Source organism: Sceloporus undulatus, chromosome 3 (genome assembly GCF_019175285.1).
Source record: "Sceloporus undulatus isolate JIND9_A2432 ecotype Alabama chromosome 3, SceUnd_v1.1, whole genome shotgun sequence".
Classification (NCBI taxonomy): domain Eukaryota; kingdom Metazoa; phylum Chordata; class Lepidosauria; order Squamata; family Phrynosomatidae; genus Sceloporus; species Sceloporus undulatus.
In genome coordinates this window covers 239,864,618-239,930,513 of record NC_056524.1, presented here as the reverse complement: position 1 = coordinate 239,930,513, position 65,896 = coordinate 239,864,618, and the positions used below count along the sequence as shown (strand labels likewise).

General features: G+C 39.8%; 1 protein-coding gene across 1 annotated transcript; it reads right to left on the bottom strand.

Moving 5' to 3' along the window:
- Window positions 1–9,048: 9,048 nt before the first annotated feature.
- On the bottom strand, window positions 9,049–63,173 carry AGTR1 (angiotensin II receptor type 1). The gene is made up of 2 exons (XM_042460814.1): window positions 63,023–63,173; window positions 9,049–10,653 (listed from the first exon to the last, which is right to left on the bottom strand). Exon 2 carries the CDS (start codon window positions 10,610–10,612, stop codon window positions 9,524–9,526), a length of 1,089 nt encoding a protein of 362 aa, XP_042316748.1. The 5' UTR covers window positions 10,613–10,653; window positions 63,023–63,173; the 3' UTR covers window positions 9,049–9,523.
- Between the last annotated feature and the right edge of the window lie 2,723 nt (window positions 63,174–65,896).

Genomic DNA, 65,896 nt, shown 5'->3' with positions numbered 1-65,896 from the left:
ATATATATATATATATATATATATATATATATATATATATATATATATATTCTTTTAAAAAATCATATTTTATCAAAATTTCCCTTTAACTACATGAAACTATGTTTATGTAAACACATTTATTCTTAGCATATGCTATTGTAATGTAAAGGTATGATTTTAATTGTGCTAGTTGTTTAGGTCACATCAATTGTCATGACATTCAGTGATGTTCAGGAATTATGATTGATGAGACCCATGAGTACAAAAAAACAACAACCCCATGACTAAGGATTCTGTATGGATGTGGGATGGAAAGAGGAGGTCAGTATGGGGGTGACACCATGAGTTACCATACCAGGTCACACCAGCTCTAGTGACACTTCTGTCTCTATGGTCAACATCTGCCAGGTGTTGACCATAGAATTGTGCTGGAGGACCTAAAAATGCCTCAAGAAGCCTTTTCTCTAGGAATTTGCCATCCCTGTGGAAACAGATCCACCAGTCATCTTTGACTTGATGTACAGAAGAAAGTCCCCTACTGAAAATGCTGCTCTTTATGCATGGAGAGTAACAATGGAGGAGGAAGGGGCTTTTAAAAAAAGAATTACAAATAGCTTATTTATAATGAGATATTTTCATGCTTTGATTCTCAGTACAATTATTCTTGATATTCAGCTCCTTGACAGTCAGCTATCCAGCATCTGATATCTTTCACTGTTCTGTTAGCTCAGGTCAAGAGATTGCAAGAAATGGTAAAATTATTTCATTGACAGCATTGATATGAATGCCTTTCCATGTGAGATTCTTCTGGATCCCAACCTTCCATCACCGCAATGAAACATAGTTCTTCCATTGAAGGTCTCTGGCAATGGCTATCTGTTGTTTTTTATTTTTGTCCTAAGTATGCTCTAATTCCTTCTGGGTTGTTTTTACTTGTTTGCTTCCTGCTAGAGGGTAAATGATTTAGTTTTAAGTGCTGTTCTTTTTGTTGTAGTTGCTCTATTATTATGTTTTGATACTGTTTTCTTCTTTGAACTTTGGAAGAAAAGTGATATTCTGAAATGCCATTGTGAATTTTTAAAAAAACACTGTTGCGGAGGAGAACCCTTTAAACATTAAACTTTTAAAAAGCTCATGAAAACTTTCTCCTTACAGGATAATAATATATCTTTCAACAATTTTACCCAAATACTTGCTGCCATAATTATCTATATCAGTTTGCATGTCTTCAGTTTCATAGAAAACTGTGTATCAGAATAGCAGAAAAGACAATGAAATGCTCAAAATACATAATTTTCTCCAGATCAGTTCCGTTGCATGTCCATTCTCATTTTGCAGCTGTGCATTCTGGCAACCCCTTATCAAAGATCTTAAAATAATAGTATTAAATTCTTGCTATTTATATGCTTGTTCAGAGGATAAGATGATATTGTATGAAGGAATGAATTCACTAAATTACAGATGCCATCCATGTGCCATTATAACAAATTAAAATCTCCCATTAGTTTTAATGACTGTCTTAAATACCGCGCCTTAAAGGATATGTAGTTACATGACACAAATTTTGGCAATACATTGTGCTCATCCAGCACCAATGCCTGTCTCCTGTTAGCACTGTGGTGGTTTCAGAGGAACCTGAAAGTTTATCTCACCTTTTATGCCTACATATCTGGTTTGGAAGTACATAGACCTGAGTCTGCTTCCTCAGATGCTTGAAGCTATGTCTTTGAATTCTACCACCATGAACAAGCTGTGGGTTTTGAAGCACTTGACAGGACTGATGGAATTCTGCAGATTTAGATAGATTCCCTGTTGCGCTTTTCAGAGATTATCGTACAGCAATTCGCCTGTGAGAGTGTCCATTATAACAAATTAAAATCTCCCATTAGTTTTAATGACTGCCTTAAATACCACGCCTTAAAGGATATGTAGTTACATGACACAAATTTTGGCAATACATTGGAAAAGCTGTGCGAGAAGACCAGAGAAATGTGGATTGCATAAAGGTTGCATACTGCCTGCCTAAAGGGCAGTGTGGTAAAATCCATCTTTGACTTTTAAATCCGGTGGGTGAATTGCTGTGGGATAATCTTCTGCTTCTGTCTTAACTACAAGTTGCTTGGCCAGGGATAGGAGCCAAAAACACATCTATCCCACTCAGCCTTATTGGGAATATAATGAATACCTTATCTAGCTAGTGTGGAGAATATTACTAAATTGCATCTTTTGTCACCCTGGTCAGCATAACCATTTGTGAGAGGCAATGGGAAGTATGGTTCAGCAACATTTGTAGGGCTACATATTTCCTCCCCATTATACAGCATGCATTCCTACCAACTTTGTTTTATGAACCCCCTCATGTCTATCCACTACCTTCTTTCAGTATAGCTAACTACTGCTCTGAACTGTTTCAGTCACAATGGAGTCAACATTTTGATTCTGTGTGTTTTCTTTCACCACTTTTAAAAAGTTAAATAGGAGGAATAATAAAAGAATCTACCTCTTTGTATGTGCCTTCAAGTTGTCACCTGTTACAGTCTATAAGGAAAAACCATTCTACATTGCTATTTTTGGGAGTTACAGAAATGGAGATTGGCAAGAACTTCTCTAAAAGATTCTCTGATGCTCCTGACCTTTGTCTCTGTCATCTCTCCCTCGTTATTATAATTTCTCTTGGCTTAAGTTAATAAAATTGTTCCACATCTGCTGCCCCTTATAATCGTTTCCCTCTAATTGGGTTAGATGTTTGCCACCTTTGTGCAACATAATACCAGAGCCAAGCAGTAAAGTGCATGTTATTACTTCAAAGAAGCCTTACTTGCTGACAAGAATTAATTAGAATTCTAAATTGTTACATAAGTCTTCTGTTCTACAGTGGGAACCTTAGTGGAAATGATGGCAATAGATAATTAGCAGCCACTATTCTGTCTCTTCAGTTTGGATAGTCCATAAAAGATATGATGCTTCCTTTTCCTGAAATAAACAAAAACAGCTTCTGAACTGTCAAAAGAAATAACAGCAATTCTTGAAGGCTAATCATTAGCAGGCTTTGTCATGGACCTGTAATTGGCTCATGAATTCTGCTTCAATCAGGGAAAAATATGCCTAAGTTCAAGTACAAAAGTTTTAAAGTTAGTGTGATTTTTTTTCCTGATTTTTTTTTTAAAAAAAACTTTCAGGCTGTTTCTTACAATTCCATCAGAAAAATGAACGTCTCGGAGAATTATTGGGTGAAATATATTGTCTGAAGGGAAGGGTGCATTTGTAATGCTTCTTTAGAAATGCTACCCCTAAACTTGTGATTGGAGACATAGTGTTTCATGCACTAATCCTGTTCCTTTTCAAGAAACAAAGATCTGATCCTCATTGCTCCTGCCTTTATAACTTTGAAGACAAACTCTTGTATAGCTGGAAATAAAACAAAATAGTGATGCAATGCCACTGGGCCACCAGATGCATCTGCTGCTGCCATAAGTTGCTTGTTCTGAGGTCAGAACAAGACACCTAGCCTTATGATCATTGCTGGGTACCTTGTTTTGACTTCAAGAGTGAATGGCCTGTGGAGGCAGCAGACATGCCACATGGCTCAGTTGGACACCTGTGCAGATAGCATCCATGGTGCTGGAATGGATGGTCAGGTAACTTGGGCAGCTGTAGAGCCAGGATACTCTGGGCTGCCATAGAGTATCCTGGCTGGTGCAGACAATGAAATTAACACAATGTAATAGGATTGATGAATCTGTGATGTACTAGGTGACAATTCCAATCACCTCTGGACAGCAGAGTCAACAGTGTGGCATGAGGGTAAGTGCCCTCCAGAAACATCTGAAGAGCAGCACTCTTTCCATCCCTGTCACAGGAGAAGAGTGCCAGGATGGTGTAGTGTTGGATTAGGATTCTGGGATACCATGGATTGAATCCTCACTCAGCCATGGGAAGCCAGTAGGTGACCACTCTCATGACCTTAGAGGAGGGAAATGACAAAACCTCTCTGGATAAATCCTATCAAGAAACTCCCAAAAGGATTGCCATACATCATGCCACTTTGCAGACACATAAAAACAGCAGACAAATGTGTATAAATCACCATATATGTGTGTTATCAAATGGTTGAGTGAAGAAATGAAGTACATTTTTGGAAATGACTCACAAAAAGAACTAGACTAAATCTCCAGAAAAACACAGTGTTTTAAAAATCTGTTGGTAAACTGCACATATCCTCAAAGAATGCATAAACTGAGGGTTTGATCAGTTTGTCATTTAGCAAGAGCTGCTACTTTCTTAATGTCATATCCTAAACTTTATGAGGCAAATATGAAAGTAGTCTGACTGAAGTACTTCAGTTCATTTGGGGGTGGGCTGCCTCAATGGATGTTTGTACACATGGCTTATACTGTATGTACAGTTTCTCAGGGTTAACCCAAGCCTTCTGTAAATGAGATGTTTTCTGTTACATAACTGGGCAGGTTTTCTGCAGTCTGCACTCTGGTAAAATATGTCAGGGACTTGAATGAAGTTCACCCATGGACTCATGGTTGGTTTCCATCCACAGGTGGGTCTATAAGAACAGAGCAATTCCTTTGTCAGACAAGCATTGTGGTGCAATATGTATCTCATACACTTCCATGCCACCACCCTCTGAAGATGCCAGCCACAGATACAGGCAAAACATCAGGAATAAATTCTTCCAGAACGTGGCCACATAACCTGGAAAATCCACAGAAAACTATGCATGCCGGCCATGAAAGCCTTCAAATTCACTATGTATGGGAAGTTTATTGATACCCACTGTTCACAAGCTTTGCCAACTGAGCTGCAATATCAACGAATTAATCAGTCAATTTAAAGAGTGCCTTCAGATATTTTGGCGTATTTCAAAATAGTACTTGCAAAAAGTCACCTGTAGTAGGGCCCATCTTGGAAATAGCAATCTTCCTTCTCTTTCAAACTAATGGGAATACTTTTTATAAGATTGCACCTGTTGTGATGTGTATCATCTAAAATAAGTAATGTGTATTGTCCTCAGAACTATGCTTTTAAAAATATATGTATAAATCAATGCAGATTTAATGAACCAGTAAATTGATATTTGCAGATTAATCCATTAAGACATTTTTGATTGGTGAAAGTCCTATATTCGTTAATACTGAATGTAATATAATACAGCATCTCAGATTCTGTGTATGTAAAATAATCAATAGATAATAAAAACATGTCTGTAATCAGAGGGTAAATCTAGGAAATGACGTTTCTGCTGAGCTCTCTCCATGTTTCATTTTGCATCTCTTAACTTTTAATAACAATGCCAGTGCTATTCATTATTTCCAGTAGGACAAAAATATTTTAAATGTATAACTCCACGTTAAATGACTCTTGTCCTTTTAATTATTTCTCTTATGGATGTTACAAACAGAATCATTAAATGTTACACAACATATTACACTTAAAACAGATGCTTTATCAAAATTTACATTGTTCAATAGTTCTTATGGATCTATATAAGTGCTAACAGTTTATCAGTTGTGTGATTATACAACTTAATAAAGCATGTTGCTCTAAATTGTACAGATAATAAAGACTTATATTCAGGTATCTGTATTTATTGTTCATTGTCTTTGAAACAAATGTAAAGTAGTATTGAAAAGTCGGGCTCAAAATAATGCACAAAAAGTAAACATAAATGCAGAATTCAGTGCTCTTCACAAAATATATGTTGTAGCCCGTGATTTTTATGGGTCATTTGGATTTGATTACTATTTAATAGCAATTAGCTAGGAGTTTGCAAGAAGCTCACATTTTGCAGTAAACTTCTTTGTGTTTGTGAATTAGCTAATTCAAAAGTGTTTGTGCACTGACAGATTCATTCAACAACTAATTTTATGATGCTGATGTGCCACTGTAACATGCATTTTTAATGGTACTTGACTTGTAATAAAAACAACAACACTATTTAGAAATAAAGTCAAGCATCAAACCATAGCATCAAAATTATATACAATACGAAAAGAAAATAAACTCTTAGAAATCCAAAAATTAAAAATACATATTGAAAAATCAATAAGCCGAGACAACATGAAGGGGTAGCTGTGTTGGCTATTTAGTAAATTCAAACAAAAATCCACCAAACAACACTACCTTTATTGGCCAACCGAAATGCACAATGTACTTGTTGCAAGTTTTTGAAGCTCCACTGGCTTCTTCATCAGGCAAGATGTTACATACCAAACAGGAGAAAAATTGGAGATGTTAATAAGATGCCTACATTTTGTTGTTTCTGTCCTTAACTAACACAGTATGTGGAGGGTATCTTTAGCAGTCTGGCTCCTTCTCCTCTGGCCATGTGGGAACTGGGAGTTTTTCAAAGTCCAGGAAAATTAACGGCCCAGACATTAGTGGATAAGGTAAATCTTCAGCTGGCATTTGAAAGATCACAGGGATACTGCTGAGGAAATCTGAGAATGCTGTTCTATAAGTGGGGTGCCACTACTGGAAAGGCCCTCTCACTGATAGTAACCTGTCTCCCTTCCTTCAGAGGGGGCACTTGGAGTGGAGCCTCTGAAGACTTTAAGAATTGGGTTGGTAGATATAAAAGAGGTAGTGTGGTGTACTGGTTTGAGTGTTGGACTCTAGCAAACCAGGATTTGAATCCCTGCTCAGGCATGGAAACCTATTAGGTGACTTGAGCAAATCACATTCTCTCAGCCTTAGAGGAAGGGAAGGACAAACCCTTACTGAACAAATATTGTCAAGAAAACTCTGTGAAAGGCTCACGTTAGAGTTACCATAAGTCAGAAATGACTTGAAGGCACACAACAACAACAACAACAACAACAACAACAATGCTACATATGAAGAAATATGATAATTTGGGTTTTGGATTGGCTTTAAACTAATGGTGACAAATCGGATAAAATATAGTAATATCCAAAAAGGTTTATGGACTTTAAAAAAGGATTCTGATTCTGGGGGAGATAAGAAGTTGCACCATGATGAACTGAGCCACTCGACCCTTTATGCTCAGTGACTCTAGTAGGTGTACAGAATTTCTTCAGCCGCATGGATCTTCCCACTTACATTAGCACAGAAGTGGGGAACATGTGGTTTTCCAGATGTTGTTGGACCGCAGCTCCTATCACCTATAGCTCATCTACCCAGTGATACTGGAAGTTCACGTTCAATATATGGAGGGTCACACCATTCCCAATCGTACTTTAGCAGGTGAACCCTAGACATGTTATCTGTCCCTTGAAGTTAATAAGTTAGCTGACAAATAGGGAGCCTCCATGTTTGCAAAGAAGTGTACATGGGTCCCTGTATTATCATGGCTTTGATATTTCCATCTACTCTTGTATGACCACGCACAGCGTTTTGCTCATTTCTGCACTCTTCATAGGATTTGGCTTAATTTCCAAAATAATCCATAATAATACAAGATAACAAGAACAATAATACAAGATAACAAGAACAATTATGACAGTGTTTTCAAATACAAATATATTATGTGGACAATACCTTTCACAGTATTTGAGATACAGAGTATATATCATACAGAATATTGTGTTAAATGATGTAACACTAGAAACAACCAAGATACAATCAACTATATTACCATTTTGTACTGTTTAGAGGTAACATTTATCAGTCATGAAGTTTAATTTTGGGTACAATTACAGTTCTTATATACAGTATGTGTAGATGAAACTACTAAAGGATATGCAAAGTCCACAAGAAAATGATATACATCTTCAACAGATTGCTCATTTTCATGGGGGAGGTGTCTTTAATGTCAGTGGATTGGTGAATCTATTCCAGGCCTTAGTCCAAACTTCAAAGGAACTGTCTGAGGCACTAATGCTGTTTTGGAGATATGTGTCAGCATCTTGAAATAGCGCATTTAAAGTTCCATTAAAAATTCACAGTGCTGTATCAGTTTCATACTGCTTTAACCATCATGGCTCTATTCTAAGGAACATTGGGATTGGTAGTTTAGAGAGGGATTTAGCATTCTCTTCTAGAATGCTTTCTTGTTTACTGTCCAGATCTGCATAAATCCCAGAATTCCTTTTAGCTATGGTAGTTAAAGTGCTGTTGAACTGCTCTAACAGTGTAGTGTTGAGATACCAAAGTGACTGATACCTTTTGGTAGTTTGGCTCACTTTTTTACAAGACAGAAAGGGAGGGAGAGAGGAAGGAAGGAAGGAAGGAAGGAAGGAAGGAAGGAAGGAAGGAAGGAAGGAAGGATTATAAATATTACATATTTTTATGACAAGGAACATTAAATCCAAGACAGAAAAAATGAATTCAAAGATAAAGCTTTACTGTACAATAAATACAAATAATAATCTTTACAACATAAGCAAAACCAACATTGAAAAGAATTGAAAAGAATTCTGCCAGCAGAAAAAAGAAGTATTCTTGGTATGCCTGAAGCAATGGGATGTGGAGTGGCATGTGTGTGTGTGTGTGTGTGTGGGGAGGGGGGGAACAGGACAGAAAATTTCCACATTATTTCAAATCTATATGTTTTTTTCCTGTAGCATGGGGGTCATGCACTGAGCCAACAAGAATTATGAGTTGAAGGCAATAATAAATGAATGTATATAAAATCATTTTGTTTCATGTGTATACTTCTGTCTTATTTTAAAAGCCTCATAGTACTGCATATGTATGCTGTCCCAGTCTTGATCGTCTTTGCCACTGGAATGGGATTTCTGTTTACATATGAAGATGTAGTTCTAGGAAGGTTTTGATTACAATCAAGTTAGCCTACAAGATGTACAGTTCACATTCTTGAAAAAAATGGCATGCCTTTTATTCTCTCTCTCTCTCTCTCTCTCTCTATATATATATATATATATATATATAGAGAGAGAGAGAGAGAGAGAGTAAAAGACATGCCATCCCCCCCCCCCAAGAATGTGAATCTGTATCTATATGTGAGAGCCAATGTGGTATAGTGTTTTGAGTGTTGGACTATAGTTCTACAACTATGGAGACAGGGATTTGATTCTCAGCTTGACCATAAAACCCACCAAGTGACCCTGGGCAAGTCACACTCTCTCAGCCTCAGGTGAAGGCAATGGCAAACTTCCTCTGAACATGTCTTGCCAAGAAACCCCCATGATAGGGTCACCTTAAAATCACCACAAGTTGGAAACAACTTGAAGGCACACAATAACAACAACACAATACTGTATATATGCTCATACAAGTTCAAAAGCAAATTTCATCAAGTTGATAGAATGAAATAAGGAATCGGAGCACATTTTCTAGTATATCGCACGTTGTTCTGAGTTCTACCATGTACTCTTTCTACCCAAGCTTCACCCTGAAAGGCAGGATGTTGATGAACACAGTTGCTGACTTACTAAATTAACACTTGCTGTAAACAGTCAACAGTCCTTCTCATAATGTGAAATGAAAGGTGACTGCTCAGTTTTCATAAAGATGATGTGTCTCAGATGGTTTAACACTTTAAGCTATGGAGGTCGTGTGAGCATCATCACTCTAGTTGCAGAAAACATGTGCTGTTGCCAAGCCATCATTCAATGTCCAAGGACCCATGTTTTCTAGCTTTCTGGATTAAGTTTTCTGATGGAGGATAGGAAAGGGAGCTTGTTTTTGTTGCCAGACTAGCATGCCTGACATTTGGAGGGATATATTTCAAAAGCTGAAGGAAATATTTTCTAAAGTTCTTTCCAAAAAAACCATAAAAGACAGGATTCAGGCAGTTGTTAAAGTAAGCTAGGCAGACCGTGAAGGGCATAGCTGTATCCACAATATCAGCAATGTGACAACCCTCAATCACACCAAGCTGGATCAGCACATCCAGGAAAGTGAATATTTGATGAGGAACCCACGAAAAAAAGAAAGAAAGTACAATTGCGACAATCATCTTAAAAATATCATCTCCTCTTGTCTTGTTCCTCTGGATCTGGTAAGCCTTTTTCAGGGTCTTCCAAATTAATATGTAGCTTGTTAAAATGATCACAAAGGGGATTAAAAATCCCAGCATATTTTTGGACAAGCCTAATCCAACTTTAACCGATGTGCTATTGGTTGTGCTGCTGTTGGTCTCATACCGAAAAGCACAAACAGTTATATTTACTTTTTCAATGAAGTAAACACTGCGGTGAGTCATAACAGGCAGGCTGGCAACTGCTGCTAGCAGCCAGATGATGACGCAAGTTATCCGGGCAACAACCATTGTGCGATGAAGCCGGGACTTCATTGGATGCACTATTGCCAAGTAACGGTCAATGCTGAGGCATGTGAGCAGAAAAACACTGGCATAGAGATTGAAGCTTGATACAGCTGATGTTAACTTACACAAGCAATTGCCAAAAGGCCAGTGATAATCCATGGCTGTGGTGGCTGCCCATAATGGCAAAGTCACTATAAAACACAAATCAGCCAAGGCTAAATTGAACAGAAAGATACTTGCCACAGTTTTCAACTTCATGTAGAAGTAAAGGACAATCACTACTAAGCTGTTTCCAAATATACCTGTGATGAAAATGAATGTGTAAACAATTGGCACCATAATCTTGATGTAGTTGTGTCTTCCCAGTGAGGTACACTCAATCTCGACCCTTTCAACAGTCTCTTCTGTAGACATATTTAGGACCATTTTGTTAAGTTCAACTGGAGGAAAATTGAAACCAACTTTATCTGAGAGAGAAAGAGAAAAAAAGAGGAGATTATTAATTTTATTTTGTTTTTATATTAAAATGTATTATGAGCATACTCAAACAACAGTTCTTCAACAGTAGTTCAGGCAGATGTTTAAACACGGCAAGAAGAAAACAAAATGCAATGAAAAGGACAAAGTCAATTGTCATTAGAGTCAATCAATGAGAAAAGGGCAGAAGTGGATGAGTTAGTTGGTGGGCCAGCATGGTGTAGTAATATGAACATTCTGGGGACCAAGGTTTGAATTCCCGCTCAGCCATAGGAACCTATTGGGTGACCTTGACCAAGTCAAACGTTTTCAGCTTCAGAGTAAAGCAAAAGACAAACCCCCTTTGAACAAATTTCGCCAAAAAAACTCCATGATAGTTGGAAATGACTTGAAAGCACACAGCAACAACAACTGTCACACAACAAAGAAGCCATCTGTCAGGATCTGTGGACTCAGTTCCCAATAACTAGGAAAACATCTTAGTGTGATTGAAAACAAAAGACTTTTTTCTCTGGACATCAAGACAGAAGTTCACAGTCCGAGTTTTTTATCGGAACTGGGGATCTGATACCCTTACTGTGGTATTAGGATTCATACAATCCAATCTCCCCTTCCTTAAATCCCTTTGATCCCGATCAAAGCAACCTTTCATGTCCTTTTTTCTCTCTCCCGTGTTTACCATTCAATCACCCTTAAGGGAGGAAAGGAAGTATCCTTCCTTTACAAGCCAAATCCTCTTGCAGGAAAGGCAGGGTCATAAAACTACAGTGGACCCTTGCCTTACGCAGGGGATCCGTTCCGGACCCCCCCCGCATAAGGCGAATTCCGCCTATGCTGGAGCCCCATTCTTTTGAATGGGGCTTGTGCACGCGGCGGTGTGGTATCTCCACGCGCCATGGGCGCACGTCCCATTGATCTGAATGGGACACACCGCCCTTTGCACCCCACGTGCTCCCCACAGCCTGAGCGCGTAAGCTCAAAGCCGTGTATAGCGCGCCCGCGTATAACATGGTTACACTGTATAAGTTTTCATCCCATTACTATTTGCCCCTCCACTTGTTCCCACATCCACAGCATTCAATTGATTAATATACAATACACTTTGATATTCCCATATCCATCCTTCCAATAATTCACCAGGTTATCACAGCATTACATTGTTATATCAGCATGCCATCATATCATCATGACAGAACCATACACATGGGTCTGACATCCTGCCATCCCAGGAGGAATCTACCATTTTTAAAAATTCAACCTCCCCCTCCCACCCAGCTTGCCAGGATATTTTTCATGAAATATTTTTGGCATCTTTGGGGCATCTAGATGGTGGGCATATACCCACTCGGTCTTGGACTCAGGAAAATGTTTCCAATGGACCAAGTACTGTAACTTGTCCCTATGAATCTTTGAGTGCAAAATCTTAGCTATTTTAAACTACTGTTTCCCTTCTATTATCTGCGGTGGGGGTGGTCCTTGATCCATCCCCCATGGGTTCGTAGCTAAAGCTGGCTTCAGCAAGCTAAAATGGAACACTGGATGTAGATGTTTATAGGACCTCGACAAGTTTAACTCCACAGTAACTTCGTTGACTAGTCTTTTTTCAACAAATGGTTTCACGTAACACATTAAGGATAATCAACCAACTTCAAAGAAATATGGCAAGCAAACTTTTATGCAATTAGTAAATCAAGGCATTTAGGAATCAAAGGCCCGGTACATATGGGCCCTTTGCAACGCTAGGGTTGCCTGGGGGCGGAGTACCCACATGCATCGCAACCCTAGGATGTGATGAGGGCATAACAATGGTGGCGCCCTATATACATAGGCATCGCCATTGTTACATAAGTGCTGTGCGGCATCTGCATGGTGCCACATGGCGCTTATAAATAATAATAATAATAATAATAATAATAATAATAATAATAATAATAATAAATTTATTTATATACTGCCTTTCCAAAAAGATCAAAGCGGTTTACAAAATTACAATTAAAAAATTACAAAACACATAAAATGCACTTGTTACGCTGCCGCCGTGGCTTTACAAGAACTCACTTTTTGCAGGTTCTTTTTCCACCGCTGGGAAGCTGTGCGGTTTGGCGGCTGTGGCTTCCTTCTGGTGGAAAAACAGGCACCGGGAGTCCGCCCTTTTTGAGCGGTCTGTTCCCCCCAAAATCTAACCAAATGAATCTCAGAGTCACCACTTTCTAGAACTATACCATCAAAACATGACTATCAACCACGTTAAATCTAAGTTCTAAGCACAATATCAATATGATCGTGAACAGTATAAGGACAAAACAATATGGCACATCATCATAGACAATACAAAATTTCTAGTGATCAAAACAGTCTAAATCCCACCCATTTGATCTATCAGGGAATCATGGAATCGTAAACACAATAAATTGAAACACAGGCATTTAAACAATCTAACTTAAAGTAAAAGCTTCATTAGACACATCACACTAGGTCTGGTTTTTCCCTTTTCCCCAACAGTGAAATATCACCATATATATCTTTAAGAATGACATAAGGTTATCCCCAACAATTGATTAATTCATTTTAAGTACAACTGAAGCTGTAATGGTCTAATGCAGGGGTAGGCAACCTGCGGCCCGCGGGCCGGATGCGGCCCGGCAAGGCCTTGGGACTGGCCCCAGGATGGTCCTGCCGCCGATTGCTGCTGGAGCCTTTGGCCTCTCGCGTGAGGACGTGGGGCCTTTGGCCTATCAGGAGGAGGCGGGCAAGGGGGGGCAAGCGGCAGGCAAGGGGGGGAAGGGGGGCAATTGTCTATAGAAGCCTCTGAATCATGCATTTATATTAACATTTTTTAAAAAATCAGCAATTTTGCATGTCCTCCATTTGAAAATTTTGTCCTACATTTGTCCCAGTTTATTTATTTAATTATTTTTTTAAAACAAATTATTTAATTATTTATTTTTTGGCTTCGGCCCCCCAGTTGTCTGAGGGACAGCAACCCGGCCCCCGGCTCAAAAAGGTTGCCTACCCCTGGTCTAATGTCTCTGTCCTGGCTTTCAGGAGTTGTATCCTTCAGGTCCAAAGTTCTATGAGCGTTTGGCCTCAGTGTAGGCAGCTATTGAGCTGCTGGAAATTTTCTTCACAAAGTCTTGATAGTTGATAATTTGTCCACTGGCCTCAGCCTTTGGATTTACAAAACCCATCTCTGTCAGATGGGCTTGTCAGTGCAACCTGTGGGCTGTCAAAACCATTACTGGCACCTTCACCCTCTGAGTGACTTTTACAAGTCCCTCCCCAAAGTAGAGGGTTATTTGGAGCCTTGTCCAGCCATGTGCCCAAGGTTTCTTGGCTGTCTGACTTACTCCTTTGGGCTGGAAGGAATCTTATTGCTAAGGTTCCATGGACAGATTCAGGATGTGGATGCCTTGAGGGCTGTATCCTGTAGGCTGGGAGGCTTTCCTCCTTGTGGTCTCAGCCAGGCTGTCTTTTGTGACAAGGAGACCTGTGGGACATGGTTTTCTCTGGATAGTCACTAAGTCTTTGTTTTTTGGGCCCCCTCCATCAGCCTTAGTTATCCGCCCTTTTAACCACTGGGCAATGGGCTCAATCTGTGTGGGCTCCTCACCAACGTCCAAGCTATCTCTCATCACTTTCCTGGCCCCCATACTGTCAGAGCCTCCAAACTTCATCGCACGGGCCCTGGAATGGGCCCATTGTGTGCCGAAAAGGGGGCGTTCTGGGAATGGGATGGGTCCCAGAAAGCATTTTACTGTACGGAGGAATGCCGCAGCTGCTGCCGGGCGTTCCAATCGCGTCCCTGCTCCGTTCCAGGGGGTGCGATTTTGGAGAATGCTTTTGAACAGTTCTCTTCGTGCCTCCTGGAATGGAGCAGGAATGCGATTGGAATGCCCAGCGGCAGCTGCAGCATTCCTCCGTGCAGTAAAAGGCATTCTGGGACCCATCCCATTCCCAGAATGCCACCTTTTTGGCACGCAACAGGCCCATTCCAGGGCCCGTGCAATGAAGTTCTCTGTCTCTAGGCTTCTTTGGGGACTCCGCAGTTCGGGCCTCACACACATAGCTCTCTAAAAGTTCTTTAGCTCTGAACCCCCCCTGGTATCATTGTTTTGGGGTTTGGGCTGCCCTCCGGTTGTAGTCCCCTGTCCCTGTGTTGACTCCGCCTAGGGCCTCTTGTTGGTTTAGCTTTTCGTTATCCTTGTCAGAATCAGAGAATTCTGTAAGTCCCTTGGGGATCCTCAGTTCAAAGGGGGTTATCAAGTATAAATTTGGTTTGGAGCCCTGAGCCTCTGGCTCCCACTCATCTGCACAGTCCATCTCCTAATGGGGAGTTTATCACTATCCTTTTCCACAACTATTTTTGTCAAGTCTCTGTGAGTGGTGGGGTAGCCCAATCAGTTTTCCTGGATAGCTTTGCCTGCGTGCTCTCGCCAAGGGGCCAGCTGAATCCACACAGTTGCCATTCTTCCTTCCGAATTTAAATCGGGAACCTGGGTATGCTCCCTGAATATTGGATCATCAAAACTCTGTTCTCTTGGCCTCCACTGGGTCCTGTGGAATGACCACCTTCCCAGTGTTCTGCCACCCCAAGCCACACCATCCCAGTCTGTTCAATGGGGGAGGGGGTGCCCCTCCCATGAGGGTGTCATCCATCTGCTGGAAGATGATGGGGCTTTCTAGCTTCTTGGTGTCTTGGTGTCTAGCTTTAGTTTCATGGCTATATTCAAATTTACAAGCCCTCAGGTGCAGCCCCAATTTATTGCTGCCATCAAGTCCACACTTTCTTCTCTCCTCAGATTTATGATCTTAACCCTCAGGGTATATGAGGGAATTTCATCACTCACCATTGGGGTTTAGCTGCTTGGGTCTGGCGCCTGCCTCCTGACACTTCCTGAGGCAGGCCAGGGAAGTTTCTCACTGGCTCGGCATTGTCCCCCGACTTTGTGGCTCCTGACATTTCCTCTGGTTTCAAGGTATCTCTGTTGGCTACCTTCAGTGCCTGACTGCCCGATGTTCTCTGATTGAGGTGGGCGCCTCCTTTGTTGACAGTCTGTATTGGTGGGCTACCATGAATGCCGGTAAGTGTCTCAGTCCTACAGCTCCTCTATCATACATCGGCACCAACCAGTCTGACGATTTGCCATCCAGGTGTGCGCCCATGCATCTCACTTTGTTTCCTTCGCTGGGAAGGTGTTTCCACTCATTCATGTACCCAGCTGCCTGGGCCAGAAAGAAGGGTAACTGGCTCACCCTGTTGGGGCTAGACTCTTTTCTTTATACAGAGGCACTTTCCCTCTCCAGTTTTTGAATTAGCCCTGTTGGACATGCCAAAGCTTTTAAGTTTCTGAGCAGTGCTCATCCCCTCCTGGGCTCCCTCTGGGCCAACTAATCCCTGGGTTTTGGGAGTAGTGTGGCTCTAGCAACCTCCTATTGGCCCATGGTCTATCCTATCCCCTCAATTCCCTCTACTTGCCTCAGGGGAAACATGGGGCCCACAACTTGGGTGCTAAAACATAGAATTTCAGATCTCATCATTGCTGCGGTAGCACCCTGGCATGGTCCCCCTCCTTCTTTTCCAGAAGTTCCCTTCTCAAGGTTCGGCCCTTGCTGGGTTAATTGCTCTGAGGTGATGGCTCATATGCTCACTGGGTCCTCCGAAACATCCCACTGGGTAGCCCCTACCATCGGTACGTCCTCTGAAGTGGATGGCAGCACCTCTATATTTATTCTGGTCCTGGTTACTCCTGATTGGTCTGCCTCTGGTACTCTTTCTTGTCTTCCCTGTTGAGTGAGTTGGTCGGCTAGGCTCTCTAGGGTCCTTTTTATGTCTTTCCCCATTTCCAGTTCCCTGGCTTCCAAATCTGGATCTCTTGCTTCTCTAGTGTTCCTGGCCATCAGGGCCCATGCCTTCAGTTCCTGGGATCAATGAGTCAAACCCAGAGAAGTCACCATTGTTCGAGGAGCTGCCACTCTCACTGGGGACTGGGACAGCCCCTGAGACTACGAGGTGCATGCCGCTGCAGGGAGTGCCTCTGCAACCCTTGTTTCACCGTGGGCTGACTGTCTCACCAGGATTTCCCGTTTCGTGAGCCGGCATTCTCATAGCAACCTGGTTAAATGCATCCACTGGCTCAGCCAGGAGGTTGCGCATCAACTGCTCTGCCATATGTGACTGCTCCTGCTGGGCTTTGAGATCCTCCTCCTCCTCACACTCACTCTGCTGGTTACTTGACCTCTCTGGGTTGAAGGCCTCCTGAGGCGACCCGGTCTGTGGGCTCACTCTTCTTTCTGTGGTGGGATACCCAGCCTGGCCAGCTTGCCACTCCTGTGTTTCCCCACTTGTCCTGGGGGGTGGGATTAGGGTTTTGGTCCTCACCATCTTGTTGTGTAGCCTCCCTGGCTTATCATCCCAAAGCTCTGGGTTTTCGGCAGCTGCATGGCCTGTAACACTTCTATCGCCACTTTCCATGCTCGGGCAACCTCCCATCGTTGTTCTTGATCTCACTTCAGAATTTCTTTTAGCATCCTTTCCATGTGCCATGTTATCTCCGAGTACATTCTCTCACGAACATCTTCCATCTCGCAATCCAATTCATCTTTCTGGGCTTGTCCCTGAAGCCTGTCTCCATTCCCCACACTCTCTTCAGCATGTCAGGACCATTTCCCCATGTAACTCTGAATGTCTTGCTTCCCCCTTTCCCTTCTTGTCCTCTGTCTGACTGAATTTTTTTTCTTTGAAACTGCTCTTTTTTGATACCAAATTGTCTTAAAATATTTTGTGTCTGGGAACACAAAAATTTCATTAACTGAGATATACCTCAGTGGAATGGATTGCCTTGAGTGGGATTCACTGGAGATTTTTAAAGAAAGGTTTGAATGTCATCTGCTGATTGGAATATATGGCTGTTAAAATTATTATGATGTGGCCACTGGTTTATATTCATATCTGAATCTAGTACAGTGGCTCCTTGGAATCTGTTGGGGTTTGATTCAGGACCATCCTCTCTGGCCATGGATACCAAAATCCATGGATACTCAAGTCTCATTATATACAATGGCACAGTAATATGGTGTCCCTTACATAAAAAGGCAACATCAAGGTTCGCTTTTTGAATTTTTTAAAAAAATATTTTCTAGTTGTGCATGGTTGAATCTGTGGATGCAGAATCTTTGGATATGGAGGGCCAACTGTGTCTAAATCCAGAACAAAAGACAAGGAAACAAAAATGATCTAGAACAAAAAGTTTTTGTGTATCCTCTTCTCCTAGTAGGAGTGCATCTCTTTAAGGTGTCAGCTAGCCATCTGTGCCATGATGCAATATAAGAACCTCAAGCAGGTTATCTTCTTCCTGTCCTGTATCATTCTGTTTTTTTGTTTCCAAGGAACAACCAACATTCCATGACTATTGTGGATACTCAGTCCTTAATGCATTTTTGAAGCTTGATTTCATAAGTTTATTATTTATATTTATAAAAGATCTTCTGCAAATGTTGAGGGTTTCCCTCTTGTTTCTTAGTGGCCTCATTCTGGGTTCAGGCCTGTTGGCAGCTCATTACTATTGTTATAGGGAGTGGTGATTTTTACTGACTGTAAGGTTCCTGTGGGAATTTTGACTAAAGGGTCAGTTCACAGGCCATGTTTTGTCCTGTGCTCAGAATGTTAGGATTAAGAATTAATTTGGAATGTTGAAAATGAGCAGGGGATTCAGTCACTGTCATTAAAGTTGGGGAGACAGAAATATAACCCTCTGCATTCAGTATTAATATATTCATTAACTGATGCATCCATTCAGTAATACATTCATTAACCTTTTAGTTTTTAAAGAAACCAGGGGAATCAAAATTGCCTCTTCCAAGTAGCTTTCTGATGTATGGTGGTGGCTGGAAAAGTTGGGGAAAGCAGGCAAAGAAACAGTAAGTGGGTTTTATAACAAAAATGGTTTTCAGGAGAATACAGGTTAATCACTTTCCTCCACTTGTGTCCCCATCACAGTCTGGTTATCCTTGAAACACACACAAACAAACTGCTCATACCATGCGGTGGCAAAGCAATAGCAACCTATAATAGGTGGACCTCTTCCATGCAACTATCTGAAAGAGTAAGAAGCATCTATTAAAATGGTCCCCCACAATATCTATCCAAGCAGTGTTTATTATAACACTGAGGCAGACTGGAATACATGAAATTTGATGTAAATTTAATAATATATTTTAAATTTAAGAAATAATTAAGGACAATCAAGTTTTCTTGGACTCTACTAGACCAAGTGGCTGACCTTAAAAACCTGAACACTACATCATTAAAAAGAAATGAAATGTTGTTCTTTCCACTGTATTATCTTATCAATATAAACACTAAATATAGCTCAACTGCTAGATTCCAGATATCTTGGTGTTCTGTTTCTCTTACATTATAGATTGATACTGTAAACATCTGAATGACTTTGTTTCATAGTATATGTTTTGGCTGCTCTTTGGAGACCAAGACAAACAATAGAACGCAATATGTTTTTAGAGAATCATTTAAGAGGTTGTCTTGGATCATGGAGATTTGCTAGCTATTACTGAAAACAAAACCTTTTGGCATTGAGATTTGCCTATCTGAACTTACATGAATCACTTGCCAAATACTAATTTGTATCTGATTAGCAAGCATGTTGGCTTCATTCTTAAATTCACTTTGGATATGCTAAGTCATTACAGTTAAAATAAATACAAGCCAAAATCAGTTCAGCAACATATTTTCTCACTGTTGGGAACAAAATAATTGCTTGAAGAAATAATGTACATTTTGTTCCTGCTTATAACATAAATGTATCTCCACAGCTTCCTTGACTCTTTTCTGACTTATGGTGTTTTATCCTAAAATCCATGGAGTTTTCCTGGCAAGATTTGCTTGGAGGCAGTTTGCCGTTACCTTTCTCTGAGGCTGAGTGTGATTTGCCAAAAGGCATCTAGTGGTTTTCATGGTCAAATGGGGACTCAAACCCTGGTTTCCAGAGTTGTAGTCCAATGCTCAAACCACTACACCACACTGACAGATAGTCAGAATATAAATCCAAAATAAATTCATGCAACCTTCTAGATGTTGTTAGACTGCAGGTCTCATCAGCAGCATAACCAATGGTAAGGAATTGATTAATCAGTGGTTGGTAGTTGATGGCCAACAATATCTGGAAAGCCACATGATTTCCACCCTTCCAATCCATAAATTGTCAGCACCACCACTGCCACTTCCACCGAATTCCCATTGTTAGATAATAAGAATGTGTTTTACTGTGAATTATACATGACTTTTTCATATGTCATCATACAAGGTGATACCATCTCCTCGTTTGTGCATGTTCAACTGAGCTTTTCAAGAAACCTTTAGAAGAAGCTGCTTTTTGCAGGGTTCTGGGCTAGGGTGGATAGAAATTGATGTGTGTACAATGTGTACATGTACAAGACATTCTAATAACATCTAGTTAATACATGTAGGTTAGGAATGGATTAATGGATGCAATCCTGCCCTCTCCACAAACATTCACTAGACATGCCATATCATGTTCTGTAGCAGTATTTACTAAAACATAGGTATCTTTTGTTAAGTGTAGTGTCAGAGAAAGCCCTAATCTTTGTGTTTATGAGAAATAATCTTCAGGAAAGAATTCCAACAAGATATTGGCATGAAAGCCCATTAAATAGATAGCATCTCTTGTTTTATTATATCATTTTAATGGTTTATTGCTATTTTTGTTTTTGGATACTTTTATTTCAATTTAGATGTATTGCAATTAGCCCCAGCGACTTTTTAGCTAAAGGCTGATACAGAAATCAAAATAATAATAATAATAATAATAACAATAACAACAATAATATTTATTTGTATTCCACTTTTTCACAAGGGAATCAAAGCGGATTACAACAGTATAATTAAAACATCAAACAATTAAAAATTACAATTTAAAAACCCCAAAATCTCAACCCTCCCCCCAATCATAAAAACAGTGATCAATCCCTAAAAAGGATTAAACATCAAAAAATTTAAAACTGTCTAATATGAATACACTAAAATTTCGGGAAGATTAGCAAATAAAATAGTTTCATTAAAGTCACCTGACACAAATTTCCTTATTGTTTCATGAGCTTTATATGTTCTTAAATTTGCCTGACAAGAAAGATCTAATAAGCTGAGCATCACATCCAATGAACGGATGAAATGAGAGAAGGAATCATAATTAGATTCAGGCTGATTAAGGCAATCCTACAGGCATAGCGTGACATAAACCATTTATTAATAAACAAATTTTTAAGGTAATTCAAAGTGAATAAGGATTTGGTATAAATTCTGAAAACCTAAGTGCCCATGATTTGCTTAAGAATAGTTGTAAATTAGAGAAAATATATAAAGGGGAAACTACTCCATAGATGCAATCCCCTAGTTTGGCTTCAAATGTTCTTCTGTTTTCATTAGTAAAATCAAGGTCCCCCCCCCCCCCAAAGATTGGGAAGAATTCCTTTGAGTGGTGCTAAGACAGAGAGGGACCTGTTTGAAGTAAGTGTCTCACATCCAGTATGATCTGTGGAACAACATGGTGGGCTTTAGCGACTGGAAGACCCCAGATGTACTGTCCTACCTGCACAGGTTTATATGGTACAAAGAGGACTTGACATAGTGCCAGGAAGAAGAGGAGGGATAAAAAACCAGGAGTCTCCAAATATAAGAAAGGCCCCATACAGCCAGGCCAAAATAAAGCTGCTTTGGATCACTTTGGAGGTATGCTGTTTAAATGATGCATGCGTACTAAGAGTCCGGAAGCCATGCCAAAGCCATGCACAGCTTTGGTGTGGCTTCCGGACTCATAGTATGCATGCATCATTTAACAGGATACCTCCAAAGTGACCCAAAGCAGCTTTATTTTGGCCTGTCTGTATGGGGCCTAAGACAAATGATGATTCAAGCCCACAAAGTCACACTACTTGCTGATCCTCTCTATTTTTTTGCTCTGAGCAACTAATACCTGAGCTGCTTTCCCACAGACCTTGCTTGGTATGCGACACACCTAGCTATTTTTCTGTTCATTTTATTGCTTGTTATTATTTAGTATCCTGGCTACCCATTTCTCCTTGTCACCCTGACCAGCTCAAGTTCCAGGTATCTACATGTCTTCAGTTTTGACACTTCCCTCACCACTCTTAAAATGCATGAGTTTCAAGGCTCCAATTTTCTGTAGACTCTGGTGTTTGATACTCTTAGTGAATCTTAAGGTTGCAAATCTGGATACTGAAATCCCCCAGATTTTACTGAATTGGATAAACCTTGCTGCTGCTGCTGCTATGTTGTTGGCCTCATTTCCAACTTATGGCAAACCAAAGCTAAACCTATCATGGGGCTTTCTTGGCAAGATTTGTTTAGAGGGGGTATACCTTTGCCTTCCTCTGAGGTTGGGAGAAAGTGACTTGCCCAAGGTCACCCAGTAGGTTTCCATGGCCGAGCGGGAATTCAAACCCTGATCTCCAGATTCATAGTCCAATTCTCAAGCCACTAAATCACATTCATTAAAAGTCCTTGGGGCTGCATGTGGCCCATGGGTCACATTTTGCCCATCCTTTATTTTAATAAAACAAACAGTTGAAGAAAAATTTTCAAATGATTAAAGCCATTTTTCTTTTCCTTGAAGACTCGCTGGTGGGATCTAGTTGGACACTGGGGGAAACAGAATGCTGAACTACAGACAACTTGCCCTGATCCTTGGCTGTTCATACAGTCCTATACATATATCTTATATTTCATTTTGTAAGGAACAGTTGCTGTTGTTGGTTAAGCATTCTTATTTGATATCACACATTCTCTGAAAGTAACAGCTGTGTAACTTTCACATGATAAGGTTTGAGTGAGATACTTATATCCTTATCACTGTGTGACCTTGTCATCTATTTGAGGTTCTCTATAACTTTTGAGGCAAAAGGCCCAGTGGCCCAGCATTTAAGCTATACTGAGGAACGATTGCTAAGATCCAAGTTGAATTTTTGTAAGGATGAGAAGTTCTAATATTTCCAAATTTCGCATCAATGAAAAAGCTTCCTCAGAAAATTCACAGGTGTTACACTGGTTTGAAAAAAAAAAAAAAGCATAGGAAAGCAAGTTAAAAGCTTAACAACTGAAGCAGAAACACACTTTTTTTTCTGAAGTGGAAAATCAAGATGGTAGCTACTGTTCAACAGGAGATAGAGCATGACAGCTCTGAACATATCTATGCCTTGCACTACATTATCCCTTTTCTTTGCTAGAAAACAGGGGCTTTTAGCATGACTATTTCTCCATCTATTTCAATGCATTTCATTTATGTCTTCACTAATACAGAGAATGGGTGAAATTTCTCTAGACAATGTAGGAAGGATGTGTTAAGCTGGAGAAACGTTGATTCTCACGACTTTATCACAAATGTTTCATGGCTGCATTCTAGACATCAATTGCAGTAACTAATTATTTGGCAATGTAGGTCTGTACTCATCAAAGTACAGTTTATATGCAACCTGACCTGATTAAAGCCATCAGTGAAGGTTCCTGGTTTTTTCTAGAGGAGCTACAGCTTTGAATTGCAGGACAATTGTTCTCTCTCTCAATTTGGATATTTTCAAGCTATAAAAAGGGGCAAATAAGTTGTTCTTGGCCCTTTCACCATGAAATTTTCAGGCTGCAGTTAAGATTTTTATATTTGCAAACATGGAGGAACAAGCATTTCTTCTTTTCTTGCTCCAATTATTCCCAGTGACAGTTCTAGGTACAATGGAATACCATCACATTACCTGTGTGGGACCTGCGTTTACTGGAGTAATTGACGTAACCACCTAAACCAGAGGTGGGTAGGTTCGCGGGTACTGAGACTTGTACCAGTACACATGGACTCCTTTGCTGCCATCATTTTGGGTGATTAGAAGTGATAATGTGTCCCTTTAGATAATCTTTTAGGCCACATTTGGTTTTGAATAATTAATATTGCTTTAGGTTGGAGAGCCCTCCCAAACAATATTTTACAGCCCTACAAAAGAGATTTTTAACCATATTAAAGTTGTTAAGTTGTGGTTTTTTATAGACTGGAAAAAAAATGTTGTTTAGGTCCAAAGAAAAATAAAATAAATAAAAAATTTGGAGTGGTGCCAGAGCCTTTGGGAGATCAATGGAGGTCCCAAGAACCTAGTGGTTTCCAAAGGACTGCATCCAGGCCATGGACTGCACCATTCCCACCCCTGGACCAAACAAACACAGGAGGAAACTGACACAGAAACATTTGCTGGAACTGGCTTGCCATTTAATTTGCTATGTAAATCAAGAAGGAGCAACACTGAAGAAGTCTCCTGCTTCTCAGTCAAATGCGCAGTAATCTTTTTGAATGACTGTATCATCGATTTGAGATATGTTCTCCTTCTAAGGTAACACCTTAGAAGATAATATCTTAGACTTGAATTCTATGTGTACTGTGTAATACTGCCAAAAGTCATTGTATTACCTATTAAAATTGAATAAAATAAAAATAATTTTTCAAGCTACATTTCTAAAGTGTAAGTAGAGGAAACAGTAAATGTCTTTCTGTCTCTTGTCTGGTCATTTACAGACAACCGACTTACCATGTAGGTGTAAGCATACCATGATTGGTTGCCACTTTATAAACTGAGTGTTGCTCATCTTTTATGAATATAATGAGACAATTTTACAGGAGGCTTGCTTCCCCATTACAGGACATCCCCTTGGATGCAATGCTTTGAAACTAAGAACACATTAAAAGCATTCTACCAGAGAATCTAAACAAAATTATACCAACTGAATTTAAAATAATTTAAAACAAAGCCTAAAGTTAAATTATAGGAAACGTATATCAGTTTAGTTATTAGAATCTTTAGGCATTATTATAGTGCTCTTATTTTGTTTATCTTTAGGTAAATCCATTTGAGATACTATTTACCATATTCAGTAGAAAAAAGTAAATTTCCACTAACACAAGGTTGCAAGGCTTGTGAAAGAAATGCTTGTTGCATTGTTGTTGAATGAGTTTCAAAAGTAAAGAAATAATGGAACAGAAGACTATATTTTAACTCCATCCCTACTGTGGTATTGAACTGGAAACAGTGATACAGGCAATTATGCCCAATGTTTCTGCTTGTGCCAGCTCTGTCCTCTATTTGTTTGGTTTCCTACCTCAGAAGGATATAGAAGCTCTGAACAGGCCTGTGGGACTTATGAGCTAGCCCTTCACCAACAATTCCATAGTTCCTTAATACAAATCTGTGAGGCGTTCTCTGTGAGGAGGACTCACAGGGGGTGCAGGGGGTATCAGACATTCTCATGAATAGAGTTTGGATGTTTTTCAGGTAAGTGAAAGGCAATGTGCAGCTCTGGTGGTAAGAAGAGTGAGCCCATCTGGTCTAAAGAAGTCTTTTATCAACTCTACTGAGGGGTTCTTATGAAGGACCCTAAAAAAGCAACATCATCAACTAAGCAATATGTTTGCTTGTTTTTAAGGGAGTTCACATAGAAACCCCATTCACACATTCTACCTGAGTGCACAAAAGGCAGGGAAATTAGGGGAGAGCACCACCTTGTGTTCTCGGCACACACTGCTGTGCCCCTCCAACTACAAATATCCTGGTATTTCTGAGTAACACTTCAACATGGATTTTCTAAGGGGAAAAAAAGCTAACATTTTTAGACTGTGGTAATTATCATCATAATTGCCAAACTGCTTCTTCTGTGCTGTCGCATCTTCGTGAAATATTTATGACTGGTGCAAATAAATTCCATTGATGGTGATTTTCAACCTCAGAACCAGAACAATATAATAGAGGTAGGCTGAACTCCTTAAGCCTAGAAGGGCAAAGGAGCTTTTGTTATAAGGCACAAATTCATGCAACTATAAAATGGTGTGTGTGATGGTTGCTAGAGGATAAATTGTCAACAAATTATCTGGAGAGATGCTAATCCCTGGGGTCCATGACTGTCTTGTTTGACCTTTTACACACACACACACACACACACACACACACACTCTACAATGATTATAATAAGCCACTGATGAGTAGGTGCTGCTTCAGGCTGTTGCACCAACTATTATTTAGCACTCTGCTCATTTCCTAGGTTGGATGATCTAATTAAACTGCCTGAGATAACAGAGAATGATGCTGGGCCCCTTTACAAGGTAAACAATGCTTTGCTGAATGAAAAACAAGATGAGATACCGGTGATGGCAGCTTCCTGTGAGAACTTCATTAACAGTAAACCCAATCTAGATTTCAAGCTAACATAAATGTGCACTGTTTGCTTTCGGCAAGGACTAACTTGATAGCAAGTGGGCATACTGCCTGCAAAAAGGTTGCCTTAGCTTTAAGATGTGAAGGACTATTTCATTGCTTAATGTTAGATTGCTGCCCACTTTCAAATGGAATGAAAACACAGCTTTGTGGGTATTTGTACAGTTGGAATGACTTTCCCCCTACAAACTCTGAATGTACATGACAACACCACTCTGTAACCTGCTTTACAAAGAATAGATAACATTAGGTAAAAGGTATATGGTGTTTGTATGTAATTTCACAAAAATGTTCATCATAATGGAAAGAAACCTTCTTTTCAGCAATTTTCCAGGGTTTGTTACAAGAGAACTATTTGGTTCTAAGTCTAAAACTTGAGATCCTAAATAGAGGAGAAGAAAGGTAACTTTATGTTGAGTTAATCAACACTTATGAGATACCTTTTCATTAGTGAATTGCAGTGTTGTTCAACCGAACGCATCTACATGGCTACATGTGAAAAACAAAACTCTACCCATACACGCCCAACAGTATAGACTGTACATGAACAACTGTGCACAATATGCAATCATACACAATGGCACAACATGCACAGCTCTACTATTGCAACCTTGAACTGAATGTAGCCATTCTGATTGGGAAAATAAATCTAACTGCTTATGTAGGAAGTGATGACAAAGTACTGCATGCGATCCCTGAATGGTCCAGATTTGTTGTTATTTGTGCCTTCAGATTGCCTCAGGAGAAATTAAAAAAACTCAACAACACCCTGCTTTATGCAGAGACAGTAGCAGAATAGGAAAGAAGACACACAGACACAGACACACACAACTGTATCAAGAATCATGGTCCAGTTGCTCTCCATTATTTTCAATTTGAAAAGGGGAGATTGAAGGACATTTGACTCCGCATTATTTTGCGATTATATATTTTAAGATATGAACTGTTTTAACTCTTCTTTATATTAACTAGGGACATTGTTTCTGTTAGTCCATTTTCATGGTTGTGGCTTTATCTCCTGTAGCTAGAGAACTGACATGGTATTGACTTTCTTGCTCTAGTTGTCTTTTATTGCCAGTGGCAGTAATGTGTTAGCATGCGAATCTTTGCTCTCACAATGTTGCATTTTATCTCTATCTTATGGTCCTTAAGTTTATTTTATTTATTTATTTATTGCATTTATATCCCGCTCTTCTGCCACAAAGGCTCTCAGAATGGCTTACAAAATGGTTAATTAGATGGTTAGAATCATAGAGTTGGAAGAGACCGCAAGGGCCATCCAGTTCAACCCCCTGCCATGCAGGAACCCACATTAGGTTACCCTCATTTCCTGCATTGACCTGGAGATGGGCAAGATGACAGATTAGTACCAAATCACTGGAAAGTGTATTCTCATGAATCAGCAGCTTCACCAAAAAGTACGTTTCCTGTTTCAGAAATATGGTCCTCAAAGATTTTTAATGCACATCTCAATCATTAAAAAAAGCAGTATGCCCTCATAATGATATCCTGCCTTAGATTTCAGTGCAAAGTGAGGAAGAATTCAGCTTCTTTCCTCATCACATTGATCCAGCCCATGACCTTCTCTACTCACTCTACTTTCCAAACCCCATTTATTTCTCCACCTGGTTGCTTTTGCTTGTGTGGTGGCAGCAATGAGAAATCTCTTCCCTTCCGCCTTCTGCTACCTGATAAGTAATTGTGATTTTGATTTAACATTATTAATAATACATTAATAATACATGGCAGGGGGTTGGACTGGATGGCCCGTGCGGTCTCTTCCAACTCTATGATTCTATGATTTCTCCATATCCCCCCCCCCCCCCCCGTCTCTCTCTCTCCAGGAACTCAGTATAGAGTCTCTCTCTGCTCCTCTGATTTTCAGATCTTTGTGGCCAAACTAGATGGGATGCCATTCAGACAACCATTGTGTTAATGGCTTTTTAAAAATAAATTGCAAGTATATCCCTCTTCGTCTGAACTAGGACTCTGCCAATGAGGTTGTGGGGTGGTGGTGGTATAACCTTTTCCCCCAAGTAATTCTGATTTGTATCTCTTTTCCATGTTGGTTACTTGTCACAGGATAAATCTCCCATTCATACATGTGGGAACTTTTCCTCAATGCAAATAGCAGGCAAAGGGGTCCTATTGTAGATAGGGATTGTAGCATGATGGCAAAGGATTAAAGGCCCCATAGTAATTTTTGTTAGGATAAGTCTCATCACCAATACCTTTTAAACCGGATCATGAATCGGTTTGAACCAGTTCAAACGACCCTGGTTCCCACTTAATCCAAATTGTTGAAGCGATTCCGAGAGAGGGGCCCCATAACCCGCATCTTTTTTATGCTTATTTTTTCCGCTTCTTTATCAATAAATCAAATCTGCACAAGTGTGAACGGATCGGAATTGATTTAAATTTGCCCTTTGTCCAGCTGAAGTGAGTCCAATTTGAATAGATTCATGCCCCAATGTGAACCACAAGTAGATTATTTTGGAGAGAAAAAATGCAATTGGGGCAAACATAGTGGAAACCACGCTCTGCTGTTGAATCGATCCATCGATTTGGATCGCACACCGATTTATCTGTAAGTGGGAATGGGACCTTAAATTCCTATTACGGCTGCAATATACTTTAAAAAACATAATTGCTAATTGAGTGATTAACATAAGCTTCAGTTTAGCCTTAAGAGACTTTATGCAAAGAAAAAAATCAGGGAGTTATGATGATAGATTTATGTATGAAAATGTTTATTTCATGTTACTGTTTCTGTGTCCCTCCTTTTAGTGCTTAACCTAAGCATGTGCCCCTATTTCAAAAAGTTACTTTTTGGACTACAGCTTCTCAGAATCTGCCTGCTAGTAAAGCCACTACTATTGAATTGTAGTTGAAAAAGTATCTTACCCAGTTCCACCAATTAGGCTTCTAAAACAAAGGAGATGAGAGGAAGTTCCAAAACTAAAACAACAATCAAGCACATGTGAGAAAGGGTACAGGAATGTTTTGGAGGCTGATGATGAGGTGTTAGAATCCAAGAAACATTTCAGAATGAAGAAAACATTCTGGAGTCATGTTACAGAGTTTGGAAGACCAACCTGGGGAAAATGAAAATGTCTGCAAATGCTCTGATCAAACATTTTTAAAAAGCCACAATGTTTTAAAACTGGAGACCTAATGTTGAAACATAATCAGTTCCAAGATTATCATTACAGGAGAGGGAAATGATCTAAATATGACATTTTGTGACAGTAAGATCTGATATATAGCAACCACACTATTACTTAATTGAAGTATTATTATATTATTAAAACAGGATATTCTTATTTTTCAGGCATTCCCTCTTCAAATATGTACATGTAATTTATATCACTAATTCTGACCTTTTTCTTTTTTTGGCATTTCAGTGAACTACTTGGGCCATTCATGTATATTGTACATTTTAAGACACAGGTAGTTTAACAGCAATTGCAATAATTGAGTCCCCAGATAAAAAAAATATATAGACCCAAGTATTTCTTACAAAACAACATCTGTGCTTCATTAGAAGTTTTCTTTTCCCAGAAAATCGATGGCATTGTTCAAATGCTTGTTAGAGTTTCTTCTCCTCCTGGCATGAGCAATGGGGAAAGAGTACTATGTAGAATTGCCAGATCAGGCAATTGTGCCAAGGCCTGACATTTCAGAGACAAAACCTGAGACCTAGGATAACTTTTTGCCATGTCACAGAAAGATGCCCTTATGATGTTACAAAGATAATGTTATAAGAGATGTCATTAATTATGATTAATTAAATATCAACCATAGTTGCACAGTGTATGCCATTTAGATTTTAATAAAATCCAAGTCTAACAAATGAGGAACACCGCCTCTACCTTTCAAGACAGAGCTCTTGCGCTGAGTTTTTTCCACTTTGCCATGTGGACTGGAGATTAGGGCCTGAGCCCTGAGATCTGGAAACCATCAGCTACCAAGTACATAAGGTACCAACTTAAGAATGGGCAACACAAAGTCCTCCAGATACACAAACAGCTCTTGAATCTTTTTATGTAACCCCAAGCCACTAGAATCAGCTGCCGAGAGAACTGTCAAATTATGGAGCAGAGCATCTCTAGATTCCAGTAATAATGTGAGATATACTGGTTTGTTTTGGGGAAGATTGTTTGGTACAAATTACATTGTTTACTGTACAGATTAGTTTTTCATGCAAGCTATTTTTTTTTTGCAAACAAATGCTGAATGTCAAAATTATTGGTAAATGTATACAAACATAGGTAATCTCACCTAATAGGAAGAATTAATTTTTTTACAAGAGAATAAAGCAAAGATTTCACTAAACTATAGCCCTATGGAGGTAGAGTAACAATTCCTGTATCTTTCTCATGAACAGGTAAAGAGAGGACAAACATTCTACTGAGGGAACATAACAGATGGGAAGTATAAATATATGTATAATAAAGAAATGTTTAGATGGCTCAATTTCTACATGAACGTGATAAGGCACAGAACATGCTAGCTAGTCTGGTTGTTCAAATGTATCATAAGTAGACAGGGAAGTGTGATGTTAAAATCCTACCTAATTCTATAGTGACAGAAGAACACATTGGTGGATCCGGGATCATGAGTTTAGGAACCCAGAAGATATGGCATAATGTTACTATTCCCTATACTGAATATAAGGTCATGTCCTCCATGTCATTCACATAAAGATAGGTGAATCAGATGAAATAATTAAACAATTTTTTTTAAAAAAGAGGAAGGTGCAGAATCAGGCAAGGAACTAGGCAGGGCAACATCTGTACATGTATGTATGCATGCAAAGTACTCAGGCATTCAGCCACTTAAATTTGGTTGACTACTGTATAATGAATCATAGGATTATAGAGTTGAAGGGAGACTAGTCTAGGGCTATTGATACAGGAAATTCACAGCTAAAAGCAACCTTGACAAATGGCCTTCTCTTTCAAAACTTCCAATGAAGGAGAAGCCATAGCCTTCTGAAATAATCCATAGCAGCTCTAGAAGTTTTTCCTAATGTTTAGTCAATATTTTCCTTCTTGTATTTGAATCATTCATTCAGGTCCTATACCATGAAGCACAGAGAGCAAACTTATTTCATCTTATACTTGGTGACCCTTCAAATATTTGAAGGTGATATCATTTCACCTTTTCTCCAAGCTAAACAAATCCAACTGTCTCAGCTGCTCCTAGTAGGGCCTGGATATATTTCCTCTTGCTGACATTCTTCTTAAACTATACTGCTCAGAATTGTAGATGTTTGGCAACAGCTCCTCATAGGATGCTGCTGGATCCTAACTATTGTTTCTTTAGGTGTCTCTGTGAGAGGATTTTCAGAGGAACAAAGAAGACTGCCAAGGAGGAGAAGCAGAAAACATCTCTGTACATGTGTGAAAAATGATGTTTCTGATAAGGTTTGAAAAGCAGAATGTGGATTATTTGTTTTCTTTGTGAGAAAATATCTGTAGTAAGCATGAATTTAAAAGGTTTGAAGTGATGAAAGTATTTAAAATTAGACAGACATCCCCTTTGACAGTAAATTTAGTAGAAAACAAGAGTAACGGTATTATCCAGAATGAAACAGTTTTCATTTGGTTCAAAAATTCTACTACTTGTCAAGTACTTGACTTTGACCACTAGAGGTCTGTATTTCATACTTTTAAAAAGTTTATTTAAAATAAAAATGTGAATGAATAACCATTGCTCAGTCAATAGCTTTGTTTTTAAAGCTTCTCTTCATAGTTCAAAAGTAATAACAACATGGAAAAGACCAAAGAGAAGGAACCTTAATCCCAGGGCAGATTAGAGGACATAATAGATCTTTTCCTTCTCTAATTGCTGTTATTTTAATATATTCTCGATTTGCTGACTTTTAACCTAATATTCTGCCCCAATAAATCATGGTCTAAGATTCTGACATCTGTTGGTGGAGGGCCACATAGATTAAGCTCTGTGTCAGAGAGCTTGCATTCTGTAAACATCCTGAACCCAATTATGACAAACATTGAGTCGCTGCCACAATAAGCCCATCTGCCATAACAAAAGCCCAAGGAAAGTGAATATTCCACTGGTGCTGCAAATGAACAATTCTTACCCCAGAACATTTTGATTAATTATAAAGCAGAGTTCCTCCACACCAGTGGTACTCAAACTTTTCACCCCTGGGACCTCCCCCCTTTAAATCTACATGCAGACATCACCTGCCCCCCTTCATATAGCATATGAATAAAAACATTTTGTTTATTTAGTGTGTGTATTTTTATTTGCATATTCATGTATATTCATATTTTAACATTTTATAAGGAAATAACATCATTCAAATTAGAACAGTTTTATTTAAGTAAATTCAATATTTAACCCAATGCATGTGTAAATTTTACACACAAAAAAGGTTTGGGAAGAGGAGGAGGAATGAGGGCCTCCATGTCTTGTGCCCCCCTTGAGCAAGTCTTGTGCCTACCTGGGGGACCTGCCCCACTGCTCCCCAACTATGCTGAAAGATTTGCCTCTGAGTCTCTTGACTTAAGGTGACCCTGTGAATTTTACAGGGTTCTCTTAGGCAAGGAATACTAAGAGATGGTTTTTCTAGTTCCTTTTCCAGTTCTGAAATACACCATACAGTGCCTGGTATTCATTGGTAGTCTCTCTTTCAAGTACTAATCAGGGCTGAACCTGCTTAGCTTCCCAGATCAAACGGGATTTGGTGCCTTTAGAGTGTTTCAAGCATGACACTGTATTAATTCATTCATTCATTTTCTTTCATACCTGAGAGGGACAAAAATACTCGTAAATTTCATTTTCATGGCCAAGAACAATGTAACAACCCACCCCCCCGGCTATAAAAACTCCCCAAGAACTGCAGAGTTTTTGAGGACCATTTGTAGTATAGGGTATTGTGAGGAAATATTGACTGGAATCCTGTATAATAGTTATGAATGTGTATCCTAGAGTTAGACACTTGTGACTGCTATGTATTCATAATCTTTACATAGCCCTTACTTTGGTAGCTGTGTATGGACTGTGAAAGTCATCCAAATTCTCCATTTACTGGACAACAGCCATTGGGACCAATGGGAGCCAGTTTCCCTGTCACTATGTAGCACCATAACAAAGGTACTTACACATCTATAATTGCCATACAGGACTCTAGCCAATTTCTTCTATATAGGAACCTCACATTCTGGGGGGAAAACATTTCTGTGCAGAAAATGCTGTTTTTTGTGCAAACAGCAAGAACATACGTCCCCCCTCCCCCCATAATAAGCCCTGAAATACAATGATTCTTGCCTATCTAGAATTGTTCTCATCCTGGTTCTCCAACACTCAAGAAACCTCCTTTTTGTCTTGGATCCAAATAATTATGAATGTTCTTTCAATCCCTAGCATATGATGTTGTTATTATATGCCTGAAAGTCATTTCTGAGTTATGTTGACCCTAAAGTGAACCTATTACTGGGTTTTCTTGGCAGGATTTGGTCAGAGGGGGTTTGCCTCCTTTGCCATCCTCTGAGTTTGAAAAAGTATGACTTGCCCAAGGTCAACCAGTAGGTTTCCATGGTTGAGAAGGGATTTAAACTCTGGTCTCCATTTAAAGATGTTAATATGTATTATTCTATTTACTTTATAATGTGGTAAGTCAGACCTGCTTTTTGTCCTTCATTCTACACAACTGCAGTGTGATGATTCCACTTTTACTGTCCTGGCCCCATTCTATGGAGTCTTGGAAATTTGCTGTTTAGGGATGGAGGCTTAGAATTCTCAGCCAAAGATCTGTAACGCTTCATCAAACCTGCAAGCCCTAGGATTCCACAGAATGCAGCCATATTCACAAAGCAGAATCATGATGCTATATCTGTGTAGCGTCAAATGGCCCCATGGAAATTAAAATAGAATCATAGTGCTACAATGGCTCTTTAACAGCCACATGATTCCCATTCCTTGACTCAACTCTGACTTTATTCCTTGCTGAATTCTGATAGTTCTTCAGTAAGTAGATGGTTGCTGATTTTTTTTTTTTAAAAAAAACTTTGTCCATGCCTATCCTTTCTTTTCAGAGAGGGAAATTCTAGTGTTGCAAATAGTATTATGATAGTGTTTATTATTCTTACATTGACTGGATGAATGCCTAACCTACTAGCTAAGGAACAAAAGAACCCCATAAGTGAATACTGCTGCTCTATGCCAGACAACAAAATGGACTGATATTCTTACTTTCCACATGACATCCAATTTTTATATTAATTGTGGGTCCTATAAATCTCTCTCTCTGTATGTATGTGACTCCAAGTCTCCTGTCAACATATGGCAATATCATGAATTTCATAGGGTTTTTTTCAGGCAAGGAATATTCAGACATTGTTTGCCAATTCCTTCCTCTAAAATGTACTCAGGGAAAATATACACTCCTCACAAACATTGTATTTACTAAGTTGCTCTTTCCCCAGATCCTTTAAAAAACAGAAGTATTTGGGAGGGGAGGGGGAAGAAATTGGAAATGTAGAGAATCATGCATCTATGGTATAAGAAATCGATGGGTTTAGCCCGGCTCTGGAAAAAAAGCAAAAGGAAGAATCTGAGACTTAAATACGGACATTTCCCCAGTGAAAATGATGATGAGAAAAGGAAAACGTGGATTTCCTGAAGCTCTGCAAAGTGATACTGTTATCTGACATACGGCAGCACACTGTTCCAGTGATGGCATAGATTTTTGTCCAACTTTAGAAGTACAAGACTGTAAGAAATTTTTTTTTACTCAACTTCTAAGCGTTTCACACTAGGAAATATTTCTGTAAAGATCCCAATCCTATGTGTATGTATGTACTTAGTGCTGAACTTGGGCACTAGACCTGATGGCACCATGACAAGTTCTGTAAACTAGAGTAACAAATTTAACATGGCATAAAGCCAAATTCTGCTGTAGAATATTTATGTAGACTCTGTTATAAGGATGGTGTATAACCTTAGGGAGAGGGAATGGGTTTGAAAGTTTGCAACTTCACCCAAATAGCTCTTAGGGATGAATCTGGCATTGAAGACACACTGGTTCCTTTGGGCAAGAATTCAAGAATTTGTTGAAGTGTATTCAGCTACAGCAAAATAACTGTATGTGTCCCCACTCATCCCATCTCTCTCTGGCAACACAGGAATGGTTGTGTTGAGGGGAAGGGCTGCACTTCTTAGATGGTTAGTTTTTTTGGGGAGGGGGAGGTAGCTGTGGGGTTCATGACTTAGATCCCACCCCTGCTTACAGCAAATGTTGAGTTTTCAACCCTCTATTCCTCTGCTGGAACCACCAAATGTGGAGGTTAACCCACACTTAACCCACCAAATATGAAGCCATTCACAGTGGTCACTGCAAACACTCCGGAGTTTATTACATGGGAGGTATCCCATGCAGAAATGGGATTTAAAACTGCCCCAAAACCTAAGAAGACATGCAAAAACATGATTAATTTTAAGACACATCACAACATTAATGCAACATTAAACCTGCTAGAAAGTTGATAAAACACGATTCTTTTTTACTTTCAGGATTTTCTGGAAGTAAAAAGAATTACGTTTTGTCCACTTTCTAGCTAAGTTAATGTCACGTTAATTCACTTTAACAGCGTTGTCTTCTAAAAATCAACTGCGCTTTTGCATGTCTTTTCTACTTTCTGTCCAGGTTAAAGTTGGGTTAACCTGGATGTCATCTGATAATAAATCCACTTTTGCAGGGTTTTTTCACTTGGAATCCCATTTTTGCACAGGATTTCTCCCATGTGATAAACTCCTTAGTGTGAAGGTTTTCCCTGATCACATGTAAGGACCTCCTCCAGTCTCCCTTGTCTGGCACCAACTGCAGAGTCTCTCTAAATGCCCTCAAGGTCCCTAGGAGGATTTAAAATATTTTTATCCCCAACAGGACATCACCTTTCCACCTTATAGCCTGCCACCACCACAATGTCTGAAGCCGAGCTCTTAGAATGATAGCAATTCAGGAAGCCAAAGGTGTATAAAAACAATAACAATCAAAATCCACTTCATTTACAGAAGATAAACATAAAACAGCATGTTATTTATATAAAACATCTGAAACACCTCACTTTCTCCTTTTGAACTAAATCATACCTTACTAACCACACAATTCAAATTCCTTTCTCCCACTCCAACCCTAGTCTCATTCAAGGCCCTCTCAAAACACATTTTCAGCTGCACTCTTCTTCACATCCCAGGCTAAACTCAAACTGTAACTGGTATTCACCAACTGACTCATGCAAATCTCAAGCATCCAACTAATCAGCATCCATTTTAACAGTAAATTTTCCCCCTTATCCCAGCTACTTACCTCATACTCACACAATAACTCAAGCAACATTTTTATATACAAACCCTTGACACAATAGCACTGGGAAATGTAGTTATATGATACATGTACATTTCCTGTTGCAGAACCCTGGCTGTCCTTTTCTACTAACAGACTTGCAACAGAAATCTAGATCCAGGAACCAGACCCTATGGCAGACCCAGGCATGATCTGAATTCTATCGGTTAGTCTAGTTTAGCAAAGATCCACTGAATCAACTGTTGAATCAACAAATTGGCAACTTCTATTAATTCAGTGGGTTTACTCTTCTACAAATAACAGTCAGGAGACATCCAGATATGGAAATGGCTTACACTTCTTTTATGGGTCTCCATGAGAGAGAGGGAGGGAGCAGTGCTATCACCGGTCTGGAGGTGAGTTCTGACTGGTGATTTAACCCTCACACACACACACACACACACACACCAATGAGGAACAAGAAGATTGCCCACAAGCATCCAAAATCCTCACCAAGCTTATGGGGACTGTGGCAGTCAACTATGACCAAAATGTGTGTGTGTGGGGGGGGGGGGGGTTGATGGAAACTGCACAACATATTTCATCAGCTCATCTTGCTACACACAAACATTTATGGACATTAAGTCAGGGACTGTACTTTCTTCCTCTAACTATCTGAGTAACAATAATAGGATTTATGGGATAAAAAGAAATCTTCGATTCAGTGTTTGTCATCAATGCCTAGGTGAATCTTCTGCTTTTCATATTTTTGGATGAGATCTTGAGGATTACTGCTAAGAAGGTTTAAGACTTCAGACTGATATCAGAAAGTTTAATAAATTTGTGAGTAAAAGGAAAAATAAAATAACACAGCAATGTAAAATTATAAAGTAGACTCCTAACATTGGAATATTTATGTTTCTGTAAATACCTTGTAAGTAAAAATGGATTAAAAGCTTGAGACTGGTTTGTTTTAAGAAAATGCTGTTGTTTTGGCTGGAAGAGGCTTCTAATTGAAAACAATCTGAATAACACAAGAGCTTAATCACTGGGCTGTGCCACTTGTGCCACTGCTGTGGAGATAGAAAAGGTAACTATTTGCATGCCAAGATCTAATCACATAGAAGGGCAAAGAAACAACCCCAAGGAGAGGACTTTGTTTCAATACCATGAGGAGAGATAAGCCGTGCTGAGCATATGGCAAATCAAAAATACACCAACCAAAATGCACAATTACATGTTGCAAGCTTTCAAAGTTCCACTGGCTTCTTCATCAGGCAAGGTGTTAAAAACCATACAGGAGAAAAAAAGAAGAAGATATTAGTCATAGACTTGCATTTTGCTGTTTTTTATTCTCAGTTCAGATGGTATGGAGGGGTATTACTTGCAGGCTGGAACCCCCTCCTTCTGGTGATGTGTTCACTGGGAGATTTTCAAAATCCAGGAAATTTAACATCAATTTGCAAAACAAAAAAGATGCTTTTTTGCAATCCAACATTTGAAATAATGCAAAATGAGGGGTTGAGAGATACAATCAAATTCACCTAATGGGACCTAAAGGTAATCCAGTGAGTTTCGGTGGCTGAGTGGGGAATCAAACCCTGATCTTCAGAACTGTAGTCCAACATTCAAACCACTACACTACACTGGCTTTCAGAAACACTATTACAGGATCTCATATGGTTATCCATACCTCAGGATTCACACATTTGCTCATCTTCCAGTGTAATATATGGCATCATGGGCCAGCAATGCCTACTGCATTTGACATAAGACAGGCTGGGCAGTATCCATCAAAAAGATAAATGGGCATCGATGTGTCATCAGATACAATATTCAGAACCCAGTGGGGGAACAGTTCTGTCTTGTAGCACTCTGACCTCAAGGTAGCCACCTCTGAATGATAGCAATGACAATGAAACAGCTGAACAAGAATTCATTAAGAAACAACTACATCTCCTGTGGCTTGAATAAGGATTAAGGCTTTTTATTACAGTACATCACTTTCAATATGCCTGTCTTACTATCAAAGTACTCTTTTATTAATGGCCACTATCCAGGTAAACTTCTTCCAGGAGTATAATCTACACTTACCTGTTGTAGCAAAACCAAACCAAAACAAAGCTTATAATAACTTAAAAGCTAATCATTTTTTAAAACATAACATAATTAACATAAGCTTTCATGAACTGCAGCCCACTTTATCAGATATATGCATATGACAAAAATGGGCTGTAGTCTAAAATTTATGCCAGATTAAATATGCAAGCCTTTACGGTGCCACAATATTTGTTATTCTTGTTGAGGTAATTGGCTCTCTTTGTACTGTCTGCATTCCAATTGTGCCTGGTCCCACTGATTACAACTATCCATATACCTTGCCCCATCACATTATGTGCCAAATGAGGTAACACTTCATGAATCAGTTGAAGTGGACTGGAGTCCACAAAAAATTATGTTATATTAAACTTTTTACTCTTTAAGATGCCACAAGATCAGCTTTTGATACCAAGAAATAGGCATCGTAGTAAATCAACAGTTATCATTTGAAGCTCTGGTTATAGTCCTGTCAACCAGAAACACTGGGAATATGTGATGGGTTTTGCTGTGGAAAATCCTTTATACAGGCATACCTCTGTTAACTAAACCTCTCACAAAGAAGCTCCTTTTTACAGAGACCTTTAATGCCTGCCCAACTCCTTCCCTCCTTGTTCTCTGTCTAGTTGAAAGTTTTTTTTTTAGTAAATGGTTTCATCAATGGAAGGATAATGAAGGCAGAGTAGAGGAACACAGACATTCAGTGCTAGGTTGAAGGAGCATATCTAGAGTAAACAATGCAAGAAAGCTTTTGCTGGGAAAGAACGAGTTGCTATTCTAGTTAATCCTACTGTGGCTCTGTATGACTGCCAATAACAAGTTAGGTAAACAAGTAACTGCCTCCCTTACTGAGCATGGGTACAACAAAACAGAGAGAAAAGGGAAGAACAGATAAGCCTGTCTCACCCATAATCTCCCACTAGTTAAACCCCCCCCCCCCACATAGATCCATAAGTTCAGACTTTAAAATGCAAATCATAAGCAAAGTGTAAGGTGGTGAAAGAAAAAGTAATCCCTGGATGCATTTTGGAAACAACTTGCCAGTGGTCTCTAGAAGTTTCAACATGTTTTTCTTTATTTATACAAGATTTACCTGACCTGGTTGTTTTATTTCCCATATGTATACTGTTAGTTTTGAATAAAAAATTTGCTGGAACACGATGAACTAGTACTCTTCTTTTGTCTGGTGTAGGAAAGTCTTTATTCTTTCTCTGTTTTCTTTCTGCCAGGAAAGGCAACTATTTCATTAATGAGGTAGTCGCTTATTGTTAACATCTGTGCTAGGCAAAGCAAGTATGGGATGGGAGCAGTTGCAGTTGCTCTAGACCAGGAGTGTAGGTCTCCAGAGGTTATTGAACTGTAACTCTCAACAGCCCTGGCCAATATAGCCACTGATGAATACTGGGAGTGGCACTCCAACAACCTCTGGCTTGCAATCTGACCACCTTTGCATCCTAGATAATTAGAAAACTCCTGCAGAAGAGCATCAGTTTTTGTATCAGAATGTGAATGAGAGAAGAGAAGAGCTTGGATCTCTCTTGCAGGGATTTCAGTGGAATTCCTAAGTGGTGTCAATGCAGGCATTTGTCCTTCTTCGGACTCATTGACTTTCAATCACATTCAACAGTGTAGTCAGGGAGCTGAGCACAGGGCTCAGGACTCAGCACAGGGCAATTTATGGGGAGTTAATGCACTTGATGACAAAGTGCCCCTAGAAATGGGTGTAGCTAGGAACAATAGTCAGGAGAAAACTGCTAGCAGCTTAGTGATTCAGAGAAGAAAAAGCCATAATTACAGATCCTTTCACCTTCCTTCCCTCCTTCCTACCCTGTTCCATGGCTTGACAGAGTGCTTTTTCCCCCAGTGGCTTTTAGCATAAGAAAGTCCAAGAAATGTGCTCCCCCTTTATACAGAAATGGTTTGGTTTGGGGGAAATCAACATCTTGTTACAATTACAATCAACAATAACAATTTCATTATGCCTCTGTGTATCATTAAGAACACCAATTTGCCAAGTTTCCAACACTGCTGAATAGAAATCTACCAGTGTTGTAATTTCAACTGCAGAAATTAAGTCACCAGTAAGGGGGGAAGGAGTGGGGGGAATCATGTACTATCTACTCCAATCCTCCCCCCTTATGTTCTTCTTAGTGTTGAGCAATGCAGCAAATATGTAATGCAATGAATGGAAATTTCCCATTGCTCTTCAGTGTATTACTGTCAGTTTTTTGGATTCCTGACATGTAACTTTGTATCGAATTATGTTCATGTATAATAGCAGTGCCCCACCCCAAAATTCTGAAATGTCTTAGTTTACTATGTAGAAGGACAAAGGAATTTTAGAATATGATTCTAAACAGATATACAGAAAATTAAATCCAACTGATGTAAAGGGGTATCCTAATTTCACTTTGAATTTAGATACTTAGCCCACATGTTGGTTCAAATATTCAAGGAAGCACATTTCATACTGTAGATAGGTTTTGTACCATCTCAGATACAAATTAGGTGTTATTTTAAAGATGTGATCTACTGGTACATATTCTTTTACACAAAAGTAAGTGCAGGAGTACCCAAACTGGACTGAGACCATACCATATCACACAGTGCAATGCCAATCTGGATTGGGCATCTGATGTCTACAATATATAGTTGTTGTTGTTTTTTAAAATGATCATTTCTTTGAATTGATTATTTTGGAGCAATGTAAAGTACAGGTGTAGGAACACAACAGTGAGAAAGAGGTGAAATATCAATCAAGAGCAGTTTTTACTTTTAAGTAACTTCCTTCAAAATAAACTAGCTATATCTTTAAAGTAATGTGTTGTATGGCCCTTGAAGGTGAGCAGGGTGATATGTATGAACATGTTCTTTTGTTGTTGTTAACTATCTTTGAGTAGGTTATCTTTAAGACTTTGTGTTATCTTTAAGACTTTGTATCTTTGTGTTGAGATATCTTCAAGACTCCCTATTTTCCACAACTCTGCTTAGGTCCTGTAAATCTATGCCTGTGAGGTTCTTAATCTAGCATGGGGTCCTCCTCTCTTTTTACATCTCTCCACCTTTCCTATCGTTATTGTCTTTTCTAATGAGCCATTCCTTCTCATGGTGTGATCAAAATGGCAATCTCAACTTTATGATTGTGGTTTTCAGGGAGATTTCAGGCTCGATCTATTCTTGGCCCCATTTGTTTGTCTTTTGGGGCATCCATGGTATCCTCAGCACTCTTCTCCAGTGCCATCTCAAATGAATTGATTTTCCTCCTATCCAGTTTTCTCACTATCCAGCTCTCACAACTGTATATGGTAACAGGGAAAACAATGGCTTGTATGATTCTAACTTTCATGCTCTGTATGTCTTTATATTTTAGGATCTTTTCTAATTCTTTTATAGCTGTCCTCCCCATTCTTAGCCTTATTTCTTGACTTCAGACCCCATTCTTATCAATGTTTGAACCAATGGATAGGAATGCTTTTACTATTTCTATTTCCTCATTGTCTAGGACCTAGGGTTGTATCTGTGTGGCATGGCGGTGGCGGTACTAGGGTTAGGGAGTGCGCACCATGCAGACGCTCCCTAACCCTAGTACGTACTCCGTATGTCAAAATGGTGGCACCCTGTATACACGAGTGCCACCATTTTGAAGCAATGGATGCTTAGCATTTGCATGTCGTGGTGCACTTGTGACATCACGAGTGCACCATTTGCGCACTCGGACGTTGCAAGCGTGGCGGAAAAAGAACCTGCTTTTTGTGGGTTCTTTTTCCACTGGCGGGAAACCACTGCAGCTTCCCGCTGGTGGAAAAGGAGGCAGTGGCAGTCTGTATCCCGCCATGGTCATTATTTTAGGCCCGGTACACACTGGCCAAAAGCGGCATGGTGCCGCCAATACTAGGGTTCGGGAGTGCACAGCAACCCCATGCTCCCGAACCCTAGTACGTCCATACGGCGGCTGCCATGATGCCGCCACCACCGTACAGTGGCCAGACGTTGCTAGCAGGAAGTGGCGTCATGGCAGCACCCCTTCCTGCTTGCGATGCCACAAAAAAGAAGCTGCTCTAGGCGGTTTCTTTTTTGCCGCGCAGCATTGCCCTGCAGTTTGGTTGCTGTGGCAATACAGTGGAGCAAACAGGGCGGCGTTTCGTCGCTGGGGTGTACTGGCCCTTTGTTTTCTTTATGTTGAGCAGTAAGCCTGCAATAGTTTGTATGATTCTAATTTTTTCATGATCAATTGTATAACTTTACTCTTCAGGATCTTCTCTAGTTCTCTCATAGCTGCCCTCCCCATTCTTAATCTTCTTGTGATTTCTTGACTGCAGTCCCCATTCTGATCAACATTTGACCCAAGGTATGGGAATGCTTTTACTATTTCTATTTCCTCATTGTCCAGTTCAAATTTGTGTAAGTTCTGTGTGGTTATTATTTTTGTTTTCTTTATGTTCAACAATAAGCTTGCCTTTACACTTTCTTCTTTGATTTGGCTTAGTAGTTGTTCCAGATCTGTGATATTTTCTACTAGTAGTAGGGTGTCATTTACATATCTCAGATTATTTAAATTCCTTCCTCCCATCTTCACTCCTCCTTGTTCTAAGCCTGCTCTTCATATGATATCTTTTGCATACAAGTTGAACAGACAGGGTGAAAGGATGCAGTCTTGCATGACTCCTTTGCCAATTGGGAACCATTCAATCTCTCATTATTCTAACAGTACCCTCCTGTCCTAAGTATAGATTTTTCATCAGGAATATCAGATATAGTGGAAATCCCGTGTCTTTAAGGATGTTCCATAACTTTTAATGACCTATGAAGTCAAAAGCTTTGCTATAGTCTATAAATAGATTGGAATGCTGATAAAACACATGCTGATCTCTTTTTTTTTAATTCTTTGGTGCATTCTATGAGCTATTGTATGTTTGCAGTGTTGCCCTTAGTACTTCTTCCTTTTCTGAACCGTGCTTATACTTCTAGAATATCTTTCTCCATGTATGGTTGTAGTCTGTGTTGCAGAATTTGAGCATAATTTTGCTTGCATGGGAAATTAATGCTATGGCCCTATAGTTGCTGCAGTCTTTTGTGTCTCTTTTTTGTGACTTGGGATGTATATATTGAATGTTTCCAGTCTCATGGCTACTGTTTTGTTTTCCATATTTGTTGACATATGTTGGTTAGCACTAGGGTTGATTTTATCAATGTGGATTATTGCAGTTTGACTGAAATATTATCTGTTCCTGGTGATTTATTTTCCCCAAGTTCTGTTATTGAAGCTTTCACTTCGCTTTTTAGACTTTACAATATGTTCTACAACCATTTTAAAAAAATTACAAGGAGAAAAGGGAGGGAAGCAGAATTCTCCCCCACAGATACTTCCTGTTTTAAATCATCCCCTGAAGGTGCTATTTGGCCTTAGAGGTCAATTCTATTTTTCCCCTTTATCTTTCTCAAGTTGGATCACTGTCACTTTGCAATTCTTCATGGAATGCTGATGGATGCTCCTGCTCATTTCTGAACTAGATGCTCTTCAGATCACTCTATTGTAGTCCTTTGGCTTCTGAGAGTTTAGAGTGCTAGACATGCAGAACCTCTACAATACCATATGCAGAAAGAGGATGATCTGCTGCTATCTACCTTTTCCCTTCAGTTATGGTTGGTGGTGATGCTTTAAGTCTTTTTAGCCTCCTACAGACATAACAATAATTATTCCTCCACAGCTGTTGGACCTATATTTCCCTAGAAATTCCCACTGCCAACAGTGGATGCTTTCCTTCAAGTACTGTACAAGTAACAGCTTTTTATCACAACCATGGAAGGGAGAGAAAGAGTTACATCTCCCCTTTCTACCACCCCCAGTTACTATATCACATACATTGAATACATGATATAACACTGGTGAGCCAGTGTATTCTATTGGTTAGAATCATGGACTAAGATTAGGGAAGCTCAGGTTCAAATCTCCATTCTTCTATGAAGCTTACTATGTGACTGTGGTCTTGTTATTACTTTTCATCCTCAAAGGGTTGTTGTAAGTATTAAATAGGAATTGGGAGAGAATGAGAATATTTTGTCTCCCTTGGAGTAAAGTTTAAAATTAAAATTTTATTAAAAATAAATAATCCCATAAAAGGATACATGTAAACCACATACAGTATAGAATAGCATGCAGTCAGGAGATGAGCACCTTTTAAAAATGATATATAGAGGGAATGAAATTTTTTTAACAGCTTCACTAATTTATTCTAAGATTCTCTTTTATCCCAGGTTTCCTTAAATGAATACAGATTTAAATTTATGCTATGCATATATCATTCAACCCTTCCTTCTTTTATGCCAGTGGGCTGGGGCTATTAACTAACAGCATCAGATGCTCTCAGGGCTCATCCAGACTGTAAAACCCTTAGCATGTTGTAATGGTTCCAGCATTAATTGTCTTTCAGCTTATATAAAAATAGATAGGCGAGATGCAAATTTGTTTTCTTTCCATTCCATAAAAGGGACTAAATTTAAGTCGCTGAGCTGATGTTAATGTCACTGATAGAGAGAAAGTGAATTCTTTTTCTTGTGGGAATGTATATACAGGAATGTTGATTAAGCCTTGTGAGACCTCTAACTTGCACAACATTGTTTATTTATTTTATTTTGCCATAGGAAATTATTGCTACTATATATTAGTAGATTCATAGATAGACCTACTTCGCCCAAATGCTCAAGCAGATGGTAAAATGAGAAATCCCTTCCCAACTCATCCTTGACCACTTCTTTCAGTTATGCGATTGCTACCATGCCTGCTGTGCTTTAATTCTATGCCATGGTAGTCTTAGCTTGCTTTCATGCCAAACCTTATCAATATGCAAAGTAAATGCTATAATAATGTAAAAAAATGTCATTATAGAAATTTGTTTGACATTTTATATAAATATATTTATTTAATTAATGTATATCTTTCCTTGCTCTTCAAACTGGGACAAAAGGTGGGTTATAAGTTTAAATAACAGGTACAATTAAAACTGTAGTTAATTTAGCATGTTAAAATGAAATTGAAAAAAAATTATAATGCTGAAACTCAATTAAGTTGTACAATCTGAAAGCACAAAAAATACAGACACCATCAGTTTTCCTCAAATACTAGAATAAAGCATGAGAGCTTTGTGAAGTCACACTGCAGTAACATACTCTGGTTCTGATTTGGACAAGGTCCCAGCAGCCAGTATTCACTGACTACCTAAATGCCCCTCCAAAACTCTGATGTGCATACATAGAGCTTCTCTATGAAAGGGGAAGTTCTCTTTGTATGGGCGCTCTCTCACTCTCTGAGAGAGTGATAAAAAGAAATCTCCACACAAGTTTCGTCACTAGGATTAGTGTCACCTAGTGCTGTAACTCACGGTGTCATCTCTCCCATTGGCCTCCTCCCTTACAACACCCTATAGAATCCTTAGCAATGTTTTTGTACTAATTTTATTCATAAGTCATAATTCCCATATATTACTGAATGTAATGGTGGTAGTTGTGATATAAACAACCAGCAACATTAAAATTGCTTTAAATTAAACTATCATACACAAACTAAGTGTATTTACATGTACATAGTTTCGTGTGGTTAAAGTGAAAATTTGATAAGATGTGATGTTTTTATAGACAATTTAAAAATAATATTAAAAAACCAAAATTTTAAAATTCAAAATTTAATTTTTAAAAAACTTGGCTCCTCTCCTTTCTACTCCAAGCCCTGTCCCACTCACACCATCTCTTTGACATTTTAAAGCGACACAGGTGAACACCAGAACTTGTTTCTGCCAGGAGACAGATATTTGGGAAGCAGTGATGTCACCTCCCCTCTTAGGGTGTCACTTGGTGTGGCCTGCACCCCCCCTAGTGATGCCCCTGCTTCACACTACTGGTAGGGATCATAGCCATCCCACTTTGTCATGTTATGCATCATATGACCCATCACAATGTTTTTTCAATATATGAGGGGCATGGAGTGAAATCCACCCAACCCCACTCCAGTAATGCCAATTCAGCTTAAAGAAAGCTCCTGCTCTGAGTGTAATTAGAAATGAGATACAGTGCATCCTCGCCTTACGCGGGGGATCCGTTCCGGATCCCGCCGCGTAAGGCGAATTCCGCCTATGCTCAAGCCCCATTGGAAACAATGGGGCTTGTGCACGGCGGCGCAGGCGCGCGTGGGGCGCAATGGGTGCGCGCGCCCATTCAATTGAATGGGACGCGCCGCCCCTTCCGCCCCGCGGCTTGAGCGTGTATGCTCAAGGCTGCGTATGGCGCGGGCGCACTGTATACTGTGCAATTTCCTATGCTTCTGTCTTAAAATCTGAAATGTACTTTACAGGGTGAGGCATGCACATTCTTTGGCTTTTCTCCTAGATGTTTGTTGGATTCTAGCGAGAAATTCTACTACAGATCAATCTAGTGCCATAGAAATGTCTACCCCTATAAACAAGCAGAATGTGTAATTTTAATAGACAACTGTTATAAAATCTATTTTTCTTCCATCTGCCATGTTGTGAAAGTTATCATTCTCAACATTTGTTAGCTGCAGATAAACCAGTGACGAAGAAAACTGTTGTATCTTGTAATGAATCATAAAACACATTAAGACTATTAAGCTTGGACTAAAGTCCCATATACTCCATGTGAGGTTATTTTGAATCATACTATGGTTAAAGATGAAGGCACTGTCTAATGAAAATGGTTTTCATACAATCTAGATTAGTTATTGTCAAATTCTGGTCTACCAGGTCACTTCTTTGACCACTTTTAAATCTGAGTTGAAGACTATCTTGTTCAGGGACACGTTCCCAGGCATTGTGTTATTATCTATGTGATTTTTTACTGGATAGTTGATGTTGATGTTTTTAATTGTTGCCTGCTTATTTTAACCAAGTCTATTTTATATTATTGCCTATTGTTTTATACATATTTTGTAGATTGTACGCCATTGGCAGGTTTTATTTTTATTTTTATTGATTTGATCATTTGTCTGTACAGCACTATGTACATTTACAGCGCTATAGAAATAAACTGGGTCCCTGTACAGATGGGCCCTTTGCGGCGTGTCCATGACGTGCACATGCACCGCAACCCTAGCACATCATGCATGCGCCGCTGTTACGCAGCGCCATACAGATGGCGTGAGTAATGATGACGTCGCAGCTGTGCCGCCTCCAAACAGCGCTGCGCAGCTGTGATGTAACCATGCTGTCTCTGGCGCTTTTTGGAGCTCCTTTTCTGCTGTGCAGCAGCGCCGTGCAATTTGTATGCTGCGGCGCTCCTACGCAGCAAAGAGAGGTGCCTCCCTGGCGCCTCTTTCTGGTGGTCTGTACCCCGGCTTAAATAATAATAATACCAGATGTTTGGATTTCAGTTCTCAGAATTCCAGACCATTGGCCAAGATAGCTGAGACTTCTGGGAATTGAAATACAAAATACCTGGAGGACCAGAGTTTGGGAACTACTGATCTAGATGATCACAATAGAGTTAAGAAGCACAGATGACCAAAGTGAACACAAAACTTTTCAGCTGATGCTCATTATTTAATAATTTGATTAGTGGATTTTAAAGAAGAATAAAATAACTGTATAATATCTGTGCAGTTGCTAGGTTGGTCTGACAGTACAGTATATTTACAAACACTTCAAAACTTCTCAGGGAAGAGAATGTTTTCTCTGCTATTTCACTTCTGTGAAGAAATTAACTGGTTCTTATCATTCTTGCATTTTTTTCATATCTCTTGCTAGTGTCTTGAAATACTATTTAACTCCCCAAATGATGTTTAAAAACATACTTTTTGTTGGTTATTTTGCAATTAGATAATTAAGATATATCACCGTAATCCACTTCATGTCATATTATTGGCAACAAATGTAACAATCCTTCCACATTGGAGTCTCCTACATAAAAACCAGTGATAGAAAGAAGTTCAAACATAAAGACTTATTGTCTGATTTTATCTACATCAAAATGAATCATCTATTTAATTCTACCAAACAAAATTGAGTCACTCTGTTATAAAACTATATGAAACTGTGGTCTCATACTTCTTTTCCAAAATGCAGTCCTCCAAAGGCATAAAGAAAATCCACATAAATGTCAAGAACATTTGTCAATGCTACTTCTGGTGTGTTAAGCATGGGCCAAAGATGAATGTGTGTCCCTATGAGTTTGTCTGAGTTTTGAGATCCTCAGGGATGGTTTTCTTTCAGTCTCATCCCGATCACAGGCATTTTTGTTGAGGATGAGGACACATGAAAGGGCTTCTTGGTGGCTTTTCCCAGGGTATGGAACTCCCTCCCATAAGAGGCCAGTGTGGCCTCCTTTCTGCTTAGCAGGCAAAGATCTTTTTATTTAGATAAGTTTTCGCTATTAACAAGTTGCTGTGGAAGGGTCTTTTAAGGAGAATGATGTATTTTCAGCCTCATCATGCTTTTACACTGATTTAAATTAAAATTTAAATAGGAAAGTTCATTCATTGTTTTTAAATTGTTTCTACTATTAAGATAACTCTAAATTGACCTTGGGCCCTCCACATTTGCAGTTCTGACTTTTGCGGATTTGATTATTTGTGGTTTTGATTAATATGTACTCTCTAGGAGTCTCTAGGTCCTCCTGCACACCTCTACTAGAAGTTGACCATAGAGGTGTAATGCAGAACCTATATAAGTTCCTAGAGAAAACACTTGTCTATACATCTGTAGGTCCTCCAACATTTCTATGATCAACTTCTGGCAGATGTTGACCAGAGTTGCACTGGAGGACCTGGAGATTCCTAGAGGTAAAAGGTAAAAAGACTAGTGGTTTTGTTTTTTTTTTGGCAGTTTTTCCACATTCATGGGGGTTCTTCACCTCTAACCCCAGTGAATGTGGAGGGACCATTGTATAGGCTGATATTTAGAAATGCATAATATAATTTAAATAGAAACACGTCTCACCTTAGTGGGAAAGGCTGACCAGGTAACCTATATGTTTGTTCAATCTGTTGTTCAGGTGCTTATGACAGGCAATTGTAAGAGTGATTTGGATCAAATAGCTTTTAAAAAAGATGATGCCTTCATAGAAGAGAATTGTCCTCTGTAAAGCATACCATATTGTATGCTGACCCTTGATTATTCATTTGAGTTTCATGCAGCTGGTGGGAACATTTATTGAACCAGGTATATACAGCTTCCTTGCTGGACTCTGAATGAAAGCCTAGAACATGATTTTTTCTTCAGCCAAGAATAGCAAACATGTGTTATTCCAGACTGCAACTTGCATCACATCTCAGCACTGGCTGCACTAGATAGCGATACTGGGATTTGTGGTCCAAAAATATCTAGAGGTGCACATGTTCACTATCTTTGTCTTAGTCCAAAGGGAGAGAAAGAAGGGTGTCGGAGCTGTGTTGTGGACAGAGAACAATGTGCAATTAATTTCCCATGCCTGAACACTGTCCATGTGCAGTGCCATATGTAACATTTTTAAAAATAATTTGAAGCGGTTGAATAAAACTGACTTTTCATTTCACCTCTAACAAAGAAGAACATCCAATATTTGCTGAATTCACCACCTACTGCTGGCCCATGGAGCTTATTCTGTATTGTTCCAGAGGATTCCCCCAAAGTCTCAAAATTTGGGAACTTACAGCTGGCAAAATGTAGATGCCCTTTCAATAAAATATGCAGATATGGAATCTACTATCTCGGACAAAGCCATAGCTAGATACAATTCACAAAACATTTCATACAGAAATTCAAGCACGGCATGCATCTGGAAAAATACCTTTGTATCAGGCTTTATGGGTGAATTCACCACAAACAGGACATAATACACTCCATTAAATGTCAAACATATCAACATAGTGGCAGAAAATGTTGAAGTGTGCATTCAGGTTTTATAAAAGCTGGGCTGTTGTTTTAAACCCACCTTTTAGTATATCTTGCTTCTGTGTTAGTGTGCAGTGTGAAAAAAGTCACACTGTGCATTTGATGGTTTAATCTTGCCCCTGGTTTTGTTGATAACACACATTGCTTATTCTATTTTAAAATGTGGTAAACAAGTCATGCTCAGTTTGGGGCTCCCTGTTCATTTTGCTAAGAGGACATCTGGCCTTCTGCCCCAAAGTCCCACCCTGACAGAACCACTGTGAAAGGATAATGCTGATAAGACAATCCAGAAAACCTTCTCCCTGTTTCTCTGATAAAAGCACAGCATGACCCCTTCCTATTAAGTACCAGTACAGACTGGTACTGGCATTTAACTGTGAACTATATGTTTCAGTAAAGGGCAGATATAAAGGTGATTGTGAGATTTAATGTGTGGGGCACTTAATATTTTACTGTAACCCCAGTGTTCTGAAAAACAAATACAGACATTGCACTAACACACTTTTCAAAGAACTGTTAACTTCATTTATAAAGACTGCATAGCCACATTTAAAAAAACTGATAAACATGAAACAATCATAAAAAATAGCAAACACTCATAATTCTGTGGGTATTCTCCACCTAAAACAAATCAGAAGTGTTGGAACTATTTTAAGGCATGTGCAACTGGGTTGGAAAAAAACCTTCTAAACCCTCTCTTCCTCATAATAGCCCTGCTACCCAGAAATGTTACACAGAGGGTTACACTGCCAATTCATTAGACTGTGGTATATAAGAGACCAGGATTTGATTCCCAGCTAGGCCATGAAACCAACTGGGCGACCTTGGGAAAGTCAACACTCAGAACCTAAGGGAAAGGCAATGGCAAACCTCCTCTGAACAACAACAACAAAAACAAAAAACATGATAGGTTTGGCCAGGGTCGCCATAAGTTGAAAATGACTTGAAGGCATACAACACAGAGAGAAGAGAAGAGAAGAGAAGAGAAGAGAAGAGAAGAGAAGGGGACATCACCTCAAACTGGACAAAAACAACTTCTGCAAACAAGGCTAAAGTACCCTCATCCATTTTTTATGTTTGGATGATAATAGAGCAGTGTCTATAAGAGGCAGAAGAAAGTCATTTCTGAAAACTGGAGCCAATCCTATGGAAACGTTGGGAATGTTACATTTTTGTATTGCAACTCCCATAATTTTTTAAGTGCATGTGGCAGGCATGGGAGTTTGAGGGACATGAGAGTCTCCACAGGGTCACTGGCTGCCCATGGACTACACATTACCACTCCTGTTATCTCAGTCCACTAACATCACAAGCATGTTTGATGAGGACAAAGGTGAAAGCCTTCTTGGTAGCTACTCCAAGGCTGTGGACTTCCATCATATGGGAGGTTCAGGTGACCCTGCTCTCCGCTCTTTTCAGTGTCAAGGAATACCTTTTTACTTAGGTAGACCTTTGGCTCTTAGGTCATTGTGGTGGAAAGGTCCTGGGTATGCTGTGCTTTTATCTCTTTTACTGTTTATTAAACTGTTTTAACGTCATGCTTTTATGAGAATTGTTCATTTAACTGCTTTTTCACTTTTATATGAATAAGATTTTAGCTGTGCTTTGCTTTGATTTGCTGTAAACTGCCTTGAGTCTTCTGTTGGGAAAAAGGCAGGTTATAAATTAAACAGTTAGATGAATAAATACATCATAAATACTTACCTATGATTAAGTTTCGGTGACCAAATTTCGATTGCTAGCTTCAGCTAGAGTAAATCTGCTGGACTGACTGCTGAATGATAAGTCAACACTTATATAAATGTCATTGATTTAATAGGTATGGTCTGGTTGGGACTATGAATTAGACTCAGAACACTGAATTAAGTTTTTTCCCCCTGAAAGTCACGCAGGAGTGATCTTCACAGCTGCTGTACACGTACACTTACTTGAGAATTACGAGCCAGTAAATTTTGTGAGACTTAACTTGAACTGTAAACAATTATTCATAGAAACAATATTCACACACTGCACCCCTAGAAGGATGCCAGCTCCTTCCCTCTCTCTCTTTCTGAGATATAGCAGGCATGTTTATAAAGTCAAGGAGCACTCAACACTACATTCTCAACAATTTAGTTAAAAATTGTCGCTCTTCCCACTGGAATGTACTATCAATCATGCATCATCAGCAGGGTCAAATTATGTAATCTGTGTGATTTTTTTTGTTATTAAAAAGACAAATTGTGCTGAAAGAATTAAAACTGGAAATAAAATTATCAACTATAAATTCTGAAAATACAAAACAGTATGTTTTGGAAAACAGAACAGGACTTCCCTTATTCTTGAAGCCCTGTTCACTTCCCCTTCTTTTTTTTCAAAAACCAAAAACTAAGCTAAAATAAAATAAAAAATATTACAAACCCCCCACAATCCTGAACAAACAGGAGCTGGTTAGGTGCAGTTCAATTTCATGGCAATATTGTCTTTAACATCATTACATTAGACAGCCACAGCGATGAGGAAGAGAGAATCTTTTTAAAATATAATATTTTTTAAAAAGAGAAAATGAAAAGAAAATGGAGATGATAAAAGTAAGGATGTTAGATATTGCCTGAAGCAAAAAGGTAAAAGATTAAGAGCTGGAGAATCAGCATGGAGGCTTGCTAATGACTCCCTTGTTATGGTCATAGAAGGAATCTGAAGATTAGAAAGAAAGAAAAGCAACAGTCTAGTTAAATGGAAAAATACAAGAAGCCCTCTCTGAATGCCAAATGCTAGCTGACATCAGGCATAAAGCAACCAGGTGTTTCTGGGAGTTATGGTTCAAGGTAGTAATATTTCCAAGTTTAGGAAGAATGTTATGGTTCAGTGGCATAAGTTCCAAGTCATCACTGGACCAACTATTAGCTAAGCTATCTCCTACTACCCTCAGGTTTACTGGAGAAGGCTGTCCTTTTTTTTTAAATGTTGAAACAAAATTCCACTACTAGTCTTGTCAATTATTAAAAATGAAATTTTGAGTAGAATGGGGAGACACCATCTTGCACGTTGCCTCAGGCATCAGGAAATCTTGGGTCCTTATCATATGAGCCCTGTTCTCACTTGATAAAGAAAATGGAAACACCAATTTGTCAGCAGCCATTATTGCACATCTTGTAAAACATGCGACTGGGGCTGTTTCTCTTCTGGACTCCTCCTTAACCCTGCCTGCCTGCCCTATGACTTACCCAGCATGCCTTTCAATTTTTCAATTTTTATGTTTATTCTCACTTTTTAACACACTTCCCGAGTCCTGCTAATGCAGTTTAAGTTAAAAAAGAAAAAAATAGGAAAAAATAAATTAAATCAAGCTACTTGGGAATAGCAAGACAGACAGAGGGCAGAGGGAGAAGAGGAGACTGTGACACCATGAGACTACCAATATTCCAACTGCCATGGCAGTGACATTCCACGCACGAATATTAATGGGGCTGCTGTACAATTGGTAGTTTATAGACAGATTTCCCCCATCAATGAAAAGGGATGCCACACATTGCAGACACAAACGCTACAGGTCAGAGGTGACATTGTGTGATAAGTATAACCAAAGGCTCTGTTTTACAACTATAATTTCAATTTAATAACTGTGTGCAGTTTAAAATCCTCATGTTCTGTCCCTGATTCAAGTTCCACCTCGGATTCAAATCCCCACCTCAATCTGCCAGTACTCTGAGTTTTTTGAACTTGTACCTGATGCAGCTACTGACTATGTTGAAAATAAAGCCACAAAATGTCATGTGAAGAATCTGTCCATAAAATTAACATTTACTTTGCCCTTGACACCAGAATGATTTTCACAGCTACCTAAAGCAGCCCTGGAATGGAGATTAATTTCCTTCTACTTTGTGTTTCCATAGAACTAAGCAAAACAGTAATCCTGTTTGACCTTTGATTTGTAAACCTGGGAGATGCTGGGAAGAATAAACTTCTCTTGAAGCTTAGCATGGAGTCATGGCTAACAAACACATGTATCATGTGATTTCCCCCTGTATATAGCATGTAGGAAATCATCAAATCTTGACTACATAAAATTTGTAAAACCAGTTTTCAAAATCGTTCAATGATATGTTAACATTGTAATGACACTTTCAAATGCTGTGAAATGCCACTGGGGTCCAAAATTTCTTTTCCTCTTTTGCTGCAATACTGGGCTTTATTTATAATGTTTTCTGTCTTGCTTTAACTATTTGTTTTGAATTTATGTCACCCACTATAAGAGAGTGATAATATTGAAGACATGATACAAACTTTCTTCTAGAAAGTATAATGAACTAGTTACTTAATTAAATTGACAGACTAGTGTACTTTTGAACACATCCTGCACCCTGTCAGCATTCATACCAGAAATAATGCTAACAGCCTTAATACTGTATAAGCGATAAAAGACCTTGATTTAATTTGGAATCCTTTTATTTCTTTCAGCTCATTTCTGCATTCAGCTCATCCCTTATGAAAGAGTGAGAACTGCAACTAAGCTGAAGAGTTGTCCTGGCCTTTAGGAGTTGTGTCCTTCCTTCTTGTGGAAAAGGTTGCAGGAGAGAAAATGCACAGTTGGGTATACCCAGCAGTCCCACCAACTTGGTTTTGCATGGAAATGCTATGCTGTAATCAGTTTTCAGAAAAGGTCTCTTCCAACTCTACGATTCTATGATTCTACTTTTTGAAATACAACTCATATAATTCTACAGTCAGCATGACCAAAGACTTAAAACATGGGAGGTTGTAAACACTTATCTGAAAGAGTTATGTTCCAACCATCAATAAGAAGCAACTGTACGACATATGCTGAAGAAACCTTCATTGGACTCTACTGCCCTAGATAACTGTAGGACAAACTCTATCTTCCCTTCTTAAGTAAGTTCTTGGAGTGAGTCATGACAGCCTCATACACTTCCTTTCTTGGCTTTCTTGGACTAAGTAGATCACACCAACCCATTCCAGTTGATGTTCAAGCTTGGTTATGGGAGAGAAACAGCCTTGGTAGATGACCAGCACCAAGAACTGGACAGGGAAAGTGTGTCCCTGTTGGTCTTTCCGGATGTTCAGGAACATTTGCTACCATTCATTGTGGTGAGAGAAAACGTGTGGAAAGTGCATGCAATAGTGAGTTCCATACACAGTTGGGCTTTATTCTCTATTTATTTTCAGGAAATGGAATCCAGTACCCCCACTTATCCAGTCTAATGCTACAAGGAAAACACACTAGTGAGGAACACTTTTAAAGGAGTATGGAATAGTCCAAGCAGCAACCCCATACACCTCCTCCTGTTTTGTCCTTCCTAGGGGACAGGATGGAGACATACATTTTGGGCCCATCTTACCAGAAGCACATGGAACATCTTCAGGTAACTGTGCCTACAGCTGCATGCTCTGAAGCAGGAAAAGTCAGTGGCGGGATGTACTGAACGTCTGATTCTCCAGATTAATGTCCATAGATCATTTTTGCCATAAAGTTGTGAAACAACACTGAGTTTTCCTCCAAGATTTGGAGCTTTAAAGGAGGTTGGAACTGAACATGACTGACTAGAACATGAGCAGAGATTATGTCTCCTCTAATGTTGCTGAACTGTGACTTCCAGCATTCCCCACCACTGGGATTTGTAGTCCAGCAATATCTTGAGGGCTGTATGATTACCATGTTTTAGATAATGCTGCCCAGTTCTGTAGCTCCAAAAGTGGATTGAAACTTGCGTGCTCAACACTCTTGCCATTATCACACTTGACATCAAAGTCACCGTGGTATACTTATCAAGTATACAGTATTTGCTGAAGCTTCATAATGCAGGATTCTTCTTAGTCTTCACTACATGTGATTTATGTGAAAATCATAGAAAAAGTAGTGACCTTTTAACCAGACAACATAGCAAGCATGTTTGTAACTTTTTCAGTGTTATGTTTTCTTTGGGACTGTCATCATCTCCACAAAACCAACAGAGTGGGTTTTTAATGTTTATTTTTGGCAATGGCAAGTATAGAATGTAGGGCACTCTTCCAAGACAAGTCACATTGTTTATTGCTTGACTTTTACACCAGTGTGCAATATCAAGCATCACCTCAGCTTCAGACATTCAGATTTCTTTACATGGAAAGAACAGACATGCTATTTATTCAAATTCACAATGTTCTGAAAAGAGGCTCTACTCTCCCTGTTAGTCAAGTAGCTCAGGAGATACACAATGGATTTTGGATTGTGGGATGTAAAAGAATATTGCTCAGACTTTTTGAAGATGTGCTAATATAACACTCACTTGCTCTTGTGAGAAGTCATTCCAAGATAATCATAAAAAGATTTTATTGGCCTGCTTAAGAGCAATTATCCCATACAAGTTCTGATTATTAAAACTTGCAAGGAGAACACCGAATAAAATGATTCATACAAACCCAAAATATGAAATAAATGTCTAAGTGAGGGAAGTTTCCACACTGGTCCCAAAGTCACAAAGACATATCCATAATTATGATGCACCAAAGCCTTTACTATGATTTCTTTATTAAAAGGTGGTATTAAAAGGAGCCCTGGTGGCGCAGTGGTTAAATGCCTGTACTGCAGGCATTTACTCAAGACCACAAGGTTGCGAGTTCAAGACAGGGCAAAGGTCCAGCTTGACTCAGGCTTGCATCCTTCTGAGGTCGCTAAAATGAGTACCCAGACTGTTGGGGGGCTAATTAGCTTACTTGCAAATTAGCTTACTTGCTGTTCACTGCTATGATCTTTGGAATAGCGGTATATAAATAAAATAAATTATTATTATTATTATTATTATTATTATTATACATGGCTTTTCTACCCTCCAGCGCTCTGAAAGCAATGTTCCACTATGAAAAATCCAAAAAAGCAAACAACATACTTTTTAATGTAATAATAATAACAACAACCCAGGTTTTTTTTTAAAAATGAAACAAGAACAGTTTTAAAAGCCAAAACACTGGATGTTTAAAACTCTAGTGTTAAAGCCATCACAACCTCCCATGGGAGTGAGTTACACAGTCAAGTAGGCCCATCTAATTTACCTACCATCTTAGCCTGTCTTTTCATGGGATATTTTCTCTGAGGCAATCTGAAGATTGTTAACTTGATAGACTCATAGTGAAAATATCGTTCTTGTTACCTGAATCGGGAAATTCTGCATGTGGTCTAGCAGGTAATACTCCTTTTGCATAATGAGAACTACTAATATTGCTATTGTCTTATCAATCTGAGACAGAGCAATTTTAAATTGTTAGTTTTAGAATAAAACTAGTCCAAAGCAGGGAATCACATTCTGTCTTAACATTCATATAATGCAATCCTGTAGATGTTCCACTGAGTTTAACATGCCTTACTTTTAGTAAGACTGCATACTATTATAAACTTCAGAGTCTACAATGATGTGCCTGTGCAATTAGATACATCTAGCTCTTGGATTTATTTGTTCTGAATGTTTGCAGACTGGGTCAGAAGTGTTCTGTATAGTGTGACTATGGAGATGTAGCGGAGGTTTACGCTTCTGTTTGTCCCTGAAGTAACCACTGCAAGAGAGAAGGGGAATGAAGCAGTACTGTTGCTGTCTGTGGCAGTTTGAAGTGGGAGAGAGAGAGGTGGCAACAGGGTTAAAAGATAATATGCTACAGAGAGTTATCCTCAAAGCAGGTTTGGGCATGATGGCTTAGTTAGAGCTAAGGAAAGTTACTTTTCAAGACTGCTACTACCAGGATCCTCCAGTAGCATTACTGCTGGCTAGGGGATTCTGGGAGTTGTACTCTAAAAATAACTTTCCCAACTTTGGGTGCATCTACACTGTAGAACGAAAGACACCACTTTAACTGCCATGGCCCTATGCTTCAAAATCCTGGGACTGGTAGTTTCATGACGCACTTGGCAGAGATGGCTAAAGACTAAAAAAACTCCTAAAACTACAAATTACATAGCCACAACACTTTAAAATGGTGTCAAACTGCATTATTTCTAGTGTAGATGCATCTCAGGGACATTGTGCTAATATATCTGAGCCCAATTTGTCTACCTCAGCCTCCACCCAATGGTTACTTAAACAGTATTGGGATACATTGGCCTTCCTCTGCTTCCAAAGAAAGGGAGAAGTGAATTGGGGAGTGCATTCTGTTTTGGATGTACTCCCTTCTCACTCAGATAGTAGAATTTCCCCAACCCACTCAGGTTGAGGGACAGTATCTACATGTTGTCTCTTTCTGCCAGAAACATTTCAGCTCCTGGGAAACAGTTTGAGGATTTGGGAGGAAAGCTTTACTGTTTCTGTAAGCATAGGTGTCTCTATGCTTGCTGTCTTCTAGTTTTCCATGCCTCCAACATTTAGATCCTTGGGATGTCAACCAGCTGAGATCCCACCTTACAAACTCTGGAAGCAATCATGTATTTGGTAAAGAACATTTTAGAATTTCACCATGATCTCTGCATTTGTTTTTCAGCTGTTGCCTCATTTCCCCCCTGCTTTAAAAAAACAAAAGACAAAAAACCCCACACTGGCTTATTGTGAAGCCTCAAAATTATATATGAAAGGTCATGGGACTAGACCTGCTGCCAACTGTGCTGGTGTAATAATATGAAATTGAGATGAAGTGCAGATGCATTAAGAACTACTGTTTGATAGTTTATGCGTGTTTATTTGTACATATCACAAATCCAACAGTATTTATTCCAGCTGCGTTACACTTAGCAAAAAGTATGCTTACATCATCTGGTGGATTGGGCTGTATGTGAAAGAGTGTTACAAAGGCGTAGTCCATGAAGGGCTTGTTTTATAACAGATGTATTAGCCTTTGGTGCCACAGCCCAGAGCTTTAAAAAGTTACTTTTTTAGACTAAATTTCCTATTGGCTATGCTCTTCGAAGTATTAAAACAGTAATTTTTGAGTTCAGATATTATTGGTGCAAAATGATGAGGTGTGGCAAGTGGCAGCCATGCAACAAGATGAAAATTAGACCCTTGTCATATGCCTTCAAGTCAATTGTTACTTATGGTGACCCTATGATATGGTTTTCTTGGCAAGATTTATTCAGGGGAAGATTGCCATTTCCTTCCTCTGAGGCTGAGAGTGTGTGACTTGCCCTGTCAGTGGGTTTCTATGACTAAGCAGGGATTTGAACACTGCTTTCCTGTATTGTTTGTCCAAAAGTCAAACCACGTCACAACTCTGGCTCACACACTAGCTTTTTCTAAATGCACTTTGAGATTTCATATATTTACTTTCAAATGCTATGCATTATAAACACATCTGCTGATTTATGGGATTCTATGACTCTATTATACATTCACCAGACTCAAGGACAGGGTAGGCAACCTTTTTGAGCCGGGGGCCGGGTTGCTGTCCCTCAGACAACTGGGGGGCCGAAGCTAAAAAATAAATAATTAAATAACTTTTAAAAATTTAAATAAATAAATAAACCGGGACAAAAGTAGGACAAAAAGTTCAAATGGTGGACACTTTTTTTAAAAAAAGTGGAGGACACGCAAAAAAATTTGCTGATTTTTTAAAAAATGTTAATATAAATGCATGTTTCTGAGGCTTCTATAGACAATTGCCCCTGCGCACGAGAGGCCAAAGGCCCCGGCGGCAATCGGCGGCAGGACCGGGCTGGGGCCGGTCCCAAGGCCTCGCTGGGCCGCATCCGGCCCGCGGGCCGCAGGTTGCCTACCCTTGCTCAAGGAAGACCCTGAACATCAGTCCTAAACTGCACAGTATGACTATTTACTCACCAGCCTTCACCCTGCAACATGTACTGTGAAACAAATGTATTCAGATGACTCAAGCAAGTAAGATAAACTATAGGTTTCAGAGGAAGACATCAATTTTTTCTATTTTAGGGAATGCTAATTGGGAGTATTATGGGAGCTGTAGTCCAAAACAGCAATATTTCCATGCTGTGGATGGAACTGCAAGCTTACAAGTAACTTTTCAGATAAAGAATGAATTAGAAAGCAGGTCTATTTTAACTATACATCCCATAATCATCTATAGAAGTTGTTTATAACCCTCAGGAGAAAGTACTGAGGAGTCTAAAGTCAAAAAACTAGGTTGGGAAGAACCTGCAAGCTTGTACACCGTTTGGCTAGTTACATATATTCCATTGATTTCAACTGAAATTAACAGTTTTATCACATACAGGATCACAGGGTTTGATTGTATACTAATATAGAATTCATTTATTTTTCTTCTTCTTTTTCACTTTATTCTGCTCTGCGCTACCAACAACCCTGTAAGGAAGACCTTGAGCAGACTGAGAGAAAAAGTCACTAATTCAAGGTCATCCTGTGGGTCACAAGACTAAGGAGGAACTTGAACCTGGATCCTCCAAATCCTAATCCAACACTCTAACCATTAAACCACATTAGCCCTTAAATCCTCTGAAACTAGTATCTTTGATTCAAAGATATAGCTCTGTTAGTCTGTAGATTCTGTATGTAGAGCACTATTGAGACTAACTGAAAGAAAAAAGTTGGCAACATGAGCTTTCATAGACTAAAGTCTACTTCCTCTGACACATATAGAGGTTGTTACTCTAAGAAGAGGGGACCTCTCAAACTGAGAAACAGCTGGGACTACGCATAATCCTGACAGGAAAGTTATTTTGAGCATTGTGAAAACAGGACATATCATACCAGTTGTTCATCCTTTACTGTCAATTTTCAAGTCAAATTTAGAGCTGCGAATTTGGCCTGCAGCTGTAATAAGCTGGAAACATTGCCCTGGGCAATAGGTCTGTCACTTACGCCATTAAGTGGTGCCTTGGACCTGTTGATGAGAAATATGAGAGGGTTCACATGATGTGGCCATGAGCACAACAGCGCTCTATCTTTCACATGCAGATAAACTGGTGGCACAGTTTCAAGGAGCTGGCCTTGGGGGTAATGGAACTGTCTTTTTTTTTGGGGGGGGGGGGTCTGGTTGTTAGATCTCTGCTGTAGCAATGAAGGGCATGCCACTTCCAGCATGGCACAAACAGAGCATCAAACTCCATTATAAAAGTTTGGAAGCCCACACAGATATGCTTCCCTCTCTCTTTCAGAGAAGCAAATTAATGAAACAAACTACAAGTATCTGAGGGGGATGCAAGTGATACACAATTCACAGATCAGAAAGAATATTTTAGTACATGATTGGAACTGGGGGGAAGTGACATTTTTGGTCTACAATTCCCAGAATCCCTCAATGGCCATGCTGGCTGGGGCATCCTGGGAGGTTTTGTGCAAGGCGGCAAGCTCCAAACTCTATACATGATCTTAGAGGCATTGAAGAACTTTTAAAGATATTCATAGTTTAGATCTCACTACCTTCAATGGAGGGAGTCCCATATAAAAAGGGAAAGAAGGAAATATAGTTTAGACTATATAAAGGTTAGATTGAGAGCTGAAAAGACCAAGGCTTCAAAGACCCATTCACACATGCGTGAAAACCACAGGCATGCAAGCTGTAAGTGTCCCAAAGGGAAGAAAGCCAAGTTTGGTTATAGAGAAATATTTTTGCAGTTCTCCATCGCCACAGCCCTATAATATTTCTCAAAGGTTTATGCAGGAGAGGAAGCAACTGTTTGGAGTGAGGATGGGGGAGGGAGGGGCAGGCAGTAAGAATAATGGAAGTAATCATAATAAATTGTAAAGGCGTAGTCATTTGAGTCTGTTGCATCACTGTAACCACCACATAATGATCCAAAAGAATAACTCACTACTGCCAACTATAGTGTTGTTGTTGTTGTTGTGTGCCTTCAAGCCGTTTCCAACTTATGGCAACCCTAAGGCGACCCTATTTGCGGAGTGTTCTTGGCACATTTCTTCAGTGTGCGATTGCCACTGCCATCCTCTGAGGCTGAGAGTGTGTGACTTGCTCCAGTGGGTTTCCGTGGCCGTGCTGGGATTTGAACCCTGGTCTCCAGAATCCTAGCCTAACACTCAAACCACAACACCATGCTAGCTGCTGCCAGCTTTACCCACCCCCCATAGATTCACCTCATGTTCAGGGAGAAGAGAAGCTAGTACCTATCAAGCTAGTACATACCTGAGGTGCGGATGCCTGTTCCTTGACACTTTGCGCCAGGCATCTGAGGGAAGGAGGCTAAAATCGAGGAAAGAGTGTGCAACTCGCCCAAGTGGGATCCCATTGCCAACTCTCTTCTGTGCCATCACTCTCTGTAGATGTCAGCCACAGAAGCTGGCAAAAGGTCAGGAAGAAACTCTCCTAGAACATGGCTGCACAGCCCCCCAAAACCCACCAAGCACTTGCCCAAGGTGCTCTTTCCAGGGCGGAGAGAGGATCCAAACCCTGGCCTCCAGAGTCCTTGGTCCAACACTCAAACTGAGACACTACGGCCAACTTGACCGGCCCCTAGAGAGCCACCTCAGGCTGAGGGAGGAGAAAAGGTAGGACATGTTTGCAGTGAGATCTCCAAACTTTGGAGACTCCAGGAGTTTTGGACTTCAATTCCCAGAAGGCCCCGGCCAGTTCGGAACCCTGAAGCCCAGACCATCTTGGAGGACCAAAGGTGGGGAAGCCCTCTTTGGGGAAGGAGGCTCAGAAGCCTAGGAAAGCTCTGGCTCTGTGCCACACTGGAGAACTAATCTGGTTTGATAGCGCTTTAAATCCGAGGGCTCCATGCTCTGGAATTCTGGGAATGGTAGCCCCCAACCAACTACCATTCCCAGAATTCCAGAGCATGGAGCCCTCGGATTGAAAGCGCTATGAAACCGGATTAATTCTCCAGTGCGGCGGGTGTTTCCAAGCGACGCAGGGAAGGCGGGGAGAACTTACAGAAGTGCTGAAGCCCCCGAAGTCCTTCTCTCTCGGCCGGGAAGAAGAGGCACTGCCTGGCGGATGGCTGCAGAGGCTCCTCTCGCAGCTCCAGCCCCCGGGAGCCTGCCTTGTCCGAGGGCTGGCTCCCGCCTCTTTGCCTTCGGGGCTTTATAGAGAGCTGGCTCCCTCCCTCCCTCTTCGCCTGAGTCCCTCCCGGGAGACCCTCCTGGCCCTCGGCCCCCTTCCCCCGCCCCAGGCCAGCCCCCGGGCCTCCCTCCCTCCTCCTCAGATGGAGGGCCTTGCCCTCGCCTCGCCCCAAAAGGGGGACGCTTCCCACCGGGGCTTCGGCTTCTTCCCTCCGCTGGAACTTCTGGGGCTGCTGCTTCTCATGAATGATAGGCTGCATCCATACTGGAGAAATAACCCGGTTTGGCACCGCTTTAACTCCTTCTGGCCCAAGGCTATGGAATTCTGCTGGAGTTTGTTGTGGGGTCCAGAGCGGTCCCTTCTAGGAGAAAGGCGGCATAGAAAAGAAAGTATATATACATACATACACACACTTTATTTTCGATGTCGCCTTTCTCCCAGGAAGGGACCCCCCCCCACACACACTATTTATTTTCTATGCCACCTTTCTCCCAGAATATCTAAAAAAGGAGCGCACGTGTGGAGGCTCTCCATCTATCTATCTATGGATGGAAAGCCTAGTATAACATATATAAATTAGTTATATAAAATTATATAGTATATGCTGCCTTTCTCCCAGGAAGGGACCCAAGGCGGCTTACAAAATACAGTAAAAACATTTCTTGGTCCAGGCAGGAAGCAGATGGGTTGAGGCTCACCTTCTTCTTCTTCTTCTTCTTCTTCACGCAAACTAGAGGAGAGATGGAAAGCTGGCCTCAGGAGGAGGAGGAGGAATGCCATAATATCCTCCATTTTTGAGCAGGACTAGAAATGTGAATTGATATTGCTATGAGTGTTTCGAGGTATTCATTTCTTTATTTCTTTATTTTAATTTCCGAGATGTATATTCTGCCCTTTTTCTGCAGTTTGATTCAAGGTGGGTTACAATATATTTTAAAAAATATAAGGTTAAAACATTGAATACAAAAGTTAAAATTAAATAAACACTACTAACAACTAAAACATAGATAAAAACAGCCTAAATCAAAACAAGAATAATCATAAAACATTAAAACAGCACTGAAACAAAATCTAGCCACCAAATGCCTGTCTAAATAAAAATGTCATTTATTTTGTACACGGTCTCCATTTTTCTTGAAGGTCCTAGCTTTTGGAGTGTCTTAGAATCATAGAATCATAGAGTTGGAAGAGACCACTAGGGCCATCCAGTCCAACCCCCTGCCATGCAGGAAATCCAAATCAAAGCATCCCTGACAGATGGCCATCCAGCCTCTGTTTAAAGACCTCCAAGGAAGGAGACTCTATCACCCTCCGAGGGAGTGCATTCCACTGTCGAACAGCCCTAACTGTCAGGAAGCTCCTCCTAATGTTGAGGTGGAATCTCTTTTCCTGCAGCTTGCATCCATTGTTCCGGGTCCTAGTCTCTGGAGCAGCAGAAAATAAGCTTGCTCCCTCCTCAATATAACATCCCTTCAAATATTTAAACAGAGCTATCATATCACCTCTTAACCTTCTTTTCTCCAGGCTAAACATCCCCAGCTCCCTAAGTCCTTCCTCATAGGACATGGTTTCCAGACCCTTCACCATTTTAGTCACCCTCCTTGGGACATGCTCCAGTTTCTCCACATCCTTTTTAAATTTTGGTGCCCAGAACTGGACACAGTATTCCAGGTGGGGCCTGCCCAAAGCATAATGCAGTGGCACTATTACTTCCCTTGATCTAGACACTATACTTTTATTGATGCAGCCTAAAATTGCATTGGCCTTTTTAGCTGCCGCATCGCACTGTTCACTCATGTTCAACTTGTGGTCTACTTGGACTCCTAGATCCCTTTTACATGTCGTCTCATTCAGCCAGGTGTCCCCCATCCTATATCTGTGCATTTCATTTTTCCGCCTTAAGTATACTACCTTACATTTTTCTGTGTTGAATATCATTTTGTTAGCTTGGGCACAGCGTTCCAGTTTATTCAGGTCATTTTGAATTTTGATCCTGTCCTCTGGAGTATTAGCTACTTCTCCTAGTTTGGTGTCATCTGCAAATTTGATAAGTATGCCCCCAATTCTGTCATCCAAGTCATTGATAAAGATGTTGAATAGCACTGGGCCCAGGACAGAGCCCTGTGGGACCCCACTGGTCACTTCTCTCCAGGATGAAAAGGAGCCATTGTTGAGCACCCTTTGGGTTCGGCTGGTCAACTAGCTACAAATCCATGTAACAATTATATTGTCTAGCCCACATTCCATTCGCTTGTTTGCAAGAGTGTCATGGGAAACCTTGTCAAAGACCTTAGTGAAATCAAGATATACTATATCCACAGCATTCCTTTCATCTACCAAGTTGGTAATTTTATCAAAGAAAGAGATCAGATCTGTCTGGCATGACTTGTTTATCTGAAACCCGTGTTGACTTTTTGTGATTATGGCATTGCTTTCTAGATGTTCACCGACTCTCTATTTAATGATCTGCTGTAGAATCTTTCCTGGTGTTGATGTCAGACTAACTGGACGATAATTGTTGGGATCCTCTTTTCCCTCCTTTTGGAAGATGGGGACATATCCTTATTTGTGGTCTGGTCACCCTGGGGACTGGGTCACACACTAAAGGGAGTCGAAAAGGGGTACTAAATGAGAACAAAGTGGTTGTCCCATGCTTTCTAGGAAGAGAGCAAGGCCTTCCATAGGGATAGTGGGCTTTGCCTCACACTCTTTTTCTCCTGTCAGCCCCTGAAGGACTCACACAAG

Excerpts from the sequence above, each read along its gene's own strand:
- AGTR1 (XM_042460814.1), bottom strand. The coding sequence starts at position 10,612 with ATGGTCCTAAATATGTCTACAGAAGAGACTGTTGAAAGGGTCGAGATT.